The sequence below is a fragment of the Symphodus melops genome, assembly GCF_947650265.1.
Source record: "Symphodus melops genome assembly, chromosome: 15".
NCBI lineage: Eukaryota > Metazoa > Chordata > Actinopteri > Labriformes > Labridae > Symphodus > Symphodus melops.
Window position 1 is genome coordinate 14007275 of NC_136705.1, and position 52886 is coordinate 14060160.

The 52886-nt window shown below is 40.1% G+C and overlaps 4 protein-coding genes across 7 annotated transcripts; 3 read left to right on the forward strand and 1 right to left on the reverse strand.

Moving 5' to 3' along the window:
• Positions 1-2831: 2831 nt before the first annotated feature.
• Positions 2832-11452, reverse strand: nphp1 (nephronophthisis 1). 2 transcript variants are annotated; one of them, XM_079363079.1, is made up of 20 exons: positions 11362-11452; positions 10155-10216; positions 9870-9930; positions 9314-9447; positions 8962-9157; positions 8376-8477; positions 7703-7797; positions 7571-7613; positions 7330-7417; positions 6790-6884; positions 6072-6200; positions 5761-5835; positions 5471-5581; positions 5119-5201; positions 4745-4821; positions 4480-4579; positions 3854-3966; positions 3681-3754; positions 3393-3437; positions 2832-3246 (listed from the first exon to the last, which is right to left on the reverse strand). In XM_079363079.1, the coding sequence occupies exons 1-20, from the start codon at positions 11416-11418 to the stop codon at positions 2968-2970; spliced, it is 2019 nt and encodes a 672-aa protein (XP_079219205.1). In that variant the 5' UTR covers positions 11419-11452; the 3' UTR covers positions 2832-2967. The 2 variants fall into 2 exon arrangements, with proteins under 2 accessions (XP_079219205.1, XP_079219204.1); XM_079363078.1 differs by having other exon boundaries at positions 10869-11376.
• A 105-nt stretch (positions 11453-11557) lies between these two features.
• LOC306836135 (C-signal) lies at positions 11558-14159 on the forward strand. The gene is made up of 4 exons (XM_079363080.1): positions 11558-12020; positions 12606-12783; positions 12954-13048; positions 13164-14159. Exons 1-4 carry the CDS (start codon positions 11679-11681, stop codon positions 13353-13355), a joined length of 807 nt encoding a protein of 268 aa, XP_079219206.1. The 5' UTR covers positions 11558-11678; the 3' UTR covers positions 13356-14159.
• A 1567-nt stretch (positions 14160-15726) lies between these two features.
• On the forward strand, positions 15727-36089 carry pank1a (pantothenate kinase 1a). Its single transcript, XM_079362644.1, has 8 exons — positions 15727-16672; positions 24082-24228; positions 24496-24701; positions 25941-26194; positions 27414-27590; positions 28693-28816; positions 31213-31338; positions 31453-36089. The coding sequence occupies exons 1-8, from the start codon at positions 16402-16404 to the stop codon at positions 31510-31512; spliced, it is 1365 nt and encodes a 454-aa protein (XP_079218770.1). The 5' UTR covers positions 15727-16401; the 3' UTR covers positions 31513-36089.
• Positions 36090-38024: 1935 nt separating this feature from the next.
• LOC306835866 (monocarboxylate transporter 12-B-like) lies at positions 38025-44952 on the forward strand. Of its 3 annotated transcripts, none has more exons than XR_013780703.1 (9): positions 38025-38259; positions 39231-39334; positions 39551-39694; positions 39990-40085; positions 40269-40425; positions 40957-41490; positions 41574-41833; positions 42619-42875; positions 44436-44952. XR_013780703.1 is itself a non-coding variant. In XM_079362643.1 (8 exons), the coding sequence occupies exons 1-8, from the start codon at positions 38126-38128 to the stop codon at positions 42762-42764; spliced, it is 1575 nt and encodes a 524-aa protein (XP_079218769.1). In that variant the 5' UTR covers positions 38025-38125; the 3' UTR covers positions 42765-43093. The 3 variants fall into 3 exon arrangements, 1 of the variants encoding a protein (XP_079218769.1); XR_013780704.1 differs by lacking the exon at positions 44436-44952 and adding an exon at positions 43752-43848; XM_079362643.1 differs by lacking the exon at positions 44436-44952 and having other exon boundaries at positions 42619-43093.
• Positions 44953-52886: the final 7934 nt, after the last annotated feature.

Consider the following 52886-nt stretch of genomic DNA (forward strand, 5'->3'; position numbering starts at 1 on the left):
AGGCTACTGTCCTGAAACTCATGCAAACGATCTGTTCCTTCATAATAAGGAAGAATAACATACACATACGAGCCATTGATGATAGTGCTGCAAAGAGTGTGTGATAAGTTACTCAAGCAAAATTGAATCAGAGAGTGACAGGTCAAAACTAATGCATTTACAGTATATGGTGTGTTCATATAAATGTGACTCTTTAGATGTATTGCATTTGATTGTTTACATTGTTCATTATGAGTTCTTATTGCATTGAAACCATTAAGCCGAGGAAAGCAGTGCATTGTTGAGGAATTCACCGTTATCCTGCGACCTGTTTTGCACAACTCGCTCACTATAGTCGCAGCTTGCACAGGGTTTCTAAAGCCCATTGCTAGGTTGCTAGGATATCTCGTGATTGACGGGTAAACCCAGCGGGTCGAATTCCTGGGACAACAACTGATTATTAGCAGAATGCAAAGACCAGTTTAACATAATACATACTTTCAATATAAGCTGTAAAGGAGCATTTCATAACGAGAAGTTTTTTTTCCACCTTATATTAAGATTTTTTTTAAATGTGGCATATTATTCATGTGATTAATTTATCAACAATAGAAATAGATGAATCATTAACTAGAGTAATTGCCTTTTTAAAAAAAGTCCTTAAAAAATGTTGACCTGTCTAACTTTAGGCAAATAGGAAACAAAGAACTCTCTATCATTCTGTGTCAACATGTTTCTATGTAATTAAAGCAACAACAATGAACAATTTGACAGGCAACTTCTGTCACCTGGGTTGCTTTGTTTATGGCGGCTTCTCCGGTCGCTCTTATTATTTCCCTGATTGTTAACCTGACAACAGCGTTGGAATGTGGAAATACAGGCTATGATATTATTCAGTGGCAAACACTATACCACCCCAAAGACAGGCTAAGTGAGTTAGTGTGTGTTTGTGCACTTAGGGGAGATTTGGGTTCGAGAGTTAAGGGGGACATTTTTGCTTAATGGAGTACGGGGTTGTTTGATGTTGAGAGGTTAAGTTATTGGGAAGTTGTGGTTTCAGTTTTATGGTTAGTAGAAGAAGCTTTGGCCTGTAATGTGGAAGTGACACTTGAGAAATGGTCATGGTGGGTCCTCGAACATAATAGAAACAGAGTGTGGGCGCATGTTACCCTCAACTTTCATTTTTGCCATAATAAACGATACAATATCAATATTACTTTTAAATCAGTGATTAATGTGAAGCTTGCACAAGCAGGTGATACCAACTCAACACAAAAATGAAAATCTGTTTCTTGCCCCTTCCCTCAAAAAGGTTCTGCGTTTTTTTTGTGTCATCTAACTATTTCTTCTGACTCCCTTTTATTGTATTGCAATTTCATTTCACGCGTTAAAAAATTGGATCTTGTGTTTTTATTGTATAATGTTATCATGTTTCATGTGTTAAGTCCACTTTTAATGACTCGGCTTATCTCATAGAATGTGCTATATAAATAAACTTGACTTGACTAATCTAAAGTAACAACAAAACAACAGTTTTTTTTTCAGGTGATTTTAAATCATTGAAAACAAATATATGAATTTTGCTTTTTTTTTTTTTTGCCAAAACATCCTCCTAATATTACATACTGCTCCTCAGTTTTAAAATCTAAGCCATATCCATGGATCTTGAAGGAAAAAGTAGCCTCTGCACATTTCAAATAGTTTGGCTTGTGTAACATTCATGCTATCAGGTCTAATGCACAAATGTTGAATCATTGTTTCACCTTATGAATAATGTTACTTGTGTTGTGATTGTCCGAGCCCGGACTGATCCAACCTCTTACTGCTCTCGTTCTTTTATACCTGCCTATAAAAAGACGGCAGCGGGCGGGTTATTAACCCTGAACAGTGCTCATTTGCTGTGTAACTCTACACTACACACACACACACACAAAATGTTGAACTTGTGGGTGGAGATGAAAAGAGCAGCTCAGTGACCAGTCAGATGACAAAGGGTGGAAAAAAGAGGGTCAAGAAAACTGTTTTTGAAATATTTATTACACATTTGAAAAACATTTGCCCATAAATAGCCCTTTCAAAACTGTCTGATCCTTTCATGCATCGAGCGGGTGCTAGGATCACACGCATCAGTTTCAGTATCAGTCCACAGTCTAACTTCCTCGTTACAGTTACCCGTTTGTTTACTTTAATAGCAGCAGGGTGAACTCATGGTTTCGTTTCATAAGGAGCTCCAGCCACAATGTTTGCATTGTCTGCATTCACTCAGCCTTTTATTCGCAGCTATTCAGGCAACAACATTTGACTCATGTCAAAATTAGTGTCTATGAACACAAAAGTGGGTTTGTGCAAGTACTGGTTGGCTGGTGAGAAATGAGGAATGGTCCGATACATATGCAAAGTGATATGTTCAAAATATCAAAACTACTCTTTTTTTTTTTTTTTTTTTACAAATTTACGAAAATGTAAAGAATCTTGAAATTGGTACCGCTGATGGGTTTGAAGATTGTATGAAAACTTAAGATGTATTGATCCTGCTAACAATTATTTTCTCTGTGCATTAATATAATTCATTACTATATGCCATAGAGCTCTGCAAGTTTTCCAAAAGGAATAAAAAAACATCTATTAATCTCAACGTTCCTTCATACCAATGAACATTACCAGCTATTTCAAATGTACTCCCTTAGTTGGCAAACATAGCATTTGTAAACAGAATATCAGGTTCTGGAAATGTTAAGAACATAAACATAAACTTTTCTTTGGCTTTTGAAACTTTGCTTAATGGAATTTCACAATTTTTGAAAAGGATAAATGTTTTGCTTTATCGTGAATGCAAAAATGTAGGATAACACTCGCAATTTTGTGCATGATTACCAAAAACTGTCAAGCACTTTTTTATTTTTTTTGATCCAAAGAAATGATTGGAATGCATTTCATTCCTTTTTCCATAACAAAAAAAGATAATAAACTTCCTTATAATTGCTGATGTCACCGCACTACTTGGAGAAGGTCAAAGGTCAACTCTGTGACATCAAAGGCGAGATGCTGATTTATGGGGTCAACAAAGAGCTCTTTGCCTCCTGATTGGCCAGAGGTTTGCTGGCTTTCCTTGAGAGCCTCCATGATGGAGAAGACAACTCTGGCCCGCTGCTCCTCAGAGGGCGGGTCTGCCCAGCGATAGCACGGAAGTGAGGGCGAGTGGAGGAGGAAATAGGTGGAGGACATGTAGATTTTACTGAACTCCTGTTTTACATAGGACAAGTCTCTCTGCAAAGACACAGAGACAAAAAAAACAACTAGTTTTACCTTAAGTATGTTATGTAATGAGGATTTATTCGTGCATAAATACATCCTAAAACAACCAAGTTACTCAGCACCATCTAGAGTAGACTCCTGGAATCACACACACTGACCTTCTGTGATCTGCTCATGCTGCTTTCAGCACCCAGCCAGGCAGTCTGAAAAAAGGAAATGTGTACATTTACTGATAATATTGATTGATTTTTGTTAAATGAAACAACACTAAAACAAAGATCACTCTTGGGAAGGCAGAAATAAACGCCTCCAAAAACACAATAAATTAGAATAAACGGCGTATATTGAGTTGACAAAGCAACAAGTTAAAGAGTTCTGTTTCTCTTCTCTTCCCTTGTACCCTTTTTTTAGGGCATTTATTGGAAAGCGTGACGATGATGACTGACCCTGAGAGCATCCAGCAGGTCGGGTTCGTCTAACAACGTCGGGAAGGTAGCAAGTATAGGTCTGCATACCGGATCTGAAAAAGAGAGACGTTTCATTCAAAAGGCTTTTTTTTCTGTCCATGAACCATGACTAATCTAAACTTTGTATTTGAGGAAGTGAGGGCGTGTTATACCTGCATTCTGCATGGTGGGCCTGTCCAAAAGAAGTGCATCAGCCAGCAGCTGCCTGTGCAGTGCCAGCAGGTGTATGCAGTTCAGACTGTGCAGCAGAGTGTCAGGTAGGAGACTAAAAATGGATAAAACAAAAAAAAAGTCCCTATTTATGTATACATGTAAAAATAAAATAAAATAATAAAAAATAAAAATCTCCCATCATCCAATTTCTTCCACTAATCACGGATTGGGTCTCAGTAAGCAAGTCAACCTGGAGGATACAGATGCAGCTCTCACTTTGGTTAAAGGGACAGTATGGCTCGTCGCAGACCCTCCATCACATCCCCCTGAAAGACACGCTCGTTGTCCTTCTCAAAGTCCACAAACCACCTGTAGACTGGATGAGCAAACTCTCCTGCTAACCCAAGCCGCCCTGCAGGAATAAAGAGCTGGTCCACTGTCCCACGGCCAGGACGGACTTGCGTTGCTCCTCCTGTATCCACGGTTTAAGAGGCCCAAGAGGCTGAGTGGTGGGATATGGAGCACACTCCCCTGTCCCCCTTTTTTTTTTTTAAAACGAGAACCACAACACCTGCCTTGACCTTCACAAGGACATCCTGTCACCACGTTAAGGTGATCCTCTTACCTGAGCTGGGTTCTTGTCCTGTTGTTTGCCGTTTTCAACTTGATGATGAGTTTCGGCTGCCGCCTCGCATGAAGCATCTGCTGGAAAACACCAGCTGGAGCTATGAGAAGAGGAGACACACCGACTATAAGCGTGACTTTACCTTTTCGTGTGCCTTTTGCTTATTTTAAGCATACAGTATATCAACTCTTTTTTTTCCCCTCATATTGCTCCGCAAAGACATTTTGTGGATCGACTGAATTGAGCCACGAGTGCGGCCTCTTACATCCTCGAGTGACTGCCGCCTCCACTGCTACGTCCTTCTCATAGGGTGTGCCACCATTCACTGGCAGCTCATATGTCCTAGACACAAATCAAATCAGATTTAAAAGAATGACATGGAAACTATCAGGCCCATATCTTTTCAACATGTTCATACACTGACTGTGGTAGGTTTATTATGACAGTAACCCTCTCCTTCTTTCAGACGGTTTTTTATCTGCCTGTCTTAACAATAGAAGACTGAGTGTGTCTGTATGGATATGCAAGCACTGTTAGTATTCATATGGATTCTTCTAGAATAGAGTACATGTACAAAGCAGTAAATATTGTTGTGGATGTGACACAGTGTGCACTTACACCTGTTTGTCATGTGTGTACCTGTAAGGAATAGGGTTTCCAGAGTCATCAGTCAGTCTTAGAAAAGCCCAGCCACAGCTCAGGTCTCCTCTCTCACCTGTGGACTAACACACACACGCACGCACGCACGCACGCACGCACGCACGCACGCACGCACGCACGCACGCACGCACGCACGCACGCACACACACACACACACACACACACACACACACACACACACACACACACACACATTTAGTTCTGTTGTTCTTTCCTTCCATGACAACAACAAAAAAGTACAACAGTTTTTTTTGTGTCATGCCATTCATCAGATTGCTTAATCTCATCCCGATGTGTGTGTGTGTGTCTTTATGTGAATGTTTGTCCTTACATTCCGTATAAAGGTGACTCCCAGTTCAAAGAGGATACCAAGGTCTGGAGATGCAGAGTTGCAGCGTAGGAAACATTCTCCATCCAGTAGTGTGGGTAGGATACCTGTCACCTGGATCAAACAGAACACAGATCAGCCAGCAAAAGATGGAGCTAAGTGTTGTTGTTTTATTTTCCTGTTCAGTTTTTCAGATGCCGATATAAGCTAACTGATAGCATTACATCTCAGTGACAAGCACCAGAGCCAGTACAACAGTCTGTAATCTGTTGTTCACACTGATGTAAACATACCCTTGGAGAAAAAGTCCAGGTCTTGGGACTTTTGGGGCTGTATGTCGCCCTCACAGTGTGGATGTTACTTAATACCTAAAAAATACAAAAACCGCTTATTGAAAACAAGAAAGAAAAAGAGGACTAAACAAGACAGTGGTGGGTAAGAAAATAATCACAGCCTTTTTCTAGGTAAAGTTAAATATGCTAATGAACCAACATGGAAATAAATCAGGATTTTTTTCACTGCAGCAATATTTGTAGGCTATAGAAGTGGAATGGAATACACACACACACACACACACACACAACAGAAATCAGAAATACCCAACCTCTGTTCCATCAAAGGCACATAGGCGGACGTGTCTGCTCAGGACCTGAACTCCAACCCCAGGAGTAGGAATCATGCGGCAGCTCCACAAAGAGAAGCAAACACACATCCTGACCTGACGAGCTCGGACCTGTGAGACAGACCAGAAGACTGAAGTGTAAAAATCCTGCAAACAATACACACACACACACACACACACACACACACACACACACACACACACACACACACACACACACACACACACACACACACACACACACACACACACACACACACACACACACACACACACACACACACACACACACACACACACACACACACACACACACACACACACACACACACACACACACACACACACACACACACACACACACACACACACACACACACACACACACACACACACACACACACACACACACACACACACACACACACACACACACACACACACACACACACACACACACACACACACACACACACACACACACACACACACACACACACACACACACACACACACACACACACACACACACACACACACACACACACACACACACACACACACACACACACACACACACACACACACACACACACACACACACACACACACACACACACACACACACACACACACACACACACACACACACACACACACACACACACACACACACACGCAAGCAGAGTGGAAGTCTTACCCTGCCAGTGTCTGGGTCAAGGAAGAGGTCACTAAAGGACAGTTTTGATTCGCTGAGTTTCGGCTGAATGTTGTGACTCGCTCTGTAAGTTGCGCCTAGAAAAAGACAAAACGGTCACTGCCTTTTAATCATACTCTGTTGAGAACTAATAGAAACTGACAATAGTGGTAGAACAAACTGCAATGCAACACATAAAGTGGAGCAAACACAAGAACTGTTGTAGAGTACAAAAAAAAACCTTTGTGATCTGAAAAATGTCTAAATCTTTTTGAAGGCACTATTTTTTGCGGAGGCTGTGCATGAACATTTTGACTTAATACTTATAATGTAATAATGTATATTGCAGATTTTTTAAAGTTATGTTTTGGTCATTTTTGCCTTTATTGGATTTGACAGCTGATTGAGAGACGGCAAATTCTTGGCTGGAGGAGGTGGAGGTTGACATGCAGCACAGGGCTGAGGTTGGTGACGAACCCACGGTCGAGATGATGAGGACTGAGTGTGATAAGTACGGATGCTTGATTAAGAGTGTACACTGACCTTCCTCCACCAGCAGTTTATTAAGAGTTGACGGTCTGAATCCTGAAGGTATCGCCCCCATGGCAGAGAGCACATCTGTGGCATCAATCTGACACACACACACACACACACACACAGAAACACACACACACACACACACACACACACGGTGAAAATAACAAACAGGTTACCAGAATGCATATGCAATTAAAAGTAGTTCCGTCGGAGTGCTGGTAGGTGCGTACAGTTTGTAGGTATTCACCTCAGTTAACGCCTTTCTGACAGGACCCCAGTTGGAAGTAGCGCTGTCAAGAAACAAATCATTCCTATTTATCTCACTGATAATTAATTAGAAGAAACTTTTGACCATACTAAAGTAGGACACGTGAAGCACCTCTGTTTCTCTCCGTCATCCGTCGGTTCCTCACTCTCTTCCTCGTCCTCTGACTCCTCCTCATCGTCTTCGTCATCGTCAACACCAGAGCCCATCTGAAATGATTTGACTTTTCATTTCCCAGATTCCTACTTTCAACGGGTGACACATAGCGATCCTTCGAATAGAGTTAACACAAGAAGATGTCGACCTACGTATGCATACCCTCTCTCTTCAGTGAGATCATGATCCCTTTTTTTCTTTTGTATTTTGTACACAATGCATGGAGAAAATAAAGGGAACTACAAATCCCAGAGTTATTATAGATTTAAAATGGAGAAATACTTAAAAAAGCAAAGAACCATCAGCATACAAGAACGTTGGATTCATGTCATTCATTACTCTAATTCTATTGTGTACTAAACCTGTTGAATTGAATGTTTTGAGTCCCTGACTCAATGTTTGCCTCTTCCTGAATCAAAGGTAAACTACTGATGATACGTCCCTAAAAATGTGCATCTTTCCCACGTCTGAGACACAGCTCTCACGCCACTCTCAACATCAAGGCAAACCTCATGCATATACAACCTATGGGGCACAATGTGTGTGTTTTATGATTCTTGTTCGCATGAACATTAAATGTCAAGCAGTAGAAAACTTGACTGTGAGTCCGATTTTGACGCAGGTTCTTTACCTTCAGGTAGGTTTTAGGAACCACTCCTCTGTTGCCTTTAGTGTCCTGAGCCAGCCACCATCCATCTGCTGTTCTCCTGAGAACCCGTAACACGTCCCCTTTCTGAAAATGTAAGGGAACAACAAACAAGTGATGCAGATACACATTACTGTGAACACAGGATATGCATGGAAAAAGGTTCTTACAAATGCAAAACAAGGCTGAAAAAAGGAGTTTATTTTCTTGCCTTTTGAAAATCATCTTAGCAAATGTATAGTAGATTTTTCATCTAGACTTTTTTTTTAAATGTACAATGGACACTGAGGAAAAAACATCTTTTGGTAGAATCAGTGAAACAAGGAAATAGACCTGAGCTCCCAAATCTTATCTACCCTCTCCCTCACATTTAGTAATGCAGTACACACAGCTCTCCAAACACCTTTAAAGTAAATACTGATCTGCCAAGACTTCAATGGCGACACATTCAAGAAACATGCAGCTGGAAGGACCCTGCTCGAGTCATTCTGGAAGTCGGACATGTATAGACCCCTTCATGATGTCTAACTGTGCGTCACTGTCTCTGTTTTGAAAACATTTTTTTCCTCACCTGAACAGACAGATCTCCTTCCTGCTCTCCTTTGAAATCACTGAGTACTGTGTAGAGGCGAGTTTCTGACAGAGCAGGTGGTTTCCCAGCTTCCTCATCATCTTCATCATCCTCATCTTCATCCCCACTGTCTTCATCATCCTCCTCATCGTCGTCGTCGTCATCGTCATCCTCACTTTCTTCTTTTGAAGCAACGCTGCAGATCAAAACGTCAAAACTCAGGCAAGAACAACAAAGAAAGAGATTATAGAGAACATAAAAGAAGAGGGCCTGCATAAAAAAAGAATCCAATCATGATAAACAAGCGTTAGGATGCTTTTGTTTTTCTCTTTGCAGTAAATGGGTCACTGACCCCGCAGCAGAACTGGGTCCTGGAGGTGAAAGCTCCAGAGAGAGCGAGTTTATACGCTCCAAAAGGTTCTGCAGTCGTCCCTCCTCTTCCTGTTTCCTCTTGTCATAGTTCCCCACCGGTGCCAGCTCATCAGCCTTAGAAAAGCGACAGAGTAGGATGTAAATGTAGCTGGTTATAAGTCAATATTACAAGATCAAAAAGAATATTCCAGGCTGTACTTTAGACAATGACACATTTGAGCAGCAATCACAGTAAAGTCTGGATTTCTTTTCAAAATTTTACAAGTGCTTTAATTGATTTGTTTTCAAAACTTCCACAGTCATTGACCAAATCACAAAGCTGCAAATCTTAACAACTATCAGTCTGTCTATGATTGTGTAATAGGTGTTACATGATTATTGAATTGCCCCCTTCATTTAAGGATACAAAAAATGCATATAATGTAACTGCACCGGTTGGATGTAATAGCTATCATCTAGAAATTGAACTGAACAATTGTACAATCCCATCTTCAGAGAGGATACAGAATATTTTATTGAAAAGTTTACTGACTAACCTTGGTCAGATTCTTCAGCATCCTTTGTGTTTTCTCTGCAGATAGCTGTAGCTCTTGACATCTGTTTGGAAATTGACATCAATAAAATCAAACCTCAAAGCATTACTTTAAAAGGGCAGTCAAATTAACTTCTTGTAAATTGTGACAGTGTGAAAAATGGAGTGGAATGAAAGCAAAATAAAGCTACTGCCTTTACAATCCAGAGCTAGTTTGGATGAGGCAACAGTCTAAAAAGCAAAAAACTAGTAAAAGAAACCATGGCTGAGGATCTTTACAGCTGCCTACCTCCGAAATGCGTCTTCAGTGGATCCACCATGACTGTGCACATCCTTTGTCAGACTGTCAACCTGTCAGAAGAACATGGAATTAATTGACAGTGAAAACAGGAACGTTTACACGCCCTCACAGTTAATCTTGATTTAGATCTATACATTTGCGATGTTTAAAAATATTTTTTTAAATACACTTCTGCGAAACACATGTTCCAGGTAAAATATAGACCCGCTGACGAGGCCTCTCTCCAGCTCTCCAACAACTGATGTTGATCATTTGTTTAAAATCTTACATTTCAGTTCTGACTGCGCACTTAGTTTAATAAGTTATAAGGCTTTTCTAACATTGTGTAAATACTAAATATGTCTTACACTCATCAGTCAAAAGAATTTAATTTGGGATACTCTCCTGTTTTGCCTTTGTTTACATGGCATACTGTGGTATAAATCAATGTGGTAAATAGACTAAGATGCTCAACATATCTAAGTATTTAGTCTTTGTCCTGTGTTTTGCTGGACGGTTACAATGGATGTCCACGCCTGATTTACACTTGGCTCTTGGGGGACACAGTAGATTTGAGAAGATGTTTTTTTTTCTTTTTTTACATTATTGGATACACAGCATCTGATTAAGAAAATGTCAATCCATCTGTTCTGTGAGTGACATGCAATTCTAAGTTAAAAAATGACTGTGTGAAGCAACAAGAAAAGCCATTCCGCAACAAACCTGCTTTTTTATTTCGTCAACTTCTCTCTGGGCGATTTGAAGAGGTCCTTTTCTTTTTGGTGGCATGTTAACTATATTATAAAGTAAAATCCATGTGCTAGCAGTTTGCTTAGCTAGCTGGAAGACGCTACACTTCCTCTGGTCGCTAAGCAACAAGGATCCGCTCCAGGCCCGAGCGAGTTTATTTGATTTTCAGTTATTAGCAATTTATTTATTTTGTCATGGCAGTTTTTAAACACATTACACTACCCTAATCGTGTTTTTGATTAATTTAAAGCGCATAATTTTTCATCAATCCAACAACTTTCAGGAATCCTTAGTGTTTAAAAACTCAGTTGCCAGTACATTACCGCCACCTGTTGGCCTGGAGTAGAATGAAGACAATCAATGATAAATGTTCCTAAACATCCTAATACCTTTTACATTTAATTTAGATAGATACAAGTTTTTTATGTTCCCTCTCTGGCTTTTTGTTTGTATTAGGATCTCTTACTCTCATGAACGATGATAAACCGACTTGTGTAAGTGTATTTTCCTTGTTGTGAAACATGCTGCCTTCAAGTTCTCATTTAATTTTCAAAAAATACATTTCGGAGTCGGAATCGAAAATATTATAACTGGGTTATTTTCAAACACACTTATTTACTGTCTTAGGCAAATGGATAAACACACTCGCGTTGACTTTGAAGGGTACTTGTTATAAAGCGTCAGTTTCATCTCGCTACGCAATTCAAAATTACGATGTTTTTTGGGGGAACCTGAAGGAAGCAAACTCTATTTATCTCCCCGTCCATTCACCTCCACAATGTTATGTCATTAGCTGTCATGGCTGCCCCCATTGCGCTCATTCAAGGGGCCAGCAGAGGACTGGGACTTGAATTTTGCAAACATATCTTGAAAAGCAAAAGCCCAGCTGCCGTTATAGCGACATGCCGAAACCCGGATGGAGCGGGTGAGCTTCGGGGCCTGGAATCCCAACACCCGGGCAGACTCACGGTCCTCCGGCTGGACGTGACCCGGGAGGAAGACGTCCAGGGGGCTGCGGAGTGGCTTAAGGGGAGCTTCGGTCGGCTGGATCTGATCGTCAACTCCTCAGCAATGCTTCACCCCTCTGGAAAAGGAGAGACCAGCCTGAGGGATGTTTCTGCTAAGGTAGCCTGATGCTTTATAAAACAACTATGTGAGCACGTTTGTGACAAAGAAATGATAAAGATATTATCTTGTCGACCTTGATTTTCTTGAAAGCATCTTAGTAAAGTATTGCCACGTTCAGCTGCTGAAACTGTCTAATTTTATGACAACTGAAGACCAAGAATCGTGATTTTGAAATGGCTCCTTCGACTTTAACATACTGTAGACTACCTTTAAGACTACACGTTCAGTGTCAGGGAACTACCCCGCAAAAAATCCCCTGCAACACAATTCAAATGAACTGACTTCTCATCAGAAAATGCAGAGACTTCATGTGACAAGTACCTTGTCAGAAGATCCCATTGATTTGGTCACCCTTCTTTACTTTGCCAGTCCTACCAGAGGACAAAAAAAAAAAAAAAAACTATTAATGCTGAATTTTAAACATTGTATTTATTCATTTGCATATCTTAGTGTCATGGAAAGATAACTTTGATCACTTATCACAGACATCAGTTCTTTCATTTATTTTTACTGGATTCTCTCCATACACCTAAACTGATTAAAATGATTGATCTTTGATGACTGACCTATTTTCTTTATCAGGGCATCATCTCTACCTTGACGACTAACACCGTGGGTCCTTTGGTCATGGCCAAGTATTTTGCCCCCCTACTGCAGAAGGGTGGAGGAGGTTTCGGTCAGCAGCCTGCAGAAAAAGCGAAGCAGCACAGTGGCATCATCGTTAACATCACAGCCAAAGTGGGATCGATTGGGGATAATGGTAATGTGTTGCTGGTATTGGGGGGAAAACCACTTTTAAATATCATGTAGTGTAGATACCAGGGGGGGGGGGAAGATGCATGAAAAGGTCAATTAATTATAGTTACAAAATAAGCCATTTTAACACCTGTGATATTGTGTGCACATTAATGTAGTTTCCTCCCTCCTCAGGTCTTGGTGGCTGGTACAGCTACAGAATGTCTAAAGCAGCTCTTAACATGGCTACCAGGAATCTGTCTATAGAGCTGGGCCGCAGTCGACCAAAGGTAGCCTACATTTAATGGTTCTTCTATGATATGTATTTCTGGAAGTATAATTATTATGTTGTGGAGCTGATCAATAACCTATTGTTTCCTCTCCCTTGTTTTCTGAATATTCCAGGTGGTATGTGTGTCTTTACACCCAGGAACAGTGAACACAGATCTCTCCCGCCCCTATCACAGAAATGTGCCTAAAGACAAGCTCTTCAGTACTGAACAATCTGTGAAATGTCTGATGAGCATCATAGACGCACTGAATATTGAAAAGACAGGCAAGGCATACAACTGGGATGGCTCTGAACTTCCTTGGTAGAATCACTGAATGGACAAAGAGTGAGATGAATTAAGTTGAATCTATTTCTGAAGCTTCATCTCTCAGCACTGTGGACACCGTGTGTTAGGCTGGACTTCATTTCAATGAAGTGTCCAAAACTAAGACGAGGGGAGTCAGTCAGAGAGAGACTTCTTTAACTACCTTACATGCATTGCAGTGCTTAAAAAAACCTCTTACACAATGGTATTGCCATTGCATAAAGACCATATATTGCCTTAGGCTACAATGCTATGCTAATGACCCAGTGTAGCACATCATGGACACCTTTTAGTTAACCATTAACACACACACACACACACACACACACACAATCACAAACATGTTTTACTGTTTTTACAAGAGGTTTATCTACAAGATAATCTTCGGTACAAGCTTAGTGACTTCTACCTCAACTGTGTCTGGAAAACCTGACTGGACCTGTATAAGAAATAGGCATAACTTCCACTCTTTAAAGGACATTTTTCTCACACGTGGGATCAAGTTTAACATGTAGTATCCAGTTTTAATGCTATGCTAAGCTGACTGTCATCTGAAACTTCCAGCTGTAGCTTTGTGCCAAGCAAATGCAAGACTGTACTTGGTCTTCTCATCTAATTATTGATAAGAAAGCTAATAAATGCGTATTTCCCTAAAAGACTTCAATTTATTTTAAATGGGAATGAGATGCCTTAATCAATCATTTCTTGCTGTGTTGTTACTTTAATATTAAATAAAATCTGTTGCTGTGACATTTGGTGAGAGAAGTCATGAGTCACAGCCTTGACAATAAAGTTGTTTTCCTCATGATTGTTTCATTAAAACATTGCTGAAGAGAAACAAAGATTTGCATACTGTATATGGAGCAGCACCTGGGGACTACATTTAGCTGGAAGTGTCTTGGCCAACATCACAGATCTATCTTAGTGGGTCTTCTATGTTTCTCACTTGGATTTCAACTGTTTTTCTTAAAGGGAGGAATGCATTCACACATGTCAGGTATATACAGAGCTTCATAGTTGTTAGCAAAAGTAACAAATAAAACTAATTTGTGGATCCATGACATTTTTCTTGTTGTTGTATGGAGGTGTTTTCAGGAACAAAGTAGCAGGTGTTGTTTACGCATAAAGAGAGCGAGAATGCTTTGAGCATGGAGGGCTGCTTTTAATTGGCCAGGTAATGACTAAACTCAATCCTGTTAAGGGATTTTTACTCAACGTTGACCTGATTCTTTCCAAGTCTGGGTGACCAAGTTAATTTATTAGATTGTTGTTTCAACTTTGTTGTAAATCCATGAATAATAATACCAACTGAGTGTTCCTGTCATATAAAAGCCACCCCACCCACAGAAGTGTGAAAAAAAATTACAGACATTTCTTTTAATGACAGATAAAGCTCCTTTAACAACACAGATTATTACAGTTAGTGACCATTAGATGGCAGTATTTCTTTTGAATAATGGAAATGTTGCTAGTTGTATATTAGAGAATTCCAAATCAGAATCAGCTTTATTGACCATGTTTAACACACAAGGAATATAACTTCGGTAGATTTTGCTCTCTAAATACAATGTAAACATTAGATGTATAAACAGGTAATTAAAGACTAATATGTAGATATGTAGAAGACTAAATAAGATAATAGTGCAGTGGTAAGTAGTGCACAATTTTGTGACTAAAATAGTGGTAATGGTGACATGATATCTAACAATATAATTTGAGTGATTGACATTTCTATATATGGCACCCTTTAACAATTTAACAAGTTTTACTTCACTTGATCGATAGTTGCTTTGGCTGTTAGAATCATCTCATTTCAATGTTGTCGGTATTTACAAGAGTTTCAATAGTAGTATAGGCCCATTGCATTGTGATCCTTTTTTTTCTTTGAAGATTAAGAATTGTTAAAAACATAGTGGCCTATCGCTTTTGATGCGTATAGACCATTTTTATTTTAAACAGCGAACTACTGTAAAAAAAATCGTATGTTCTCACTGGCTCACGTGTTTGTTTTCCTTTATTTATCTGACATTGTTGTTTGACCTTTGTATCCTGTTATCTAATGTTTTATTTGATATGAGGAGTCTGTTAGAATTTTCATCACAAAGCCTTTAAAATTGGTTAAAAGCTAAGCGTGACGAGGCCAACGTGCAAGTGAAACAGACCATACTTGTTCTTTTTGCATGTTTTTACATTTTCCTTTATCAATTATTTCCGACGAAGACTGTTCACAGATATCCCTCATTGAAAAAAGAAATAAGGTAAATCAATTCCATAAAGCTCTGTATGGTAGCAAAGGGCTTTTCGTTCATGAAAGGACCTTACTATGATTGGTTGTTTTTAAATGCAGCTGCAGGGTTACTACGGTTCATATTCTTCACTGACAGTGACTGTTAGCTTTCACGCAGAGAGAGAAGACTGCGGGAATGAGGATGTTGGTGAAAAGCGAGTTTTATGCATTAAGATAGCACAGCTGCACGGTCTGGCATTGTGCGCGCGCGTGCGTCTTTTTATTGTTATATCGCCAAACCTCCGGGCAGCAACCGAGTTTCATTGAGGACTGATTGGGGCGACACGGCGACCAATTTCTTGCATTTTTGTGTGCTCTGAAATTCCAATCTTATTTTACCGCAGAAACCGGTTGAAGGAGGTGAACGGGTTCGGGCCTTGACTGGAGGAGCTGCTGCTGTGACGTAGCCGTCAACCAACACACGCATACACCGGCCGCCTATGAGCCTGCTCCAGTCTCAATGTGGGGAAATGACCGCGAGTGACCTCAAAGGAAACACTGCATTTTAGCCACCGCTCACATTTGCATTTTATGATTACATCAAACGTCAATGTTTTAATTTAATATTTTTGGCGTTAGACAAGTAAAATAAGGACAAATAATTAGCTCTATCGTTCAGTCGGTTGACAATCCCTCGACTTGAAAGCAGCGGTGCTAACACCAGCTAGCTGAGCTCAAGCAGTCGGTTCTCTTGTTGCTATCGTTCGGGTTGCAGATGCTAGGCTAAGCTAAGCTAAGGTAGGCTAGGCTAGTTTCTGCCATGGATAAAGCCAAGTCAATGATGGACAAGAAAGGAGCGACAGGACCGTTTCATGTTAACAACGGGCAGAGTCAACGGGGATTTCACGGACACGTCGCGGTAGCCACTAACGGCAGCAGCAGTGCATTAGGTCCGAGCAGCGGAGCCAGCAGCGGACCGTTTGACAGCATGCATCTCCTCCACCACGGGGACGAGGCGGAGTGCAACGGCTCCCCGGCGAAGAGGTGCAGGCTACGGCGTAGAACGGAGTCGGTCCGACGGCACAGACCACGTAAGTGTCAACAAGCTTAAAAACCCTGTCGTAAAATAATGCACATGGTATACTGTGATTGTTTTTTTATGGTGGAGGAGGGAGTTATGTGTGTGATAAGAAAATCGGATGAATGCGACCCTTCACTGTCACAAGAGATCAGCTGAGGTTTGCACAACCCTCCCGTGTCGCAATGACAGTGACAAGCCCTCATGTTTCCTCCTCCGCCCACTGCCTCTATACCTCCTCTTTTTAATATTAATGTTGCTAAATGTTGTGTTTTTAGATCACAATCTTTCCCCTTAACGTTTTTTGACAAGGTTAGCTGGTTTCTTGCTCATGCATTCAGACCTGTCCAATTTCAAGTCTGCCGTCGTCAGGGAGACCCCTCTTGTGTTCACGAGCCCTCAGGTTGCATTTGGTGGCTTCTGATTGGTCGGTTCCCGGTGGTGGAAAAGCTCCTGATAAGTGGGCTTGGCTTGTCTCAGCCAATTGGTATCAGGCCCTTTCCTTCAACAGGCAGGGTGAATGCGCTTGGACCCCGCCCCGTTATTTACCCAGCATTTCGGAAGATGTGACTAAAGATCAGCCTGGGAGAACTGCATTTTTACCGCAGGATGTAGAAAAGTGTAGTTTTTCTTACTGTGTGAAGTCACCAAGTTTCTCCAAGACTGAGAGGCATTCTGATTTTTTTTTTTAATTCCCAAAGGCTTATTTAAAATAGTTATAAATATTTTGTGCTTCTTTTTGTATGCACCAGTGAGCTGATATTCTGCTTTACTATGAAGTTTATAAGTGAGAAGAAACCTGGTAAGTGTGATTTGCTTTGTGTCACCTTGAGTTGAGAAGGTATTAAAACTTTTCATTTGAAGAATCTTTAAACAGATTTTTTTTTTTTTTTTAAAGAGATCTCTCTGTGTAACTTGATGATTGGACTTGATAACAATTAATTGAAGTTATTTCATGATTTTGGTTAATAATGTCACAGTTAAAATATAATGGTCCTAATGTTGCAGTCCCAGTGAGAAACTTGCACTTCTGAAACTTGAAATTAAAGAAAAGTAATTATACTTAGATACATGAACATAACAGGTGTTACTTTTTTTCTGTTTAAATGAAGTTTCTGCAGGCAGCTGTCTGGCCTCCATGGCAATGCATTTCAGCACACTTTCCTCAAAGCTCTTTGTCAAGGCTATTGAGTTGTGTTGTGACTTTCACTGTCATGGTAGGACTTGTTTTTATTCATAGAAGTGTTTGCAGAGCAACCAGCTGAAATAGTAGGGTCATTGCTGCTTAGTCATCCAGTCAGTCTACAAATTATTATGTTAGGGAGAAACAGGCACAGGAATGAGGGTGAGGTTGGGATGTATTTCTTGTTTTTACTCTCAAGGAAATGTGTGTTGTTATGAAGAGCCGGTGCAATCAAGCATTGATAACGTGGAGGGCTGTTGTTCCTTAAAGTTAAATATTATCTTTTTATTGACGTACGATATGATCCTGTAATTACATAACTCTTATTGAGATATTTTAGTTAAACATTTAAAGTTCAAATAAGATTTTAAAGTTTCAACTAAATCCCCCCCAAGTGAACTTTAGGAAATGATTTGGCGCGGTGAGAACGGTAGAAACATTCTGTTTGTGTTAATGTTGTTAAAGAAGCACTTTCCATTTTCCTGCTGTGCTCACTCACTCATTGCATAACTACATGCATTTGTTAGCATTGCTTTTTAATGAGTCTGTGCTTTAGGCTAAATACTCTATGATATCCTCACAAAAGTGTTTGTACGGTTTGGCCAACACTCACTCCGAGTCCAACAGGTTATACCTGTGTGAGACTGTTTAAGCAAAGCTTCTGCCTGCAGTTATTCTTTTACAAATGTTCACTCCACTTTAGCTAATCGAGTGATTTTATGGAGTGCATGTAAACAAGTATTTTGAGTGACTGAATATTAAAATCTGGATGCAGAGTATAACAACAGTTCTGTCATCACCACTTGAAGAAGGTCTCGTACATTTAGCATGTGACGATAGAATATTTCATTTTGTTTTAAAGTATAAAACAGCTCATCTTTGATTTTCCAGTTCAAGTAGAGCGCCAGTTAACATTTTATTTCAGTGTCTGTCATAGAGATAATAGAGTTAGAGCTGCACTGAAGAAATGAAAGGCTTTCTTCATGTAAAAACAAACAAACAGAGATATCCTGAGAGAAACTGTCTGTTCACAAAATTCCTAGACTCTTAGCATAATGTTGTGATTATGGCTGCTCATATTACGGGAGAAGTGTGATGTTTGCCATAAACAGACAGCTAATAGAGCAATGATAAAAGACCGTGTAAAAGACTACACCAGTGCCGGGCCCAGATTATGTAATTAAAGGGACATCTCGTCAGTAAACTTTGAAATGTCCCGTCAGAGCTCCCCTCTTTATGACTGAGTTATCCTTGGATGGAGTCCAACCGTCCTGATAAACCCAGATAACACCCTAAGCCTTTCCCGACGTGGGACGACCCTGGAATGTATTCCCCTCGGGGATGTGATTTTTCACTTTTGTCCCTAGGCTTTTTTTTCTCTCTGCCCGTGGTTATATGTGGACTTGAGCTTTACACTGCATGTGGTACTCTTTGTTTACACCAGATGTAACTTGGCATGCATGTTCATTGATTGTCTACTCCCTTTTATTTTTCACCAGGCTAATTCCCATGCTCCATCACTCTCTGGGGACTGTTGGTCATAATTCTCTCTTTGCGCACCATCTGTGAGAGCGGATGTTACTTATCATTTTGCACATCTTAACTTTCTTTTCCATCCAGAATCACGAGATTCACCTGCTTTTCTTTGAGATGTGTAAAAGTAACCCGGCATTAAGTACTTTTGCGCTCTCCTTGCTCTTTATTTGATGCTTCATGCACGGCAGGAAAAAGTCATTAGTCTCGTACTTCCACACCCCTGGCTCAACAGAAACTGCTCTGTGTTGCACACACTGTTTGCAGTCTTATGGGTGTATGGAGCATGGCATCCCCACCCGACACAGTGGCGTGAAACAGGGGAGTGCTTGTTGTGACGAGTGCTTTAAAGACAGCTGTCATTTGTTGTGTTGGTGTCCCCTTAAAATATAAACGGAAAACTCAGTATTATCAGTAGGCTCCGTTATGATCAGAGTATGAAGATTTTGAGAAATTGAGAATTGAGCAATATTCTATTACTTTGTTTTTCTGTAATTCACATTTAGCTGCAGATAAAAAAAAAACAAAGTCATACGGAAGGAAATGTTTCTTGGAACATTTGTAGTGAGAAATGTTGGCGTGATGCAAGTGTTGAAGGTGTTTCTTTATTAAGTTAAAGAGTATAGAGGTTCTTCAGCTATTGTTAATAACTTTGAATTTATCCAGTTTAAAATGCAGATGTAAGTTGAACCCTGCATTGTCTTTTGTATTCAGACTTCTAACTTGAAGAGACGAGTCTTAATTTACAGCCTCTGGGTCGTCAAGATTGCAGCTGGTTTCAGTCAGCAGGTCTTGCTGCTTTAGTGTCTGTTAAGTAAGTAAAAGAATAACTTGCATGTGGTGATACGAGGTTGGTCATCAGTTCTGCCACGGCTCAGGTCAACGTTCTCAGTCTGTCTGTAGGAAATCCCTGAACGGGGCCCGTTCACTAGTTTCAGTGAGAGTTTTAGGGGGTTTTGGGGAGAAGGGCGTGTGTTTGTGTTTGTTTCAATGATCATGTAAATCAAGAGATGGGGGGAATTGATCAGTCTTCAGCACACCCATAAACGAGCCGAGCTGCCCTCTTCTATGTGAAACTGCATCACTATGAGTGACGTGTCGTCTATCAAAGATTTCACCAGATATGAAAACCTTGGTGATCTACATGGAACCTGGTGTGCAGAGTCTTAGCCTGAAATTCATTCAGTGAAAGCCTTTCTGTTTCACACAACAAAACACACACACACACACACACACACACACACACACACACACACACACCATGTCCGGTGTGAAACATGAGAGTAAAGGTTAAGCAGTAGGACATTTAACAATCCCTGAGATTCTGTTGGACCTTTGAACAGTTGGCATGACAGAAAATAATGTATTTGTGAGAAGTCAAACTGTTGACACACACATACACACATACACACGCACACACACAGACAGACAGAAACCTTTCACCTATATGGATACAAATAACCCCCAAACCCTGCTCCTCGTCATACTGACCTTTGGTTGGTGTATGTCTTCCTTTTAAATAGACACCCAGGATTTGTTGGACGCAGGTGTGAAAACACGATGTGAATTAATTTGGGATTTTCACTTTTTCTGGTGATGATGAATGTCCATAGAGTACTGTAAATAATGCGTTTTAATGTGCGAATGTGAGCTGAAAATAACCCGTAGCACAAAGTAGTCTGGATCCAAAATAATCACCTGCATGTGCAAATAATAAAAAGAGCTACATTGTCACCTTGAAAAAGAGCAATTTAGTTTCTTTAGTTTTACGTCAGGATAACATGAATGTGTTTAAGTCGAGCGTTCGTTTCTAAATGAGACATTTAGAAACGAAAGGCGCCGTACATGCTAACGTTAGCAGTTCTCTGATGGTAGCTGTTTTTGAGCTCATAATATGGTCTGATGTTCTCCGGGTTTCTCTGTCCATTGTCATTGTGACATTTACTTAAACCAGGTAGGAAACAGTAAGACACAATAAGACCATGACAAGCAGGAGCTTGGCGTCATGGCATCAGAGCCGCTGTGTGAATCGGTAATTGAACCAGGAAGACTGAATAGATGTTTTCAGTGTCGCAGTTTGTCAGATGTTCACTTTAATGAAATTTAACGATGACAAGAGGATGTTTTATTTCAGGAACTGAACGTGCCATGCTGTATCAGGAGTGAGAGTGAGGTCACAGCTTGAAAACAAGCCATGATGCGTTCAGATGTGAGAATTAGGAGCCATTCTGATCATGTCCTGGGTTGGGTGGGTGTCTGGGGGTGTTTTTGACTGAGGCACATGACGTACTTTGGCAGGCCTCTGGCATTGATGCTTTCGCTCGCAGCGACACGTGTGATTAAATAAGAAAAGGAGATCATATTTCTGTTTCCACAGTGTTCCTGTTCCGTCTGAGTGGTGATGCCTGTGTGAAATGTTTAGCTGAATCAGCTGACATGACATTGAATTATTTTGTGTTGTGTACTGTCTGTAAACCCATTTTTAAAACGAATGAACTTTATATTAGTTACAGGTGGAAAACGTCATTCGGTAGTAAAATTAAAACTCTCAGCAGGTTCAAGTTGTCAGAAATACATCCGAAGCTACGTTAGCGACAAAACAAATTCAAAGCGCTTCATTCAACCTGTTTTCATGGAAATCGGTTTCTCAGCTGGTGTTTAACGTGATCAGAGGCGGTCAGTAGGTAAGAGGTAACAAATGTTCATCCCAACTTTAAAGGAGGTGATAGGTGACTCCTGTTCAAGGTCACAACATGACACTGAATAAACACTAGTTGTTGTAACGGCAGCAGGGAACAGGAAGAGCACGAGTGAGTCCAGCTTTTATTACAGCTGGACTCACTCACCTAGTGCTACATGTTTATCAACAACACAACACAACACACTGCTGACTCCGACACACTTTCAACTCTTCTTACATATTTGTTCTGGTTATACTGCACAGTCTGGGTTGTTAAAACACAGTAGGCCTGTATGAAACACTGATCAACATTCTCACTATTGTTTTTCCATTTGATGGGCTGAAGGACAAATTAGTAATTATTACTACACCAGGTAAATATTCATGTTGTTCACCCTTTGTGTTTTTAAGTGTTCTTCTCACATCAAAAAAAAAAAATCATGTAAGAGATAGATCTACCGTCTTTCTTCTCCCCTCAAAAGTAGCAACACAATTACAACATGAATACTTGAAGACTGCTGTAAGATGCGCTTGTAATTGGAACCTGAGTGAAGTCATTGTCACAACATGGGTAAAGCAAATGTTTGAAGACTGCATGTTTTCTACCTCTTCAAAGTGTTAAACCTGCTCGTTGGTATTTGGCGAACTGCCAATGCAAATAGAACTTGATCAATGTAGGCGGCTACTAAAAATGGCAACACATAATTTCTCTTGAGTAAAGAACTATTCTGCTGCCAATAGAGTGAATATTTAAAGTACTGAAGGAGTTTGGTTTCGTCTGGTGAAATTGTATATAACATGTTTGAACATTGTATGATAATTTCAAGGAAAACCTGATATGCAGAATTGTTCATCACTAAAATGACTTCATAACTTATCTTTTTTTTTAAATAGCATCTTTCATGATAGCAGCTGTTTTCAATGCAATAAAAAACCATCTTACAGTATCAGCTCCCTTCCATCCAAACGAGTCAATCTTCCTTGAATTGAATTGCACTGATGACGAGACCGAAGGCAAACACAAGATGGCAAAAGACTGAGAGAATGAGAACTAAGAGGTGAAGAAAGGAGAAATGATATGTGGGCACAAGAAAGAGGGTGATGAGGTTGGTGTAGACGGAGGGGCAGAGATGAAGGCTGAAGGAGAGATAGAGATGGACGGTGTGTACAAGAATGTGACTGATGCAGAGAGATGGAGAGGAAACACGAAGAGAAAATAGGAGGCTGAGCAGTGTGTCAGAGACAGATATGGGGGGGGTGTCTGTTTCCATGGCAACTCTGTCTCTTTATGAGCTGTTTTTTTTTTCTTCTTCTTCTTGCCCGTTACACTGGAAGATTTTTTATTTATTTTAGGAGCAGAACCTAATGTTCTACCGAACTAATTATTCCCTCTGTCCATTCCTCTGTGCAGCTTCTTCCATTCAGCACACTGAACAAGAATGAACTAAAGGTTGGATGTTGATACCATCCAGGTGTTGCAGATCAAACTCTGTGAATATATTTTTTTCTCTTAAATATCCCAGTCTTTGTTGAAAACGATGGACTCAAATATCGTGTTATATGTCAGTCAAAATCCCCAAACATGTTCTATGGCCCTGCTGCTAAATTCTTTTTTCTTTCAGCACTCTCTTTTTACTCGGGGCTTTCTATCTTTGTACGAGTCTTTGGCGTCTTTTACACTATGCCATTTAAGGCAAAAGTGGTATATGATTTTCCACAAAGTGCCACAGCTCATGAGGGACTCTGCATGTGTGCTGCCATCGCAAATTACACGTACTCACAGATGGATTTCATTATAATACCGTTAGTGACATGAAATGGTCATCATTTGTTATTTTAACCCAATTATATTTATATAATCGACATTTACTTTGAAAATATTTTATTTCGCAATTATTTTTTTGTATTTTTTTTAACGTCATTTAAAAAAAAAAAAACTAATGATATCTTCTCTCAGTCAAATCCTCATTGATGTTGTTGTCTTGTGTTTGAAGTCAGACTTATCATTCTCGTCCTCCTCTTACAGCCTTCCCCTGGTTCGGTATGGACATCGGTGGCACGTTGGTGAAGTTGGTTTACTTTGAGCCTGTTGATATAACAGCAGAGGAAGAGCAAGAGGAAGTGGAAAACCTCAAGTCCATCCGCCGCTACCTCACCTCAAACGTGGCCTATGGTATGTCCACGCTCAAGAACAAGCACATGTGGTAACAGGAAAGTTGAAGAGTAATTTACAGGAGGATACCAGACGGTCTCTACGTGCATTACATCAGACTGAGTTGTTTCAGCTTTTTTATTTTTTGCTGATCTTCATTGTTTAAACCCAAACCTTTAAAGCCCTGAACAGCAGCAGCACAAACCAAAGTATTTTACTACTTGAAGGAACGTGAACATACATTTTATTTAGAGCCTTTTTTTAACTCCTGAATTCTCCCTCACTCAGGCAAAACGGGTGTCCGTGATGTCCACCTGGAGCTGAGGAACCTGACCATGTGCGGGAGGACGGGAAACCTCCACTTCATCCGCTTCCCGACTCAGGCCATGCCTCGTTTTATCCAGATGGGTCGCGACAAGAACTTCTCCAGCCTTCACACAACTCTCTGTGCCACTGGAGGCGGCGCGTACAAATTTGAGAACGATTTCAGAACGGTGAGTACGTTGACCATATTCACATGGAGGAGATCATCTTCTAATGTCAGAGTGCAACGCTCAAATCCAGCTGTTATTACTTCACGTTTTGCTCATCCCATGAACATGACGAAGCTAAAGGCATTTCAACACGTCATGATTCATCAGAAAGTGAAAAGACAGCTGATGGTGACACATTGAGGGATATTGAGCCATATTAGCATCTCCGTGATAACAAGTTCATGTTAGCATGAAATCAGTTCCTTACAGAACATTGTGGTAGCGTTACACTTAAAGGATAAACTACATTCATAGCTCACAGTAAAGTTATCTAGCTACAACAATGCTAGCTAAGAATTGGTTGAATGCTAATGTAGGCTTATGTAAACCCGTATATGTCACGTTTAGGGTGAATAAAAAAATTGAATCAGTTACTAATAGCTTTGTATCAAACTCTAATATAAGAAATCACTGCGTTTTCACTCATTTTCAGTAACTTAGCTTTAACGTAAACTAGAAATTTTGCGCTTCCTACCTCTGGATTTCCAACTTGAAATGTTGACCATGAGAGATCAATTTTATACGACGATCTTTTCCACAAACAGATTATATTTGGGCACGCCTCGTAGATATGTTTAAAGACTCAATACTTGTATAAAGCTACAGCTATAAGATTTCTGTAAGAGAGGAACACAAGAACTCTTAAAGTCCTCGTGTTTCTAACTGTATTCTAATGAATGTGTAAAACGGTGCCAGGTGAACACTGAAAGAGTTTTTCAAACACACGATGGCAGACACAAGACAATGTCTTTATGAAGAAGTGTTTGAAAGGCACATATTGGTGCATAAAGATCACCAAAATGACCCCCAGACTCTTCTTACCTGATGATGCCAGTTATTAAGTGGCAGGAAACGAAGTGATGAATGTCATTAACAAACAGGTTCATTTAAGAGATCATGCATTTCTTCTCCATTGAAAGCCTATCTGTCTACTCGAGGTCATTGACCCTCTCTGCAGTACAGTGTGATCAATGGGCTCTCTCTGGGCTCTGCAGCATGTGCACAGAGTTTGCACAGCTTGTCCACACTAGTCTTTAAGTGCTTTATAACACGGACAAATCAATTCCTCCGAGGAACAGGATTTTTTTTTTTTTTTTTTTTTTGGACCTTCAATCATCTTTGCACTTTTCAAATCCCCTGTTAGTGTTCAGCAGTTAAAACGAACCCCCCTCAGTATTTTAACCTCCACTTGTGCCGCAGATGGCCGACCTGGAGCTGCTGAAGCTTGACGAGCTGGACTGCCTCATCCGCGGCCTGCTGTTTGTCGACCGGGTGAGCTTCAATGGACACCAAGAGTGCTACTACTTCCAGAACCCATCGGACACCCAGAGCTGCGTGAAGAAGCCCTGCACCCTGGACAACCCCTTCCCCATGCTGCTGGTCAACATCGGCTCTGGGGTCTCCATACTGGCCGTGTATTCAGAGAACAACTACAAACGCGTGACTGGAACCAGGTGAGGAGGAAGGACAACTTTGTACTAAAAATGTCTGATGTCAGATTGAATTAAGTAGATTTTCACACAGCAGTAAGTCCGATGGTCTGCTGAAGGGAATCCGTAGAGAGAAAAAAAGATGACGAACTACCGTTAGTAATGAGGTGACCGATCTATTAAAAAGAACAGCAGTCAGGAATGACTCATTAGATCAGAGCTGATCTGTGGCAGACAAAGAGAGTGAACAGTTTGATGTAATGCTGAAAAAAAAAAAAACCTTTACAAGGAAATAAATGATACTGTAAGTGGGGAAAAAGAGAAAAAGGTGGACAGAGACATGCAGAAAGACCAAGAGGCAGCAGAGAGAGAATTTTGTTTCTTAACATAGTTTTAATGTGTAAAAACAATATACCAACCAAAATGTGCTTGGTTTTTTTTTTTTTTTTTTTTTTTTTTTTTGAGAGAGAGACAATGTTAGGATATCGTCTAGTATTCACCTTTTCAGTCTTATTCACTGTAAGAAGAGTTGATTTGTAATGTTGAGGATGATGGTTCTTTCCCCCGTGAAAAAGGCAAACTATTTTTAAAGAACCTGTGAGACAGGTCTGGATTGTCTTCACATCTGTTAAATAGCATGTCCGTGCCAACATGAATACAGCTACATGCCAATCCTGCAAAAGACCGGATGCCAAGCGTTTCTTAATCTAGTTAGACTGCACCTGTAAGATTATTGTATTTTTTCTTTAGTGGGTGTGAGGCTAAATGTGGAGGCTGCTTTTGTCAGCTGTTCAATTGATCGTGTGTAGAATAGAATGCCTTTATTGTCATTATAGAAATAATACAATGAGATTACTTGGCTTCACCTTAAAGTGCACACTGCACACAGCTAAAAACAAAAGACGACAACAAAAAGAAAAAAGAGTGACTCTTGTTAACGGAAGGTGGGATATGTGTGGTAGGACTCATGTACAGTTTGCAGCATACTAAAATGAAATGGATAAACAGACGCAGATCAGTGCGTGTGTTCTGGTATGTTTGGGGTTTCAATTTTTAAATGCCTTGCTTCAGTTTTGACCTGTGGCATGTTGATCAAGCAAAAGTATACAGGGCCATCACTACACACACACACACACACACACACACACACACACACACACACACACACAGCTGCTAAAAGAAGTGACAGCTGATATTGATACGTTTATAATAATAATAATAATAATATATCTCTGTCTTTCAGTCTCGGAGGCGGTACGTTCCTGGGTCTTTGCTGTCTGCTGACAGGCTGCGAGACGTTCGAGGAGGCGTTGGAAATGGCCAGCAAAGGCGACTCTACCAACGTGGACAAACTGGTGAAAGATATCTACGGAGGGGACTACGAGCGCTTCGGCCTGCAGGGCTCCGCCGTCGCATCGAGGTAAGCACGAAGAGGGATTAGTCGACCTGAAAGTCCAAAATACTACTACAGCTCACCGAACCATTGGTAACAGTTTTAATCACACTGAGCAACTCCTCCACTTATTGAATGGTAAGATGTATAATGACTTCTGTAAGAGTGGATTAAAATAACTGAATAAACAAATCATTTCTAGAAAACAGACAAACTGGTTAAACATGTCTTTGTCCATAGTTTCTTTCTATCAACTGTGTTGAACAATTCTTAACAGACACAATACTCCTGACCATTGGTGTAATAAAACACATTTGTTTGCACAATAATTTGTTACTTTTTTTTCTGTGTTAGTGACAATAATCAAAGCATAATAACTGCAAGGCAGGCAATAAAGAACTTAAGTCCCTCCTCTTTAGGTGGACCAACAGAGCACAGTATTTAAAGAACAACAAAAACCTCTACAATATTTTCTTGCTCCTGTTTGAATTGTGCAATGAATCACATGTAATGAATTATTCTGAATGACTTGAAAGGGTTTAACTCGCATGTGGATGTAGAGCTGTTAAATCCTTTTTTTTTTTGTACCTGAAGGTTGCTCGTTCACACTCCCAAACGCGACAGAAAGGCAGAAGACACACACACACAAACACCAGCTAAGGCTGTTATGACACAATAGCTGACTGGTAGTGTTAAGCAGAAAGGACACACAAACCAAACACACACACGATCCCTGACGTCCTCGGGCCTTCACTTACTAATCTTGGTTTAGTGTGTACCCAGTAAACCTGCAGCTCTGTGTGCAAAGGTTGTACCATAAGGAAAAAGGGATTTTATTGAGTTGGTACTTTACCATTCTTTTTTCTTTTTTTTAACGTGATGTTCCATTGTAACATTTGCTGAAACACAACACTGATTAACAAACAGAACTTGTTTACTGTTGTTCTGAAGGTCATTGTGACATTACCAGAGGTGCAAGTTCCGTGCTGTTTTCTCTTATCATCTCCCTCTGATTTGATAAAAGGTCAATGAACTTTAAATAATACCAAGTATGAAAGTGTGTCTTCCTATGTAGTTAACAGGAACATTTATAAAAGATAATTTTAGCTTAATCTTTTTTTTTTTCCAGTTTTGGTCACATGATGAGCAAAGAGAAGCGAGACAGCATCAGCAAAGAAGACCTGGCCAGAGCCACACTGGTCACCATTACTAATAACATAGGATCCATAGCAAGGATGTGTGCGGTCAATGAGGTATACACACACAAACACACACACACAGACACTGTGTAACATACAATATTGGGAATGTGGGATTTATGCCACAACGCGAGTGATACCTGCCACTCTCACCAGTAACCATAGTTACCGGTGAGTTAAAGCTGTTCATTTGTAAAACGTGCGTGGGTTATAATATCAGGTCAATGGCACTGCATACCCCAGCTTGAATGCTTGGTGTTTTTCAACCACAGAGTAAATTTAAGTGGACCAGTAGAAAAAAGTCCTCCAATCCTATCAGTGAAAGTACAGCCAATCACAGGCGGTCCCTGGCTGTGCTGGTCAACATGACGAAGTATACTTGAGTTTAAAACAATACGACTTCACTAGAGCTACTGTAGCCCCAGAGGGTCAATCTTGAAAACACAGCTACGTGTAAAACTGTAAATGCCTGTTTGGGATCACGTCACACATTTTTTGGTTCAGTAGATAACCTTAGACATAACAGTATGACTTTTATTTTGTCTAAAGGATGTTACAGTTTGTAAGGTTTAACTCACTGTTAGGGCAACCCAACACGATGTTCCTCATCTGCTCGCAGCTTGCAGCTGACGCTTATTTAAAATTGGACTTTATTGATGGTGAGTATCTGCCTATTGGCACCACACTGAAATTATTGGATGCGTGACAAACATAACACAGACAACCAAACAACGTGTATTGTTATGGTTTATGCACTGAAATCAAGGAACAAATCGTTTTAAAGAAACACAAATGGATTAACTGCTAAAGCTGGATTTGGGATTTGTGCGTTTTTTTTCTCCTGCGGAGCAAGGGATCATCAGAGTGTTTCTGTGTGCTGTGAGCTTCTTTACAGTGTTGCCTTGTGGCATGGCGATCAAGCAGCATTGTACAGGGCTATCACTACACACAGAGCTGCAGCACACGCACGGAAAGAAGTGACAGCTGGTGATGATGGTATCAGAAAAATGTATCAATCTGCCACATTTCGTCTTTTATCGGTTTTAGCGGTTTAGTGGATTAATGGGGCAGAAAACAAAACATGGAAGACATCTGGATCAACAGCTCTACATACCTGCTCTGTGGAAAAGCCAAACTATACTTTGACCCTTGAAATAAAATTGAATTTGGTTTACAAGAGGCATCAGTGAGCACTTAGAGTCAAAACTAAACTTCTCCTCTGAGATCAGGAGCAGACGTCCGTCCTGCAGGGTTAATGACCTGATGAGTGCGTATAGATAAGTCACTCACTCATTATATAAAAACATGGCTGTACTTGTCTAGCCAAGCCGCAACACACACACACACACACACACACACACACACACACACACACACACACACACACACACACACACACACACACACACACACACACACACACACACACACACACACACACACACAGGAAAACAAAGTTCACATAAAGAGCTATCAAATTGCATAACGCAGTTTACAGCATGAAGGTAACGTCGGCCTCTTCCAGTCATCTTCACAGAGAACTACCTCTCGACAATACTTCCCCAGTCCACACTGTACAAAGCGTTTCCTGATTCTTAATCCAGATGACGTTAAATCTTCATTGTCAAACAGATGACAAAAACTCTTTCAACCTCATTCTTTTCTTCCTTGAATACCAAAACTGGGATGGAGTCCAAGAGGCCGCCACTGTCTCCCTCCTTTGACAATTTCACTGTCACAAACACTGAAAACGTCACACCGAACGCTGTCATCCATTACAATATCAGTATATTGCCATAAAACACAAAACTTTTGATTTAAAAACATTTCTGCCTATATAGTCATGTTGACTGTTTTTCAGTTTTGAGTTAGCTAACACAGCGAGTCAGCAAATAGTTACTAATTATCAACATGGTAAGGACCGTTGAGAAGTTATTACAAAGAAAGATCTGTAGCACACGTTCCTCATGGTTCTCCCTCAGACAACAACAGCAACATAATCAAAGCAGAAATGAAATTTTAAAAAATGTAAATAAAGTTAGCATCACAAATATCGATATCAGTACAGCAGAATAATAGTGATAGGCGATTAGAGAGTATAGTGCATGTGCAGTATACACAGTTTGGTTTACAACATGAGTGCTTCCAGGTAAGCAGTCTGTCAGCTCTACAGCGCCATCATGTGGTGTGGAGGAGGTGTTGATGTGCTTAAAGGGCAGATTAAAACATCCATTTTAAAGCGCCATGAGGAGGCATTGACAGTGTTTGTCTCGTACACCTCATGCGATGATGAGCTGTGCGGAGCCACGTTTTAACATTTCGTTCCACCTTTTCTCTTTCTTCCAAAGTGTTTTACTTTTTAGATGTGTTGTCAAATGTAACCCCACACGAGCTGGCTTCTTCTGTCTGACATCTTCCCTCGATCGCTCTCTATCTCTCGCCGTTTGTAGAAAATCGAGCGCGTGGTGTTTGTGGGGAACTTCCTTCGTATCAACACAGTGTCCACAAAGCTGCTCGCCTATGCCATGGACTTCTGGTCTAAAGGACAATTGAGGGCCCTCTTCCTGGAACACGAGGTGAGCAAGACAAAACTAGAACAGGTTCAAAACAGATGTGGACCTAAGGTCAAAAGCCTTAACCGTTTGGTGTGTGTGTGTGTGTGTGTGTGTGTGTGTGTGTGTTTGCACCAGGGGTATTTTGGAGCCGTTGGGGCGCTGATGGAGCTGCTCAAGACCACTGAGGACCCATGAAGGAGGTCTTGTCATGACATCATCAGCTCTCGCCAAGACGATGTCATCCAACCCTTGTACGCTCTGATGTCATCAACTTTCAACGCTGCTGAGTGGTCCCGTTCAAACAGGGCCGCTAAAGGAACACTAAGAGATGAACACAGAAACTGAAAAAAAGCCATTTAATAATTTAACTCTTGTAAATAGTTAATAACCTCTAACATTTATCTTCTAAATCTCCTACATTTCCCAGAGTTCCCCCTATTATAGAGGTTTAATATTTTAGTCTTTAATTTATGGTTTCCTGTAATTACCTCTGTTGTTTCCTGTAACTGGGCCGGGGCTCAGGAGGTGCAGAGGATTTTAGTGGGGGGGGTTTTTGTTTTGTTTTGTAACTTTGTGTGAAAAGCTACTGTAGCATTAAGGCGGCTGCGATGCCTTGGTGACTGTGCAACAATATTAGGACAGGATGTCTGCACAGAGAAGAGCTGAGAAACAGTCCAACGAAAAGGTTTTTATGTTCCCAAGGCATTTTGTTGCACAGAAAGTTGCCCACCACGCTGCAGTGTTACAGAGTGCACTGAAGCCGAACCCTGTTGTGGTTGGTACAAACTCTGCGTCCTTCAGATCAGACAGAAGGTTTTTACTCTTTTGTTGCTCCGCTGCACATGGCCTTTTGCTTTTTCGTTTTGTGTCTCCTCCGTTTGCCAACATGAAATCAACAACACTATTACACCAACACATACAGTGCATACCAAGCTGACCTGCTGAGTTTAGATTTAGATTAAGGGACCAAGTCTTCCAACAGAAAGCTTTGTCTGCAGCTCATTTCTGTTGACTGGCATCACCACACTTCAGTCCAGTCGGGTCACCCTTCCCGGACTCTGTGTGAATTACACATCAGCAGGTCAGAGGCCTTCTTTCCTCCCCCTTTAGCTCCATTTCCACCCTGCTGCCTTGTTTGGATGATGCAGTGTGATTTAGCTCACGTAAAAACCGCATAAATCATAGCATTTAAAAGGTTTAGCTCTTCGGCTGTAGAAGCAAATGTAGAACATGGTGACACCTTTTTCGGGGGGGCAATAGAGACCAAGATGGTTCATTGAGATTGTGATTAGTCTTCTGTATTTCTTTGATTCTGTACCCTTTGATGACCTCTGATATCACTCTTACAATTAACTAGATTATTGTTAACACAATAAGATCTCTAAATTGCAACTTCATCATTCATTCACATTCTCTGCATTATATAACTATAGGATCATAGCTGTTGCGCCCCCCCCCCCCCCCCCCCCCCCCCCCCAAAAAAAAAAAAAAAAGACCTGGACCTTTCAGAGCCTTTCATCTCAGTTTAATGTCAAGCAGCTGAACTATGAAACTGGGACGATGAGGTGTCAAAATTACGCCACTGTCCTACATGCCTTTACTCGCCTGCAGAGAGACTGCGCTCTTCCTCTTCTTTTTTTGAATCCCACTTTTCTGTTTTTCACCTCCATCATGCAGTCTTTTTCAATCAAGTCTAAACCCTTCAGACAGTTGAATATTATGCAAGTCCATTGACATTCTCGAGAGCCAACATCTCCTCTTCACCATGTCATGTACCCATGGACTTTGCCCAAACACGTTTTCCAAATCTGCAGTTTGTTTTCATTAGTTTATCGTGGAAAAAGATCAAAAGGACAGTTTTGGCCACGTCGTTTCTAGTGACTTAAATTGCACTAACCTTTTACTTAAAAGTTGTGCACCATTTGATCCAATACAATTAGCAATTGACAAACTAAGAGTAGATTAGATAATGATCCAATCTTCATTTTAATATAGAGTCCTATTAGAATGAACAAGTGAGTGTTGGTCTACTTTGCAGACCATCAGCTTTACCCGTAAGAATGCAAACACTTGGTCCAGTGTGACGAGTTTGACATTTTGAAATCTTTCCTCTAATGATCGATGTGTTCACTGCAGCTTGTTTTCAGTTGAGACACTGCACACTTCTTTCTTTTTGAGTGTTTTTTTTTTTTTTTTTTTTTTTGCCTTGTCCCAAGTCATATTTGGATGATGAGAGCGGCCTCCAGCCTTCAGATGCCACTCGGTCACAAGCCCATAAGTTGCCTTCACTGTGTGTTCGTCTGTTTACATCGTGTTAGTGCCCTTCACTCTCCTGTATGGATTCATTCTTCACTTAACTCAACTTCACCTCAGTGTTTTTGAAAAGTCATGCTAGCAGAAACCTCTTTTTGAAATGCTTCTTTTGTGAAATACAGAACTGGAATTTTGACCGATTTGGGTTTTTCTACCATTTCTTCTTATTTTTTTGTGCGGGAGTGGGAACAGTTTCATAAAACACAATGTCCTTTTAATTGTTTTTAATCCTTGTTTGTTGGCCAGTAGAACGCTTGTACAAGTGATTTCACCCTGTGGTTTTGAAAAATATTGTACTGAATTTCTTCTCATGTTTTGATTTGTGTTTTGTTGGCACAAGAGAACCAGTGTGATTGTTTTCTTTAATGTAAACCCTTTGCTTTTCGTGCTCTGTCAGGCTGAACAGGATTTGCAGCAATTGAGGCCGGGGGACCAGAGTCTCACTGCAAGTTTGACCTTTTTAACCCCTGACATCACTTTCCCCGACAACCTACATAGTTAGTATTCATGGAAGCCAGTTTGAAGATTGTACAGCTATTTATCATGATGTCCAGTCCAAGTGTCAGCATTAGAACTTTATTGTAAACAAAGATGTGAAGACATACAGGGGAAAAAGATGATTCTCTAATGAGGGTTTTTTTTTAGTGAACCTGCATGTCTCTAGTGTAAATCTGTTCAGACAGTTTAAAAGGTTCAAATGTTACTGTTGCAGCTTCAGTGTTTGACTGCACTCATGACGCCCAACGTTCAAAGGCAATGTCTTATCTTGCAATGACATTTTTATTGTGCTTTGTCTTTCTAAAAAGGGTGTTTTACACATCTTCCTTAACCACAGCCCAAACTCAGTATGAAGTAAGAATATGGTCATTTCAATGATGGATTTGGAGTTTTGGATTCCTTCCCCTTTTATCATTGGTACGTGTTTCTCTAAGACTGGAGCTTTGGCTAAAAGCATGAAAACCTTATGGCAAATGTTCTGCCATCCACAATGAACTTTAACCACCAGGCTATGCAGTAACTCACTCACCCATGGATCTCTCTCTCTCTCTCCCTTTTCAACAAACTCACCTCTCCTCTTCAGCTCCCAGAGTGTAACTAGTTTGTAAATGTTTTGGAAAGAATATGCAACCCTGAGAGTTTTACCCTCCAAGGAATCCTGTTTGAATCTTGATGGAGAGAGTTTCTCCTCCCGATGTTTGTCCTGCTGATTTACTTGTTAACTCGTGTTTAAGGTGGATGATCACAACAGGATGTTTAACGCAAACGTATGCACCGATATGAACGTCTCAAGTGTGTTTTCTTCAGTCACACTTCCGATGTATATACTGTGGCACTGCAGTGTTGCCTCATTCAACATACAGTCGCTTTACAGTCATCCAAACTGTGAATACTGTAGGATGAATCCTGCTTGATAAGAAATACACTGGAGCCCTGTGACAATTATAAAATGTCTTATACCAGTCACACCACCTCTTGACTTTGCGCTTGTCAAACAGTTTTCAGGATTTCCTCCGAGGTTCTTGGTGTGGTCAAACATCCTATTGTGTGAAACACATCCAGCCTTTCAACTGTCTTCTGGACTGCTTAAATGGCAGGACAGACCCTTTTTTCCTCCTTGTGTATTTGACTGTACAGAGATTTTGTAAATATTACTATGATATATTCTACACCAGCAATCTGTCTGTTGATGAAGTTGTTTCAACTGTTCAGAGCAAAGTTTCCCAAACACGGCTCAGCACTTCATTTAAAAAAAAAATCCAAATGCAGGCAAAAGACGGATTTAGACAAACCACTTTCCTCTGCAGCTCCATCACCTTGATGACTACTTTATCAGAGCTGTAATTGTTAGTGTTTGCTAATACTTCTAGGAGTTTTGTTTAACCTGATTGTTGTAAGGACTCGATAAATGTCTCTTCTTTGAATGTCTGTCTTGCATTACTGTAAGCCTACATGTGGTAATTCCATGAATCAGTAGTTTGACATTTATTATCACTTCAGTATCATTTTCTTAATTCCATTCAGGTCCCTTTATCTTTGATTAGGAAATAATCATGCTAAATATGTCATACTTACTCTGCATGGTGATTAGAACTAATTGGGAATTTGGTGAAGTTGAATTAGACCTGTTTTAACTTTTAAGTGTTATTGTGCTAATGGTCTCAGTGACCCCAGTCCAGGTGTTGGTTTCTGTCCACACAAGTTTAGTGCCGGTTGCTCACATCAGCTCCTCTGTGATCCGGATCCAGATGTGATGGTTTTGGGAAGTCCAGTGCTGGTTGTTGGTTAGCTTTGCTTCTGCTGTTTTTAAATCTGGTTTAAAAAAAAGAAGGGTTACAAAGAGAGAGAAAAAGACAATGTCTCCCTGCCTTGTGCAATCTGTATGTACTGAAGTGATTTTTTTTTTCTTTCTAAAAGGAATTAAACTAAAACTGGATGTGTTCGGGATGTTTCCTTACTCAGCCATGCCTGTGTGTATTTTTGTGTACTGCCATTGAAGTGGGTGGGGATGTAGCAAATCATTTTGCGTCTACAAATGATGTTAACGCCTTGCATCAAATGAATATGTATAGTCTATGATCAAAACGTGAAAAAGAAAGGAAGATGTATATGCTGTCATCAGAAGCTTTATTAAATGAGATACTCAAAGGTGAGTAGCATTAACGTGTTTACATTTTCTTTTACATGATAGGTGGGACAACAGGTTGCTTTTGAACACATTTCCACTACAGACTTGAAGTTAACTGAAAGTTTAAGATAGGTTAGGGTGAGTCTTTAATCTTACAATTATTTAATAATCCGAGAATCTCGGATTCTAAAAATGTAATAACGAATATAGAGAGAAGAAATCCAACAGAGAACCAACTTAATATAACTTATCTTTATCAGTGGATGTACATTGTTTTAAAAGTGGTAATTTAAGGGCACGAGACTAAACGGACGATATTATGTAGTCTAATGTAGCAATAATAAAAATGAAACCCTTCTAAAGGAATGGAAAGAGAGGCACCTTCGTACTCGTACGTGTGGGAGTATTTGGGGACATACAGTACCTCCTCCCTCTCACCTCTGGGACGGCCTCTTATCTCCAGTTTGCGTAACGTGCGTAAAGTTTTGCAGTAGTAATACTTTCATGGCAGGCTGCAGGAAACAGCAGGATGACTTTCTTTAACGTCATGTTAATTTGATCTCCGGTTCTTTCTTACCGGAGCAGAGTGATTTCATGGAGGAGCTTGGAGCCACTGAATGTAAGTAAATTTCCCATTTTTGTTTATTTAGTTTTTGCCTAGAGGCTATTTGTCTCTCTTTCCCTCCAGTGTTAGTTCATGTCTCTCACCTCTGACTTCATGTCTTTATTGAAATGTGGGATTTCTGACTTCGAAATGTCTTTATCCTCTGAGCCGTTTTTTATAACGATAGATCGGATCGGATTTTGTCCATAATTGAATGTGGTGACACTTTAATGTGCATGTTTTATGATTAGAATATATATTTTGTGACAAATTTCATCTATATTTTTTTTCAAAGAAATGCATTCAAAGTGAAAACATGATCTTTTTTAACTTGCAACAGTGGATTTCTTGTGGTGAGCAGCTTAAAGTGAATGAACGACTCAAACTTTTGCACGCGTTGGTTTGTTGAGAAAACATTTTTGATGGCAAAACAAAAGCAGTCGAGAGTAATTCTACAGATAAGTCTGTTTTGTTTTGTTTTTTTTGTAATGATTGTTTTAGATGAAGTTTGCTGTCATGCCATTGAGGTTCTGCCTTGCCAATCCTTCTTATCAACACACTGCTTTTTTGTTTTTTCCAGATTCCTGATTGCTTATCTCAACAGCTCAAGACTCCGACCAAGTGGTTGAGATGCAATGCAGCCTAAAGGTCTGTTCTTTCAAATGGGAACACAAGCTGCTCTGCTGCTGTTGGTTTGGCTGGCTTAACTTATCTCAGTTATTTCTCATTAGAGGAATTTATTTAGCTTGGTCGTCTTCGTATTTGTGCTTCTAATGGTTTTCTTTCTGGTTAAGGTAATCTTGCACTGCCATCGACATAAAACATTGAATTGCCTATTATAGCAATAATACATTTGATATAGCTTTAAACTAAACTGCTACTATTAAAGAAGCAGTCTGTTTTACACACTTTATAATACTTTTGACAAAAAAACAATGCTCTAAGAAACTGTTGTCGGATGATGAAGTTTTATTCTGGAAAAAATCCACTTATGTAACAGCACCAATGTCTTTTTATTTCCAGTCATGTTTGTTAGCTTTCATTAATTTGTTGAAACTTGTGACTTAAAAAAGTGACTTCTACAGTTGTCTATACATTTGATGAAGGACAGGAGTGGAGCTTTTTCTTTTTCATTGTTTTTTTCATTCACACATTGTATCCTTTGTTAGACTTGTGACAGAACAGCTCAGCCAATGAAAAACTAAGGACTGGAGTTGGGAATTCAAACTATTTGATGACAATCTGCGTCGTGTTTGGCTGGAGCAATGACAGTCAGCATGAAGAAGCTGGAGGGAGGCAGAAAGGTGTCAGAGGTGAAGACCCCTCCTGAAGGAGGCTGGGGTTGGATGATTGTTGCTGGGTGTTTTCTTGCCACCATCTGCATCCGGGCAGTGACCAGGTAAATTTACACAAGTGTTTATCTGTGAAATTGTCTGAATATCCAGACATTTTGTGACTTTAAAAATCCAAAGTTACATGTATTTTTTGCCTGCTTTTTGTGAATGCAGTCAGAATTGTGTGACATGCAGGTATTATGTTTACACTTTATTACATTCAGCATTGATACCTTTAGTTAAGACTATCACACCCTGCTGAGATGTTCCAACTTTGTGAACATTTGACACAACTGTAAGCTGTTGTTTTGCATTTGTCTTCTGCCATCGACATTTGAACTTTAAAGCACACAAGTAGAATAAAACAGAGATTTAATCAAGCTGTATTCTTTGATTGCTTTATATACTGAATTATGTTATTGACTCACTATAACTGGAACATATGATATCAGATCATCTTCACTTTGAATGATAGTTTTTGTGATCAGTCTTTGAAACCTTTCAAAGACTTTAATCTGCTCTGGTCGGGCGCCATGACACATGGGAGTAACTTTTCTTTGGTTACACAATAGATAATAAAAGTCGTAAAAATTAAGGTCATGGAGTACAACACTGTTGGACAGGTGGATATGAATGACAGCCATAAACTGGGAGACTTAGATTAATTGATCGAGGACACCCAGCAGTAAAACACAATGTTTATACTTAACACTTCGAAAGGAGAGGGTCATTTCCAAACTATGTGTAGATGTCTGTTCACAGCCTTTATACACTTGAACTGACTCATTAAATGGTATACTGTTTTAAGGTGTTGTAAACAAAAACGTGACAGACTGACAAAGCAAATATGAACAGTTTATGACCTTTTTTAAAGCTTTCTTGTTTTTGATATTCTCTTGGGGAAGTGCCGGTCAGAATCATTTTCCCAAGACAAACAGACAACACATTTACATCAAATCTTAATGTTTTAAACCATGTGAAATCGTGTTATCTGTCCCTTAAAGTATTCACTAAACCTGGCCTCCATCATTTCCAGGTGTGTTTCCATGTTCTTTGTGGAGTTCCAGCTGCACTTTGAGAAAGATTATTCAACCACCGCATGGATCCACAGTCTGGTTGACTCTACCACCATGCTTTGTGGTAAGATTGTCTGTTTCATCTGAAAGCTAATCATGCTGCATTTACCATATTGAGGAAGAACAGTGTATAATGTGGATGTGTATTGCTCTCAACTTCAAAACAATCCTGTTTGTAAGCTTTAAGATTTTATAACACACGCATGCCAAACCCTGTCAGAGAATAAATTCATTCCTTCCTCAATCAGTGCAAAATGACTAATCCACATCGTTTCTCCAGCTCCTTTGGGTAGTTTCCTTGGCAACCGTCTCTCCTGCAGAGTTACAGTTGCCCTTGGAGGTCTTTTGTCCTCTGCTGGTCTGGTCCTCAGCTCCTTCGCCTCCTCACTGGAACATCTGTACATCTCCATGGGCATCCTCACTGGTACACAGACAACTCACCGCCCGTTACATGACATTAAAAAGGATTCCTCAACATAATACTCGAGGAACTTGGAAGACAGAAAGATTAGCGATTAGCATTCTAATGACTTGAGTTACTAGTTTGTTAATTGTCCCACCTGACATCATCCTCTGTCCTTTATTGTTTAAACAATGACAACATCAACACTCTTCAAGACAAGAATGCATAACCTCTTGTATCATTTAGTACAGCATTTATTGCAGGGTGTATCAGGGAATTTACATCATCTAGCGACGACTTCTTCTGTCATTTACAGGTCTCGGCTTTGCTCTCAGCTACACACCATCTGTAGCAATGGTTGGGAAGTACTTCAGTGACAGGAAAGCTCTGGCCTATGGAATCGCTCTTTCCGGTAGAAACATCCTTACTCTTGTTTTTAGTTGTTTACTTGTTATTTAAACACCACTTGTCCATCTTCTTTCTTCTACTCGTACTACTTCCTCTGTGCATGTTCACAGTCCAACTTGAAATTCCTTTATCTGTACCTCTTTTTGACTCTCCTCGCCCATCAAATCCGGTTTCACCTCATCCTCAGGTAATGGCATTGGGACCTTTATCCTGGCTCCTGCAGTCCAGCTGCTTATTGAGCGCTACTCCTGGAGAGGAGCTCTGCTTGTGCTGGGAGGATTTGTTTCCAACCTGTGTGTGTGTGGCGCCCTCATGAGGCCTCTTGGATCAAAAGGAGGCGAAAGGTAATCCCTCAGCCGCACCCGCACTGTACTGAGATGTTTCTTTTCAGAGTCTCTTATGGCTTCTTTTTGATTATAAAAGAACTTAAACGAAAGTTAATCTGTTAAGTTAGACTTCTTGTTTTAACATTGCTATTGTTTTTTAATTAAATGAACAATGAAGAAGCACGTTATTACAATTCTAACAGGATGTTTTGCATTCTTCATCAAACACATTTTTAGTTATCTGTTGAGAGACTTCCTTCCTAATGACATTTTTGATACATGCCTATTGATCTTCCAAATGAGAAGATTGATACTAATGTGCATGCCGGTGCGCTTAATACTAGACTCGAGCAAACTAGCCAGGTTAACTCTATCCCTCTGTTTTTAGCTTTGTTCTGAGCTAAGCTAAATGTGTTCTGTCACTAGCTCCGTGGTTAGTCCACTTGCAAGTAACTTCCACGACAAACTGACTCAACATATTAATCCTGGAAGTCATGCACCATAGTCAGTTTCTTGATACCTACCTCTGTTTTCTTTTATTCTCTAAAGGATATCGGAAAAAAATACGGCAAACCCGGAGAAAGATTGTCTGACAACAAGGCTGGATTCTAAAAGCACAAAACAAGAGACCTTGCTGGGAGAGATCCAACCCTCAAATCCCCAACTAGCAAATTGTTACATAACTGAGGACTTACAATGTATGACCTTGAACACGGGAAACGATCAAAACGCAAAGAAAGAAGATTCAGGTCTCACAGAAGCCAAACCATCGGATCCCCATAAGTTGGATCATGCCGATAGCCCTTTAACCCAGGCTTTATTGAACACAAAAACCTCCTCCAGAAGTCGCTTCCTCTGTCTCGTGTCCTCAGAGGAGTTTGGATTTCTTCTGTTACCAGACTTTCTGTTTCTGTCTGTGTCCCTCCTGTTTCTGGCTTATGGTTGCAGCACTCCAGTGGTTTACCTGGTCCCTTATGCCCTCAGTGTGGGGGTGGGTTATCAGGAGGCCGCCTTCCTCATGTCCATATTTGGAGTTAGTGGCATTGTGGGTAACATCACCTTTGGCTGGATCACAGACAGAAAGTAAGAGGGACTTGAAAGGTGTAATTTTTTTGTGTGTCAGCATTTGATTAATGCCCAATTCTAACAGAATAACTTCCTTTTAGGTTTCTGAGGCGCTATCGCATGCTGGCCTACATGGTGGCAATTGGCATGGAAGGCCTCTGCTGTATGTGCCTCCCTCTCCTGAACTCCTTCTCCCTCCTGCTTATGTTTTCCACAATATACGGGTACTTTGACGGTGCATATGTGGCGCTTATCCCAGTGGTGACCTCTGATGTTGTGGGCTCTACTTACATGACCTGCGCTTTGGGTATTGTCTACTTCCTGCATGCTGCCCCTTACCTGGTCAGCCCACCATTAGGAGGTAAGTGCAATTTATATTCAAGTTGATGGCTCAATTCATTTTTTTTCTAGATTGCAATTATTACACACTAACCTTTCACAGGGAATTACATCTGCAGATTTTGTACTAACAAAACTCTATTTTACAAATCCCCCATTCCAAAACAGTGTGTGTAAAGTCACTTAATTGAGTAACATAAGGAGGGAAGAAATCCACAATCACCTTTCAACTTTGTAATGAAGTAGGGATGTGCATTGAGAGTAAGGGCGCATATACTTAACAGTAGGCATCCTAAAATATTTAGAAATTAATTTTAATCTAAAACTACAATATTTAATTTCTGTAAACGTTTGTTATAATGGACATTAATTTGGCATGGTAACACTAACTCATTGTTAAAAAAGTCGGCGCTCAGTGACTTGTGACACCCATCTTGAGCAAAGCACCAATGGCAGGAGGAGTTTAATATAAAATTAGCTTATCCAATAGAGATATTATTTGGTTTTAAATGTAGTTGTAGTTTACTTTTTTCAAATGGCTGTGCTTCTGTGTCCCCCTATAACTCTGACGACACAAATATTCAGTCAAGAGCTTCATAACATTAAATCTCCCATGCTCACATTGTTGAGAACAAAACCAAGCAGATGTCATTCAAAACATTCCCAAACTGTTCTTGGAGTGGTTTCAACATCAAAAGTATTATTTTTTTGTTTGGATGCATTTTAAGTTGCTTAACTTCGATCTATAATAATTAGGTTTTTCTTTTCGTTGACATGTGACACATGTTCCCTGACTTCTGTCTCCAGGTTGGTTTGTCGACAAGACAGGAAACTATGCAGCCACCTTCATCATCAGCGGGACTTCCTTCATGTTCAGTGCTGTGGTCTTAGCAGCTGCCATGTTGGTCAAACACTGTCAGAGGAAAAAATCTAACTTTGCTTCACAACTTTAACCCAGTTCCACTGCTGCTTCTGCTCAGCACAGCATCATGTGAAGAAAATATTTTACCCCTCATGCAACATGTGTATCACCACTTTGACGGTTTACAAAGAAGGAAGGAAAGGTGATCTTTTTTTAAAGTTGCAGTTGTTGTGTTTGGAGTTAAAAAACCCAACGCTCAGAAACATGCAGAGAAACCAAAGCTTTCAAAATCAGTGCCTGTTTAAAAAGTTATGACTCTAAGAGATTGTATTATAATGACTTGTTATTTGTACCATGTTACTTTTTTTGTAGAGGATTTATTTGTAAAAACACTTCTTGAAATAAAGAAAACTCCTCAAACCAATGTGTGAGCTGGTTACTATTTATGTTCCTGTAAAACCCAAAGTCAGGATTGGGTTGATAATGATACTGAAGGCAGCAGTTCATATTGTGCAGGTGGAGCTGGAGGCTGCAGGTGGAGCCAATGGCTAATGATTGTTGCTGTGCAAAGGTCTATCCTGCTTTTCGTGGTTTTGTTGGTTTTTAAATGTGTAATCTGATATGAATCATGCACCAAGAGACCAACCATGAAAACCTCTACATTTGTTTATAGGGCTTATACATGTGTCCGCTTAAACAGTCAACACACACATTAAGCAAACATATGCATGTTACAGTTGTGTTGTGTTGTGTCTGCTCTGTGAGACGGCAAGTTTCCACCAAAAAGAATCCCATTCTAGCTGCATCTGCCCACACACGAAGCACTCCTCTGCTGCAAAACACTGTTGCATGTTTCTCTGCATCCTCATATGTGGCACATGTGTTTGTCACTTGTATGTGTATGGTTGGTGGCTGGTCTTGGTTAAATCCTGTCTTGTACCTACAGTCACCAGTAGTTGTATACCTGTTGTTTGTTATCAGCTTTTTGTACTCCATGTCGTCTTCTTTAACTTTTTTAGTCTACATTAACTTCATTCAATAGGAAATCAGGCGGAAAATAAAAACAGCATTTTTTCAGAGGCGCTGCTTGTCATCACGCAAGGCAGGCAGCTGATTGGGGCCCCTGGCCAGTAATGGGCCCCCCAACGACTGACAAACTTTAAACCACAGCATTGCCCAAAAATGCACACATTTTGCAATGACAGCAGGAAACCTCATTGCAAAATGTGTGCATTTTTGGTCAATGCTGTGGTTTAAAGCCTGCCCCAACTGACAGCCCTTACTCTCAAGCCGCGCTTGTATTGGGTGCGTTATTGCTGTGAAAATAATAATGGACGCTGAATGTTTGACTAGAGCTCCAACAGACCCTAGAAGCACCCCTAAGTATATTCATTTTAAAGCAATCCAAAAGTTCATCAGTCAGTGTAGTTAAGTATGTAGCATGTAATCTTGTGTTTGTGGCAAAGTGTTTTCTCATTTCTAAAATCTGATGCAATCGCATTATAGGTGCCATTGTGGCTGTTTATTGGTTGACATGCTTCGATTAAAAATGCGTTAAACTGCTCTGAAAAAGTGTGACACGTTAACATTTTCTCTGTGCACTCTCAGTACGGCTGCCTGAAGGTGTGTTGCAGCTTCACCTGAAACCCTCTGCAGCCTGCAGGCAGCCTCTGTGATGGAACACGTTTTTTTTTTTTTTTTTTTTCTGCCTGTTTGTCTTTTTGTTTGTCTTTTTATTCACGCAGAAGTTTCCACTGTGTAGGTGGCTGCGTGGGTGGCAGGCGGAGGAGGGATTTCCCTTGAGGTTGGCATCCCCGAGTGCACAGAAGAGACGAGGACTTCCCCCTACTTCTGTAATGACGTTTATAACCTCTGTGTTTTTCTCCTTGTTCCTCATTGCTTTTCATAAGAAAACTGCATTTTCTTGATCAACAGTCGTACAGGACATACAAATTATAAATAATCCATATATGCATAGTAAGCAAGCATGCTGTATGTATGTCAACATCTCAGGTTCACTCTGTGGTAATGGTTTATCCACAGGGGGGAGACATAGCCAAGTGGATGCTATTGCTGAGTATTTCGACATGGCTACCAAATGTAAGCATGTGATTTTATTTTACATTCTACAAGAATGCTAGAATTAAATATGTTTCTTTAAGATTGTTCTTATAGTGTAGTTAGGAAAAGTCTACATTGTTTCTTTGCCCTTTGCATTGCCATGTTTGGTGCTTGTGTAAATTTACTTAAAATACTTTTTAATGTTCATATACTAATTCAAGCCCAGCCCTTTGTCAATTTGAGGAAAGCCCTGCTATCTTTATGTATGTCAAGAAGAAAATCATAGAATCTAAGATCCAAACCACTGTTTACGTATTTCCATTTAAATTTAAAATGTTTTTCCAAAAATAACCACAAACTAATTCAAAACTTCACAGATGCTGATTTTATGTTAAAATGCTTTGCTCTTTTGGACAGGGACACTGTTAAACTAAAGAAAAGCACTGCTGGTGTCAGCCAGGAAACGTGTTACACACATACATATAGGCGCACACACAATAACACAAGACACCTGCGATTATGGTTTACACTAGATTCTCTCGCTGATAAACTTTCGTCATACTGCAACCAGGTGCATCATGCCACTGTGTGTGTTTGTGTGACCACATCACTCATACACACTTCACTGTGGGAAGACAAGCACCCTCGAAACATGCACTCCTGAGGAAGCTCAGATGAAAAAGACTTGTGTAGATACTTCCACACAGAGTCGCATACTGAAAATGTCAGTGTTCCTTCATGTTCAGTCTAATCTGAAGTCACTCTGTCATCTCAACGTATTCAAATACATTTCAAACATTCTTACACAGGGCAAAACAAAGGAACAACAATAAACACTTAGGAGTGTTATATTTTTTGAAGTAGTCAAAATATTATGTTAAGAGCATTGCTGCACTTTGCTGTATATCAATGTATTCTCATGAAAGCCCCTGTGGACCACATGTGTCAAATGTTTGTCACGAGAGGGTGAACATGTCATTTGTTCTTCATTTAGCTTCTGAACCTTGGAACTTATTCCACATCCACTGCTCTCCCTCTGAAGTTTAACGACTGACTGTAAATTACATTTTTTTGATGAAAATTCCCTTTTATTTTTTTGTTTTAAGTTTACCTAATTTTTAAACTACATTCCCGATAGTGTTAAACTATTTAGAGTCACCAATTAACCGAGCGTGTATTTGGATACATATCATATTTGGGGTTATTCTTATTCAAATGGATCATGTGTGGGGTGTCTGGCGGGGAGGGGGAGAGGGGCAGTTATCTTTCGTATGAACCTAAAAACAGGCAGGGCCAGTTTTAGCCCGACCAACCAAAGGCTAACACATTTCATTCTCTAAATCTATAGCGGTCTTCTTCAAGTTTTTCGAATTCGAGTCTCTTCAGATACCGGACCTGGAGACCACAAGTTGAGCATATAAAAGCTTCATTCATCAAAAGTAGTGAGCACCTCAGCTGAAGGAACTAACACAATCATCAAGAACCTTTTGTAGTGTATTTTCCTGAAGACATGCGTATCTTACTAAGGCTAAGAAATGTCATCTGCACCTACAGTATATGTGCAAGTCAAAAGCTGAGAGCCCTGAGAGCAAAAACACAGGCCAAGATAACAGCTTGGCCTGTACTGTAGAGTCCCAGCTCTGTAAGGATAAACAACAAGTGCAAAAGACTACAGCTCTACTTGAAGGTACCTATCACCCCAATTAGGAGAGTGCACATGGGTAGAGAGATTGATAAGACCTTGTTTTTCAAAACATGTAGATCCGATGACGGACTAGACTGAGTTCAAAGGGCAAATAATGAGGCCATAACTCATAGACAGTCACTATGAGAAAAACAACGGTCCTGAGGAAGGCCTGACAGAGTGACGTCTTTGACCACCAATAAAATCACGCCAAACTAGTAAGATGAAAGACAAAAAAAAAAGGCTCAGAGAAGGTTTTCTCCACGCCTCCACCAATGGGTTTTAAAAGGGATGTTCTGTGTCAGTTCTCCAGCTTGGCAACACATAGCTTTTTGATCACAAACTTTGCTGTCTCCTGGTCTTGACTTTGAGGAGCACTCTCTGCTAACTCTGAAGACTGCTTCTACAAGTCTGAGTCATCATTTAGAGGAGAAGCAAAGTGTTGTGTTGTTGTTGGAGTCCCAGCTTATAGGCTACTTCTGGCCCAGGCCAGAGTATGGGTCTCCTCTTGTTTGACACTATACATTTCTTTATAAACCATGCAAGTGTGGCTTATTAAACCTGAGTTTTTTTCTTCTTCTTTTTTGATTAGACAGTATACTATTCCCCATAAGCTACAGAAGCTCAGAGAGCTGTAAATAGTTGTGTATGTTCTGGAATCCCAACCTGCTGTACTTCATTTCTCTCAGTTTTTCATATCTTTGCTTTTTAAACCAATACTCTGTTAGGCTCAAATTTCTTGATTGTCTCCCACTACAATTGCACACAGCAAGAGGAACATGAAGGACTGTCATTGCTACGTTTCGTGTGTAATTGAATTTATTTACCTGAATGGGTGCTACTAGTTGGGCTAACTCTCAAAAAGTCACATTTTTCAAATTCCATTATCTGTAAAAGTACAATTACCTCATATGTCATCTGCACATGTCGCAACCAGTATCTTAGATTTATCCAACCTGATGTATTCAAACTTAGAAAATAATACATCAAGCTCTGACTGAACACTATCTGATTAACGTACACAGTCAGGGGGAGGGGACTGGATTGTATTTTCCAAATCAAATGTTTTGGAGAAGATGCTTCTCTTAGTTAGAGTACAGTGCTACATGTGGCTTGGAGGATCTGGCTGTGGTATAATTGTACACATTAAAAATAACCCCCTCTTCTGAAATATCACAAAGAACTGTCTGATAAACTGCAAATGCAGCAATAATCTGTAAAATTTGACATGTTACGGTCATACAGTTTTCTCCGAATACTCATTAAAGCGTTGACAAACCTACACAAGTAACAGATGATGTGTTTGTCTCATAAACCGCTCAGTGTGTAAAGGCTTGAATGTGTGTGTGTGTGTGTGTGTGTATGTGTGTGTGTGTGTGTGTGTGTGTGTGTGTGTGGTAGGGCTGGATGATATTGAACAAAAGCTTTAATTGCATAATGCATCATTTTTGTAATGGAAGTTGGACCAAATAAATGCTGTGTTGAAAGATGAGACTGTTGCACATTTGCATATTGCACTGAGATGGTAAAACAAGATATCTAGTGTTTAAATGTTATCTTTACCTTGAGCAGTTGAGTGTGAGTAAGTGTTCATTTAATGGCGTGTCTGAATAAGAGTTATTATATGGGTTACATTTCTATAATTTGTTACTGCTTTTTTACCCCCCTTGTACGTTTTTTAAAACTTCTCAAACTAACCACAAGCTTTTTTTTTTTTTTCCGCACCTTTAAAACCAATACTTTCCAGTCTTTTATCCCCAGCCTCCCACACACATGCACAGACAAACAGACAGACAGAGTTGTTGTAAATAAGCAGAGAGAAAAGAGTCAAAAAACGCAGTCGCAGCATAAAACAAGAGTTGAGTTGAAATAATAAAACCTCACTGTGAAGAAGAAACGACGCAGATGAAAAACAAACAAGCTTAAACAAGAAACACACACAAAGTATAAGGTGTGCTGCTTTGTTGTGGCAGATTTTAGTGTCTTTGCGTCTGGCCTCTGCCTTTTCTCACCTGCTGTTTTATGTTCACCACAAGAGATTTGATTACAGAAAGACAAAGTGAAAATGTAAAGGCGTTTTCAAATTCCTCAGAAGAGCAGCACATACTGTATGTGTTTTCTTGTTTTTGAGACATAACACTTTAGTGTTCCTCTGTGATCAGAGTATACTCAGCAGTATTTATTATAGGATGTATTCTAATTGGATCACTGAAGGAACATTGTGATAGGAGTGTGTGTGTGCTTCTTTAAAAAAAAAAAAATCGAAGAAGGTGTAATCGTTTTCAGGAAACCAATAAAATACAGTATTTATTCCCACGAGAACGTTTGTGTTGATTTGGATTTCCTGCATGCACTACATTCACGTCATTCAAAATGCACGAATCCTCCATTTCTACTTCATTAGCTGTTATTGTACGCAAGGTGAATCCTGTCTGATGTTGTTGCATGTGCAGATCTTTGACCTCCCGTGGTGTTCCTGTTGTTAATTTAGCCCCCTGTGTGTTTCTCTACAGTTACCCTGGAGCAGTTTGCTTTAGCTCTTGAGCAGTGCCTTCCCCGCCTTGCTAACAAAGGTTTGTATGTTTGTGTGGGCAGGTGTGTGTGATGTTATGTGTCTTTCACAATGTACATGCAATGTGCATATGTCCCTGCATGTGATCAGAGTGTGCTGCTTTGGGGGGGGGTCTGTTCTTTGTTGTGTCTAAGTTTGGTTTTGAAGAATTGTATAGGTGTTTGTGTGTGTGAAACCAGTGTTCCATTCCCCTTCTGTCTCTGAGGCTTTAAGAGGAAACCTTAAGTTCTTATTTGAATCAGCCCACTCTTCTCAATGGAAATTTCACACAACAGACACAATTTCACACACATGCAAACACATATGGAACTTGACGGAACATGGCACAAACTTGATTGATGCTTTTTAGAATAGCACCACAGTCTAATAAACCAATACACGATAGCAATCAAAAACAGCCACTGGGTAAACAAACTACCCTCCACTAAAATGTAAATACTATTCACAACTTTGTATTTATAGGGATGTCCAATAACCTCCTAAGTTTCATTTTACAGATGGGGCCCTTCGTGCTCATCTGTCTCACAGAACATACAACACAGCTATTTCATTTTCCTGTAATAAAAAAAAAAAACAATATTTGAAACTCGCCTATAGAAGAACATATCAGAACCATGGAGTGAGAGGGAGTGAGTGAGAAGACAGTCACTCGTGCCTTATTCTACACAGACAAGTTTGACTCACTTTTGTCTTAACAGCTCAGCCAATTGATTGTTTCAGTCTGACATGAAGCCCACACACGCTTTACACATAAATGTTCCACGTGAATAGCCCCCCAAGCTACAACCCGCCTTTCACACTTCCATACTCATCATGTTAATAACATTGTTTAATTTTCGAAATGTTTTTCTTGTATATGTTTGTGTGAGACTAAAACCCCACCAGACCCCTTACAGGGGAAACACCGATTGCAAACGTATATGTCTCTGCTTCTTTCTTCTTAATATCTGCATCCTGCCTTTGAAACATCACATCTTTTAAATTGACTTTGTAGTGGGTTTATTTTGCCTCGCCTATGTTAGATGAGTACTTAACTGTGTGGGCGTACGTGGTGCATGAGAAGAAATAAAGCAAAAACTGAGAATTGTGGAGTATCATTTCAGCTTTTATAGAGAAAGTAAAATCTAATGTTTCCAGTGAGAAAATAATATATTGCCATCTTAAGTTCCTCCAGGACAGCTTGCACAAAAGAAACATTCCCCTGTTTACAGACCTTTGAACAACTGGCCTTTCTCTGAAGAAGGCTTGTTGGAGAAAGCTGTCCTTTGCTTTGTTACTAAAATGCAATGTACCAAATGTGCCCAAAACTTTTTTTTCAGACAAATAATCTTTTTTAAGTTAACTTTGTCTCAGTATTTTTCTGTATAGTATAGCTTAATTTAAATGGATAGAATTTGTTTTTATATCTCTACAAAAGGTCTTCATGGAAGACATTTTGACATGTCAGGTGTAAACACACACAAATGACAGATGGCACAGCTTTATTAAGCTCCGTTAAGCTGCTCACTATGGGATCGTAGGACTCTGCATGCCAGCTTACTGTCATGACTTTCTGGAATACTGAATAGGAAATTAGCTATTAGTTAAGTCAGGAATAATGTCATCATCGATGTAACCATGTATTGCACTTATCCCTTGTGCACTTGTATTTGGCAGTATTGGTCTTGCTCCTAGATCTGAGAGGTACCAGTGCAGCATGCCACAGATTGAGCTATGAAAGCAAACATTGAATTCCCCCCATGGGGACAAATCAGAGCAGAACCTGAATGTGCATGGTATATTACTGACATCTTGCAGACATAACAAGCACACAATTCTTCCTAGAATATAAAATGTGCTGACTGAAGCTGGAGGCTGGGATTGTGGAAGGACAGCAGTGTAGATTTAATGTTAGAGGACCGAGAGACAGAATGGTTTAAATGGAGTGCCTTGTTGTCAGAGTGTGATAATGATTGGTTGGCACTGGGGCTGTTCTCAGATCAGCTGATGGCCGCTTGTGCGCAGGACTACCGTATACCTAACACAGGGCTTCATTTATTTGGTTTTGGAAGTATTTGTAAAAATGTATTAGAAATCACAGAAAAGACCACTTTCAATATATCTACTTTTTGTTATATTTTGCATACATTGCAACATTCTGGTAACATTATTTAGTGGTTACTTTGGATATGAGTTTAACAGGGTGTAGTAAGGGAGTAGTGTCACTGGGAGTCCACAAAACCCAAACTTTATCCAAATGATCCAAAGTTGTGTTTAAGCACCAACAAATAGTTGCAAAAAAAAAAAATTTTTGCCAAAAAAATAAAGTTCAAACAATAAACAAACAATGATAAATGTACACATTTATTTTGATACATAGACTGGTAGATTTTTCTAATTGAGTCAGATAATTTAGACAAAGCTGTGTGCGCATCACAATGTGTTTTTCCACTCACTGCTTTGACCTCATGTGGCAGTTAAGACTCTCACACAAAAACACTTTACAGACCATCTATTAGTGAAACCATGTGTATTTTTCCATTTCCTCTGTTCACACTGAGCCATTCAAGTAACTCACTAACCACACACTTGTATTTTCCAGTCACCAAATTGACTTTCTACTCAAAACACAGCTCCCACAACACTGTCAGTTTGAAGCACTGTCCACTGGCTAAACAATATAACGTGCAGTTTGAGGGGCATATTCTAAAAAAGATGAGTGGAAGCACAACTTTAACTTAAGCCTTATTTCATCAGTGATATGGGGTGCTTTTTCTGTTAAGACTTAGGGCCAGATCCACTAAAGAATTGTGCTACTTTCACTGGCACTAAACCTGTGCAGTTGAAAGGAAAAGATAGCACTGATTCCACAAATCCACATTCCTCTAGCAAAGGGTGAAATGTACGCAAACTGCACTTTCAAGCTGATAGCGTCCTGGGTGCACCTGTCTTAATGGCATCTGTGTGGATTAAAAAACATTCAAATATTCGTTGCAAAATTCCGCCCTTCCTATGCAAATAATCCTTGTTGTAACAACCATCCCATCCTCTCCTGCTTCTCTTTGTCGCCTACGCAAACGTTAACGCATAAGGACAGCTAATTGCACTCATCTGGGGCTAACAGTGGCACAGACAGCAAACTTTACAGCTAAAAGTAACAAAACCGTTCTGCCTTTGTAAGACTCGCACCTCATCTAAATCTGTGGAGAGGTTTTGTACTTGTTACACACAAGGGTGTGAGCCACTGGCACATCTCTTCTTAAGTGAACAGCATCTGTTTGGAAAGTTCATCATGTTGAACAACAAGATCCACCATTGTGAATCTTGCCCAGGTAGTGAATCATCAAACACTCAACACTGTTCTTATTGAATAAGCAAAATGAATCGCCTAATCTAGTTCATGACAGCATTTTCGGTAGCATTCCATCCTTACAGAGTAATAGTCAAGTAAAGGCAGAGTAAAAGTAAAGTGTAATTTCCTACCATGCAAACACAGAACATAGGTGCATGTCAGTGTTTAGTTAGCGACTAGTTGTGGTCCCTGTATTGTGTTCAAGTGTCAGTATCGAAGGTGGGAGGCAGCATATTGACTCTTCTTGGTGTTCAGTATGTCTGTATGCCTGTTAGGTGTGGTAGGGTCAATGTGATGAATGTCCTTTCACCCCAAACAAGAGAACAGAGAAGTGAAGTATTTAATAAGTACACTGCATGCCATGGTGTGTATGTGTGTTTGTGTGCCTCGGAGGGTGTCCATCACTACTGTTTGGTAACAGCAAAGTGAGAACAACTGTACAACCAGACCACTGGAACTGACTACACAAACACAATCACACACATGCTCTCACACAGCACAACATATCCTGTTTTACAGAAGACGATAGAACTTCATAGATAGAGTTTCAGACAAGGTTATAGGA

Bases quoted from the DNA above. Each gene is read 5' to 3' on its own strand.
- nphp1 (XM_079363078.1), bottom strand. From the start codon at position 10,934: ATGCCACCAAAAAGAAAAGGACCTCTTCAAATCGCCCAGAGAGAAGTT. The intron at 10,217-10,868 runs GTTTGTTGCGGA...TTCTTCTGACAG, and splicing joins TTGACGAAATAAAAAAGCAG to GTTGACAGTCTGACAAAGGA. The intron at 9,931-10,154 runs GTAGGCAGCTGT...ATTTCCAAACAG, and splicing joins ACTGAAGACGCATTTCGGAG to ATGTCAAGAGCTACAGCTAT.
- LOC306836135 (XM_079363080.1), top strand. From the start codon at position 11,679: ATGTCATTAGCTGTCATGGCTGCCCCCATTGCGCTCATTCAAGGGGCC. The intron at 12,021-12,605 runs GTAGCCTGATGC...TTTCTTTATCAG, and splicing joins TGAGGGATGTTTCTGCTAAG to GGCATCATCTCTACCTTGAC. The intron at 13,049-13,163 runs GTAGCCTACATT...TGAATATTCCAG, and splicing joins TGGGCCGCAGTCGACCAAAG to GTGGTATGTGTGTCTTTACA.
- pank1a (XM_079362644.1), top strand. From the start codon at position 16,402: ATGGATAAAGCCAAGTCAATGATGGACAAGAAAGGAGCGACAGGACCG. The intron at 24,229-24,495 runs GTATGTCCACGC...TCCCTCACTCAG, and splicing joins CACCTCAAACGTGGCCTATG to GCAAAACGGGTGTCCGTGAT. The intron at 24,702-25,940 runs GTGAGTACGTTG...CTTGTGCCGCAG, and splicing joins TTGAGAACGATTTCAGAACG to ATGGCCGACCTGGAGCTGCT.
- LOC306835866 (XM_079362643.1), top strand. From the start codon at position 38,126: ATGACAGTCAGCATGAAGAAGCTGGAGGGAGGCAGAAAGGTGTCAGAG. The intron at 39,335-39,550 runs GTAAGATTGTCT...TCGTTTCTCCAG, and splicing joins CTCTACCACCATGCTTTGTG to CTCCTTTGGGTAGTTTCCTT. The intron at 41,491-41,573 runs GTAAGAGGGACT...ACTTCCTTTTAG, and splicing joins GGCTGGATCACAGACAGAAA to GTTTCTGAGGCGCTATCGCA.